The sequence below is a fragment of the Artibeus jamaicensis genome, unplaced genomic scaffold (assembly GCF_021234435.1).
Source record: "Artibeus jamaicensis isolate MK-2021 breed Jamaican fruit bat unplaced genomic scaffold, CSHL_Jam_final contig_685, whole genome shotgun sequence".
Taxonomy (NCBI): Eukaryota; Metazoa; Chordata; class Mammalia; order Chiroptera; family Phyllostomidae; genus Artibeus; species Artibeus jamaicensis.
In genome coordinates this window covers 14,241,284-14,312,331 of record NW_026521924.1, presented here as the reverse complement: position 1 = coordinate 14,312,331, position 71,048 = coordinate 14,241,284, and the positions used below count along the sequence as shown (strand labels likewise).

Here is a 71,048-nt window from a genome sequence, read left to right as displayed (position 1 = left end):
CTTTTAATTCTTACCCGCCTACTTCATCATATTTAAACTGGATTTCCTGCGGACAGCAAACAGTTGGGTTATTTTTAAAAGTCCATTTTGGCTATTTCTGACTTTTGATTGGTATGTTTAGACCATTTACATTTAATGTACACTTTGATATGATTGGATTTAAGTCTACCATTTCAGTCTTTGTTTTCTTTTACCCCTCTATTTTGTTGTTGTTACTTGGGCATGTTTTGGAGTTCCATTTTAATTTACCTATTGTGTTTTTTGCTATATCTCTTGGCATAGTTATGTTTAGAAGCTGTTCTATTGATTACAGTAGACATACTTAACTTGTAGGAATCCATTTAGAATCAATATTTTACCACTTCAAGTGAAATTTAGAAGCCTTACCATCAGACAGGTGTGCTTACCCTCCTCCTTTATGTTACAGTCGTCTTTTATGTTTACATAAATTAAAGTTTTCAACAGATGCTGTCCAAAGTTTCACTTTTAGTTGTCAAAATATTTTAAAGACCCCCCAAAATGATCCTTTATTTTTACTAAGATATTTATCGTTTTATAATCCATTGTTACCACTGATGTTGCTCTTCTTTTATTCCTCATCTTCCAAGTTCCCTACCATTCTCCTAAGTTTGAAGAACTTCCTGTAGCAAGTCTCTTAAAGCAAGTTTACTGGCTATGAATTCTCTTAGTTTCCTTTCACCAAAAAATGTCTTTACTTCACCTTCATTCCCGAACTTTATTTCTGCTAAGCATAGAATTTTGAGTTGACCATTCTTTTTTTCAGCACTTTAAATACATTGTTTTACTTCCTTGTTATCTCCATGGCTTCTGGTGTAAAATCTGCAGCCACAAAGCAGTGGAACTGTATTTTAGGGGATGTCCTACAGTTAATCAAAACAGTATGTTATTTTCCTGATTTTGTATTTTTTATCTTATTTGTTAGTTTTTTAACATTTGTGATTTATTTTCATTTTCTTCCCTCATTCTAAATAAATATTTATATTCACATCTAAATGTATAGTCACGTGTTTTTTTCTTTTGCTTAAAGAGGGTCACCCAAAATGGTGTAAGCTTCAGAGCTCACACAAACCAGATCAAGCCCTGCTTCCACTCTCCAGCTTTGCCCTCATCCTTTCATGGAGATGTCAAGGTGGAAAAAGAAAGGTATTGGCTGAGTCCCAGCCAGATCCCTCCTTCCTGGCACAGTACATAGCTGAAAAATTCTGCAGAAGAGTTGCCTTGGCAGCAGATCGCCTCCCATAGATTCCCACAGGTCAGAGAATCAAGGTGAGCCTGGCACCTGAAGGGGGCCCAGGGGGGGCATCAAAAGCCAACAGTACTAACTGGAAATCGGAATCAGATGGGCACACCAGGAGCTGCCAGCACGGCTGCAGGACTAGATGCATAACATGGAGGACTGGATGCTTCCTTCCATTCTAAGATTACATGAGCCCCTTAGGATTTAGACATAACCCAGCAGGAAAAAAGAATATTAAACTGCCTGAGATGTCAGCCTCGATCTCTACTCCTCCTCCCCTGTCCCACCTCTGCCTAGCCATCCAGGTCCTCCTGCTGTTTCTCCCACAATAGGCAAAGCACACTCCAGCCCGGCCTCAGGGCCTTTGCACTTCCTGTTCCCTCACCCAGATGCACCCTTCTTCCCTGGGTCTTCAAGGGCCTCATTCCCTCACATTTTCCAAGTATCTGCATAAAAGTTGCCTTGTGGGACCCATCCTCAGACCACCCTGGATGAAGTAACACTCCTTCTCCATCATCACTGCGTGTTTTTCCCCACGGCTTGATTTTTCTTCAGATCTTTTATCACCACTTAAGACATTCTATCATATATTTGTTTATGTGTTTTTCATCTCTCTCTTCCACTGGAATGCAAATTACACTCCATATTCACAAAGATTTGCACCTGACATGTCAAGGTTATACTTTTACCACTTAAAAAACAGAAAACACCTAGTACTTAGAGGCCCTTGATATAAACATTTGTTGAATGAATTAACTAATTAATCAAGCCTCAGCTACCTGTATAAATGGAAGCTAATAAATAAGTTTACATTAGGAAAACTAAAATATATTTGCACCTGGCTTATCTATGCTTGGGGCTTAGATTTATTTTCAAGACTCTCGATGAGGGTAAAATTCTATAATCTGCCCTGTATCGGTTTCAAAGTTTCTATTAATACTGGGATTCTCTGTGTCTGTGTCAAGGATCATAGACAACTTGGCCTTCACGGCTCTGTAGAGCTCACCCTGACATAGAAAGCTGGATCTTAATGACTCCAAGATGTACAGGATAAGCCAAGGGCACCCAGCTTCATTTCGCACAGCAGTTCCAGCTTGGAGGGATAATTGGAAAGATTATCACCAGGAAATTGTTTACAGGACGAGCAAGCTCCAGGCACAGCCATCGCCACCCCCAACCTTGCCTGGTTTTAATTTCATGTAAGTGCTTTTCTGAGCAGAGAAAAGGGTAGAACCCTTCATAGTTGGGTGGATTTATGTAGCTCCAGGGACAAAAAAGGGGCACCCACAGAGGTCAGGGATGTCTAGGCCATAGTGAAGCACTGGGTGCCTCTGAGGCTACAGGATGGTTCTAGGTCAGGGCCAGCACGCCCTCATGTCCAAGGGGACCAGACAGATGACTTAAACAAGTGAAGATGGATGGATGGAGGACAAGGCAGACAGGACATTCATGCCCCTTCTCAAGTGGGCAGCGCTGACCAATTTTTGCCAAACAGGGATACCATTGTAGCCAGACTTTCTCATTTCTCATTAAAAGCCAGAAATCCAAATTTGTATGCAAAATTTGCCAATTTTAAATATTGGCAACAGAATCAAAAAATTTTAAAGCACTATTTTCTCATTAATATTTCCATGTAACAAACCACTCCAAATGTAGTGACGTAAAGCAACCATTTATTATGCCCATGGATTCTCTGTGTCAGAAGTCTGGACGGGGCACAGTGGGGACAGCTTGACTGTCCTCCACAGAGTCTGGAACTTCAGCTGGGAGGGCTCAAATGACTGGGGCTAGAATCATCTGCAGGCTTCTCTGCTCACATATCTGGTGCCTGGGCTGGGATGACTCAAAGTCTGGGCTCAGCTGGGACTGTCCACTGGAGCACCTACATGCAGCTTCTCCAAGGGGCCCGGGCTGCTCACACCATGCAGCTGGTTTCTGAGACAGGGTCCCCAGAGACCAACACTGCGTATCCAGAGAGGGAGTACTGAAAATCCAGAGAGGGAACACTCAGGATGGCCTTTCATAGTGTCATTGTCACCATACTCTACTGGTCAAAGCAGACACAGACCCACCGAGATTTAAGGGAAGGGGTACACAGTCCCCGCCTCCTGGTGGGAGGAGCATCAAAGAGTTTACAGCCATTTGTAGAAACACCATCCCCTCTGCGACCAGGCCAGACAGGTCTGCAGGCTGCGTTTGGTCAGAATGTTGCTGGCAGCATCTCCGATGGGCAGAAGTGGATGACGACCCAGCTCACACAGTGAAGTGAGGACGAGCAGTCACATCCCCAGAGCAGAGGTATGTGTGTGCAGCCGAGTGCAGAGGGGCCTGTGCCTGGGAGCACTTCCTCAGAACACATTGCCGAGTAGGGTCGCTGGTCCAGACCTCCATCCATGCACCACCATGGTGGCAGCTCACTGCCATCCTTTCCCCTGTCCACAGACTTAGGTCTGTCCCAAGCCACAGCCTGGCCCCAGAATACATCCTCAGCATGACTGAGGCATCCACTTCCTCATGGACCCAGAGCCCCAACCGCTTTCCCTTCTTCCTCCTCCCTAGGAGGGTCTTTCTTAAGTTCTTGGACATAGAAGTCTGAGCCCACTTGTTTTCTGCAATCTGAGATAAGTGCCTCTGGCGGGCCCAAGCACTCCCAGAGGGAAATGCCTTCCCTACTGATCACCGTCTCAAAGGCAATCCCAAAGGGGTTGTCCCTGCACAGAAAAGGGTGTGCAAGGGACAAGTGAGCCCAGACCATGGGAAGCATTGTACTCTTGGCCTCTTTATATCTGTTCTTTTACGTAACACTCACAATGACCCTGTGAAGCAATATTTTCCATTTAGGAGTTCCATTTAAGAATAAACTGGGTTTCACAGAAAGTACCTAACTTGCCCAGAGTCGCTCAGGCAAGTGGGTGTGTTCAAGTGGGTTTGGACCAGGTGGAACCATAGAATTGGCTCTGGCCAATACATGTGTGTGGGGCAAGAGATCAGCCTGCTTAAAGTGGAGGAGGTGGGTTAGGGAGGAATGAGGTGGACCCTTGGGGCTCAGACTATGAATGGATTTGCAAGGCCCACAAAGAATCCTTAATTTGATGAGTCAGGCAATAGGGAGCCATTCGAGGTTCTTAAGCTGAGGGATGACTACTATTAAGGCCAGTGATGATGCAAGCAATTCCTTACAGGGTGTCTTATTTTGCAGATCTTCTTTCCCATGCATTTCCTCATTTGATTCCCACCCAATATGATTAGGCTTCCTGTTTGCCATCTAAGCAAAGTAAGAGTCCCGGAAGTTACAATACGCCAGAAGTACCACTGGCAAAGCCAAACAGGAATGCATGCCTCCTGTCTCCCCAGCTCGTTCAGCAGTGAGGGGCAGTGGAGACCGCCTGATGCTTGACATCTGGCCACCTAGCATCACTAACCCCCAGCAATCTTTTCCTTTCGGCATCTCTCCCTCCCACCTCTAACTCTGCAATGATTCTAGTGGGGCTGTCAGTCATGTGATCCTATAAGGGGTGGGCACAAGACTAGGCTGACCAATCAGAGTCCTTCTCAGGGATTGACTCAGATGCTAGGGGAGAGATAGTCCCCGTGTTTTCTCTAGGGCTGCCAACTGTGAGAATCACATACACCTGGGGCCTCTGGCAACCATCTTTATTGTCATATGGAGAATGCCTCCTTGAGAATGGAGCCAATAGAGAGAACAGCTGGGCTGAGAGATAGAGGAGACTGCCCCAGTGAGAGCCCCTGTCTTCAGTCATGTCTTGCCTCTCACTTGTGAGAGCGACTCTGACTTTTCTCTCACTTGCACCCGATGCAGTCCTGACACACAGTTAGGAGTTACTGATGCACTTCAAGCTTTAGAACCACAGGGCTAAGCAGACCACATTGGTTCCTTCCCCCAGACCAGCTATTAGCTTAGAAAGACATTGGACAACATTCTAGATAGAGATGTGAAGGGAATCTGTAGGCAGGGGGCTTCTGGGAAATGTCTACATTCTCAATCAGAGATGTAGGGTGAAAGACTGTACCCATGAGGATGCTTTTGGTCGCCAGCAAAAGAAAATCCAGTTAACAGTGTCTTAAATAAATAGCAGTTTTATCCTTCTCACTTTCGAAAATTCTAGAGGCAGGCAGTGGCCAGCATTGCTTTGATGACTCAGCAATGTCCGTGACTCCCTTGGTCCTTCCCTCCAAACACAGGGTGACTGGAACAGATCAGGTGTCCCATCAGATTCCAGACAAAAGGAAGAAATGAGGAAGACAGCTGCAAGCAATCTCTGTCCCTCTTATTGAGGAAAGTGGAGGCTTCCGCGTAGGTCTCCTGGGCCAGAATGTGGCCACATGGGCACCTCTGGCAGCAAGGGAAGCTGGGAAAGTGGGTATTTGGTTTTCCCAAGCTTTGCATTGGAAGGCAGGCAGAGAAGGTTGGGATGGTGCAGGGTGAGCGAATCTAGTGTCTTCTCAGTGAGTTGAGTTCTAGCTTCTCGTGGCTGAAAAGCTTCCTGACAGGAAGTGGTACCCACTTCTTCCTCAGTAGTTGGAGGATTAATAAAATGGTTCAGGAGTCAGACTGAGAGTTGGTATGCAAATTAAATGAAACTCCACCACAGCTGGTATGGATTTTTCCAACATGTCTGGCCATTTCTTTTATCTTACCATTTGCTTTTCACAGAATCGTTCCTCCTGGAATATCAGAAGGATGGGCCCTTAGATGTACCACAAGATGTGAACAGAGTAGAGCAGTTATGGTTCTGAAGTGAGAAAGGCCCAGGGCTCACTGCTGGTCTATCACTTCCATGCTGTGTGACCTTGGGCAAGTGGCTGCACCTCTCTGAGCCTCGGTTTCTTAATTTATGAATGGAGCTAATGAGTGCCTTTATCTCCACCCCCCCAGAGAGGTTATGAGGATGAATGAAGTCAACCATATAAGGCAATGAGCTCAGTGCCTAATATGAAGGTAGGAGCTCAGTGAACTGGTACCTATTAACATCATTATTATCCATTATGTTAGCACAAGCCTGCTGTTGTAGAGTTGAGGAGGTTGCTGTTCAAATGTCATGGCATGAAAAATTAGTGGGCAGGGTTCTTTTTACACCTGCCTTAACAAAATGCAAAACTAAATTCTCATTAGCTGGCACATCAGTCATTTCCAGGTAAGTGAGCCTCATCATAAGCATGAACGTGGCACCCTTGAGTGTCGGGGAAGATGCCTTCCCCCTTAGCTCCTTTATCAGAAGCTCAAGCCTAGTGGAGGAGGGTAGGTCAGTGACCGTTCCCCCTCCCAAGATAAATGGAGGTGGGTGCACTCCGGGCTGCTCTCCACACTTCCTGACATTTGTGGTTTAATCAAGTCCCATTAATCCCTTCCAATTTCAAAGCCTGACACAGGAACCACAGACTCCCACGGCCTCTGACGGGAATCGTGTGGCTAAAGCCAAGGGGAACTCTTTGAAAGGTAATTAGTGTCCTTTGAATCTAGGGCTCTTTGATTTTGCTTCCTGACTTTAAACAGTCACAGGAGATTTTGTGGCAGGGCAAAACATGAAGGCGGCAGCAGAGGCCCTTCCTGGGCTGTCTGCTGCCTCTGCAGCCGCGGCCCGAGAGAGAACACTTCGGGACGTGTTCGAGGGTGGATGAATTGTTGAGTTGTACCGGAGGCCATTCATTCATTCTAGCTGACGTGCTGTACGCCAGGCATCAAGGCTAAGAGCACAGTTTTCATTGACCATTCAATCATTCGCTCATCCTTGTGCCAGACACTGAACTAGCCTCAGGGCTGTCAACTTATTGTTTAGTGGAACAAGTAGACAATAAACAAGTAAATAAATAAAAATAATTGCTGTTGAGAATAAAGCACTAACAACCCATTAAACTGGGTGTTCGTTCAAAGAAGAAGGGAGGGAACATCTTTACAGCCGGTAGTTAGGGAAAGCCACTCTTAGGAAAGAACAGCACCAGTGGACACCATGATATACACAAGCCAGTTATTTAATACTGAGTTTTTCCTGGTTGCCATGTCAACCCACAGATCTTTACCAGCTCTGTTTAAGGAAAGCTTAGGGAAGCTCTGTTAAGGATAGGAGTCAATCAAGGCTATGCAATGCTGTCGCAACAACTCTGACTTAAACCAAAGGTGGATTTCTGCTCAGCACATCTAACTTGGCTTGGCTGCAACTTTGCTCACACCAGGGTTCAGGTCCTGTGGCAGAGGGAAGAGGGAATTCCAGAGAGCCTGACCCTGCCGCCAAATGTCCCAGCCTGAAAGGGACATGTGTTACTTGTACCCCACGAAACACTGACCAGATGTTGTCACATAGCCCCAACCCCACCACAAGGAGACAAAGTAGCATCTCATGTTTTACGCCCAGGAGAACCAGGTGTGTTAGCTGAGTAGTGTTAAGGATGACCTCAATCTAAGCCTTGCAGCAGAGAAGCAGGACATGTGGACTGTAGACAGAAGAAGGTACAAAGGTACAGAGGGTGAAACTAATCTGGAGCGTTCAGGTAGGCAGAATGCCAGCAGGGCTGGAAATAGAGCTGGAAAGGTAGTCACAAAACCCTCAGTGATAGGTACTATTGTTATCTCCATTTTTAAGATGAGAAAACTGGGTTCACAACTGGTGTTTGAACCCACGTAGTCTGATCCCAATGTCTACAGTCTTCATTTCTACGCCATATTGTCTTTAAGGGAAGGGCCAGATTACAAAAGGTCTTCAATGCCAAACTAAGAAGGTTAGTCTCCTCCAGCCAGGTAGCAACATTTACAAACTGTGGTAGTTGTAGTTGTTGAAAATATGAATACTTTATGTGTAAAATAAATATACAGAAATAGTCTTCTCTCCTTGATGCTTCTTAAAATGGGAGGCCCTCTCAGTGTGTCTTTGCTTTGCCCTCTTTTAATAGAGATGAGGTTACAGAGACAGAGTTCTCTCCAGTAAGGGAACAACCCAAGGATAATTATTAATGGTCACTAACATTCAGCTTCCCTATCCGGGATCAGTGACAGATGGTGAGGAGTGTGGTAAACCGGAAAGAATCCTGTCCCATGAAAAGTTGGCGGCTGTTGTTCACCACCATCCTGTTGTAACCTGTGAAGATGTGGGGTCATTTAAGTATTTTAGATATTTTGTGAAATCTTGCAAATTAAAAATATTGATTCAAAGCATGGTGCTAGCCTAAGAAGAGATATCTATAGGCCAAGATACTCATGGGAGCATGAGCTTCTATCCTCCATATGGTAGCCAGCCGCCAAGATGGCCTCAGTGTTCCCACCTCCTGATATTCTCTTGTGTCTTCCTTTCACATATATAACTACGGAATCTTATATTTTATTTATTTATTTTTTTAGAGGTGGGAAAAGGAGGGAAAAAGAGAGGGAGAGAAACATCAATGTGTGGTTGCCTCTCATGCGCCCCCTACTGGGGACCTGGCCCACAACTCAAGCTTGTGCCCTGACTGGGAATCAAGTTTGCAACCGTTTGGTTCACAGGCTGGAGCTCAGTCCACGGAGCCACACCAGCCAGGGCTAAATCTTTTAATTTTCCCTTAATTTGTTAAAGGGACAGATACAATGATTTTGACAAATTTGATTAACAGCACAAAATAATATTATCTAAATTGCACAATTTATTGCTGGTCTGAGGCTTGCCTGGTTTTATGCTTAGTAGAATTTACCTCGTTCTCACAAATAGCAGATATCAACATGTAAAGGAATTAGTAGTGACCTGGTCAATAAGGCAATCATCTTGGTAGCAAAACTTTTATTGAAAACTTATATGACTCAACTTTTATAAAAAGCCAACATAAGGTGCTTTCTGTAAAGTCTTTAAGTATCCAAAGCTTGAAACAGTTCATTAAAAAGTAGACAAATGAAACAACAAAACCTCTGCAGCAGATCTTGCTGAAATACTTTTAAGAATCTAAATGAGCCTAATCCTTACAAAAGTGATTTTAGCTCAGAAGATAAAATCAGTTATCTTAATTCCACAAAGAAGGCAGGTCTCCATGCCACCACCTCTTTAGACCCTCATCTTTTTCACCACATTTGGCCACAAATCAAATTTCTATGTGCCTTCATTTTCAGGAAGTTCCTGTCGCAGAAGAAGCCAAGTACAAATATGGAAAAGTAACTGCCTGAACAAGTGGGAAAGTGTTCTGTAATAGTGTGCAAAGAAAGTAGAGTTCTGGATTGATCTCTGGAACTCTATCTGGACTGTGACCTTGACTGTGAGCAGGATCTAGAATGAGATCTTGAAGTTCTTTTTGGTGGAGGGGATATAGGATGAGCCTTTGAGGGTGGAGCAGGCAGGGGCAAATTGGATAAAGACCGGCTCCTCCATCTAGATGTTGACTTTATAGCACCTTTTGCATTTTCTTCAGGGGAACAGGATGGAGAATGAGACCCACCTTGAGATTTCTCATCCTCATCCTTAGACCTGTTTCCAGAATGTGAATGTGAGCCTCTATCAGACTGGGGCTTCGATTGGCTCTTTCACCTAGATTTCTGGCCTTTCACCAAGAATGTGAACAACCTTGTTCTGAGACCTAGATCAAAAGCAGACCGATTTTTTTTTGGGGGGGGGCTGGGATAGGAGTAAAAGACAGAAAACTGTACTCAAACAATAATTTTTTAAAAAGCAGACCGGACCAGCCTATAGGACCACAAGGGCTGACTTTTAGAGATACCTCATGGTCTACTATGGCTTCTTGACTCTGACCTTGATCTGCTTCTAGAGTAAGACCTCCTGTGGCTAATCTGTGCTTTATCTTCAATGAACCTAGTAGTTCTGCCATTTACTTCTGTGCCACCCAGTTTATCCAAAGCATGCTTCATGTCAGAGTAGGCATGAAATTCAGTCTTACTTCTTTGTTTGTTAGTACTTTGTGAGCATCTGTTTAAGTTATTTCACCTGTTCATCTCATGAAATCCTTTAAATCTTGCCAACTGCAATGACTAGAAAGATTTTATACCATAAGCCTGAATTCTGTATGAATAGGTGGTCCATACTTGTCTCTTCCAGAAGTTCTCGGACTGCTGTATCCACCTCCACCATCAGCGACTTCAGGAGATGATCACATGCTCACCACAGAGCTCCTTGCCATTCAGCTCATACAGGGCATCATCGGTGTCTTGGGAGTCCATGAACTCCAAAAAGCATTTTCGAGGTCTATTTTGAGGAGGCAGCCATAGCCACCAAAAAAGCACTGGATAGCTTTCTCCTGGATGTGGTAGCTAAATTGTCCTATGGAGTCATGGGGCTTGTCCATGGTGGGGGTGGGGGTGGGGGGAGATGGCACCAAGGACTGGCCGTCAAACGGCAGACTGGACAGACCAACAGGACCACAAGAGCCTGAACAAGCACCTCAGTGGGCAGCCGCGGCCAAGCCCAGGCTCCAATGGCTCCTGCCTTTCCTGTATTGAATCAGGGCTGGCGAGAGTGATCAGTTGAATGTGGCAGAAGTGACAGTATATAGCTTCTAGTCTAGTTTATAAAGGCACTAGATTCTCCCTTGTTCTCTTGAATCATTCATCGTGGGGACAGCAGCCACCGTGATATGAGGACACTCAAGCTATCCCGTGTTGAGGCCCATGTAAAGAGGAACTGAAGCCCCAGCAGGCACAATAATGAGCCTTCCTGAATGAGAATCCTTCAACCCCAAGTTAAACCTTTGGATGAGGGCAGCCCCAGCCAGTGCCTAACTGGAACCCCATGAGCCAGAATCACTGGCCAGGCTGCTCTCAAATTCCTGACCCATAGAAACCATGAGAGATAATAGATTATTATTGTGTTAATCCAGGGGTTGGCAAGCATTTTCTATAAAGGGCCAGAAAGTAAAAATATTTTAGTCTTTCTAGAGCACATAGTCTCTGTTGTAACTATTTAACTGCAAAAGTAGCCATGGATCATACATAAATAGGCATGACTGTGTTCCAATAAAACTTTATTTTACAAAAACAAGCAGTGGGTCAGATTTAGCCTGAGGACTATAGTTGACAAACCTCTGAGGACAATAGTTTGCAAAGCCCATTTGGTGTGTGGTTTGCTATGCAGCAGAATAGAACTGACCCACTCCCTGAATTGTGAAGTGACCCGAACAGACACTTCCCATTGCATACAAAGCACACTATTGGTGATTTGGAAGCCAGATTAGAAGCTACCAGCAGGGCAAGCATCAAAAGGCAATGGTCCCAGGAAGAGATGAGGAGCCAGGTTTGGAGGAGGAGCTGTATGGACCCAAGTGATGGCATAGGTGTCTCTGGTTGCTTCCTGCCAATTAACCTTACAAGAATGATATTGAAATCACAGAACAGAAATAGAAACCTCTCCCTTGAGTTCTCCCTACCCCTCTAGTGCTGACTTTAAACTGTCCCAATAATGAGCAGATGGGAGAGATAAAGAGCAAGACTTCCCCCTGTGCTGTGCGAACTGGCGTGGTTGTTCAGCTGTTAACACAGCTGCTAACGCCAACTGGGCCATGAGCCTAGACCAAACAAATGCCCTGAGGAGGCTTCTAGGAACACTGCCTGTCACCCAGTCTCTACCCTTTGTGTGTGCCCTCTGCAGCCTGTTCCTCGCAATGCTTCTGAGGACCCAGCTCCCAGCCCTGCTAGAGGCCAGTGAGGACCTGAGCCTGACACAGCTGCACATGGGGTGGGTAGGGCAGCAGAGGGAGCAGGATGCTGAGGAGCTGGGGGTGTAGGAGAGAGGGACGGAGGACGGAGGAATAAGGGAGAGAAGGAGAAAAACAGAGGTGGGGCGGGGGAGAAAATCAAATAAGCTGGATATGGGGTTTCAGCAACATCATCAGAATCCAGCCCCTCTCTCAGTCTGCCTCTGTGGATCCTGCTCTCCAGCAACCGAGGCAGCTCCAGCCTTTGATTCCAGAGCTACGCAAGGCAGGGACAGTCTTCCAAAGAGCTCCACAGCAGTTTGGGAATTCACTCTAATTGGCTCTCAGTGCCCTCATGCCCAAGCCAATCACTGTGGTGAGGGAATATCTAAGTCCAATGCTCCACCCCCAGCCCTCCTGAACTGAAGGGAGGAGACTGGGGCATTTTCTGGAAGAAAAGAGAACGGACACTGCAAAGATGGAGTCACAAACCGTAACGCCCTCTTTAGAATTTACTGGCTGGCTGAGAATTTCCTTTGCAGTGCCTTGTACAGAACGAGGGATCAGGCTCGGAGAGCGGGAGGGATGCCTCTTGTCACACAGGTTGTCAGTGTCCTATGGGCTGAATGACTATGTCCCTCCAAAACTGCTGTGTTAAAGCTTCTCCCTCTAACATGATGGGATTAGGAGGTGGAGACTTTGGGAGGTAATTAGGTTTAGATGAGGTCATGAGAGCGGGGACCCCATGGTAGAATTAGTGTCCTTGTAGGGGGAGGAAAAAAACAGGGTCCTCTCTTTTTCTGCCATATGAGGACACAGCAAAAAGGCGGCCGTCTGCAAACCAAGAAGAGGGCCCTCACCAGACACTGAATCTGCCAGCTCCTTGATCTTGGACTTCACAGGTTCTAGAACTGTGAGAAATAAGTGTTTGTTGTTGAAGCCCCCCGTCTATGGTATTTTATCATCGCAGCCCAAGGGGATTAAGGCTGTGACAAAGCCCAGGCATGATTCTAGGCCCTGCTCTCTGGCAACTGTCTCCTCAGGAGCAAGGCCAAGTGAGCCAGGTCCTCAGGGGGCCAATGGGTTCTGAGGCCACCAGATAAGATTTCCAGGGTGGGGGCTGTGAGATCTTTGTTCCAGGGCTGGAAGTATGGGCAGAGTTTATATTCGTGGAGAGCAAGAAAGAGGAAAGAGGTTTCTTCAAAGGAAGTTCTTTTCCCCTGGCTCTCTCTCCTTTGAGAACCTGTCAGTCTGGTGGGGGATTCAGACGGGCAGACAGGCAGTTGCCACAGGGTGTGACCAGGGTATTATAGGAAAAGCCTGTAGAGGTGGGGGTGGGGCTTTTGCCCAGAGTGGGGAGATCAAGGAGGCTGCCTGGTGGTGGTGATGTTCAAGCTGCATTTTGAAAGATGAGCAACAGTTAGGAAGAGAGGAAGGGCCTTCCCAGTAATGGGAACATCATGTACAAAGGGCCAGAAGTGCAAAAGCTCATCATGTGACTGGCTGTGCCAGAGAAAGGTAGGTGATGAGACTGGGGGTGTCAGCAGGCCCTGACAGTACAGCCTGTGTCTGAAGCTGACCAGCCCTAACTTTATTCCCCTAGCTCTGGGGAAACAGGGAAGGGCAGATTGCAAGGTGGGCAGTGCCCACTTGTAAATATGCAAGTGGCTCTGACCTTGGGAGGGCTGGAAGTGGCACAGGTGTGTAAATCAGGACTCCTGGTCGTAGGGGGCAGGGGCTGGCCAACCCAAATCACCTTGGCCCAAAGCACAGTTTGGAAAGGATCTTGGAATGACTTGTGTTGTCAACCCAAGTTGTGTGACACACCTGTGGGAAGGTGACTTGATGTTTTCTTTCTGGAAGACAGTCAGGCAATATGAGCTAAAGCTGAAAACACATATTCTTCCACCTGCACATTCTGCTTCTAGGAACTTATCTTAAGAAAATCAGTAAAGACGAGGACAAAGATTCAGCTTCAAGGATGTTCACTGTGATGCTGTATAGGAAGTGGCTGGACACAATCTGAATGCCTAGCAACAGGAGTCTGGTCTATCGAATGACTGGAGGCCTGATGAGGGGCCCTTCTGTGCTCATTCGATCTGCTGCTGCAGTAGAGACTGACAGTTCCCAGGAGTTTGTCCACTGGCCAAGGCTGCTCAGTGAAAAGTTGCTAGTTGATGGCAAAATCAGAAAAGTAAAGACAACAGCAAGATCTTCATAAGACTTCTTTTTTCCTTTAATGTTATCTCTATTTTACTTCTTTGGTTTGATGATAATGGCTAACGTTTTACTTCCTTCCAAGCTGCACCTAACAAAAACTTATTAATAGTGGAATAAGTGAATAGGGGCTTCTTTCTTCACATTGAAAGAGGTCTGAAGATAGTGGCCATTGGGAAAGTTTTAGTGCTCAGTGATGCTAGGCAGGGAGGAGTCTCTGTGATTCTTTTGCCTTTTCCTTCACTGTCCTAAGAAGGTTGTCACTGCTCTTGGCATTATATTCATGTTCAAGGTAGGAAGAGGGGGAATGAGATGGTTCCAATGACATTTTGCCATTTACAGGAAAGAGAAAGCTTTCTCAGAAGTCTTCAGCAGACTTCCTCTGTGACACATTAGCTGAAATTAGGTCACAGGGCCACTCTTAGCTGCAAGGGAGTCTAGGTAAACATCAATCTGGCAAAAGGAAATGAGATTACCATGTTGGGTTTACAAATGACTGTTGGGAAGCACCCCGCCTAATTTTAGGAGCTGCGACCTCCCCCTGGCTAAGGCTGAGTGAGTGACCTTCAGACCATAAGCCTCTAGGAGACAAAGTTTATCTCCCTGGCAAGGATGCTGCCTCTACCCCTTTCACTTTACCTTGCCTGGCCCCCAATGCATGATCGGTTAGAGAATGGTGGGTAAGATTCCTCAAGGAAGGGATGACCTAAGTTAGGCACAATCATGGGGGACCCCAGAAAAAGACTTGGGGGACTGTAGCGAAAGGGGGTGATGGACCCTCACCCCTTAGCTTTGACATTGCCTGAGTCCTCATTCTGTCTGCAAGAAGTCTCCTAATTTCTTGGCTATCTTGCCTCCTCTACCTGACTTAAACCTGAAACAATGACAGAAGGCAGTGCAGCCCTGTGCTGGAAAGGGCAGGCTCCCCAGGTGATCAGGCCTGAGAAAGAATATGTAAAATCCTGTGAAACCTGCTTTGCTAAGAATGCTCTTTATTAAATGATAAAGGTCCTAGCAGGAAATGAATTTGTTTGCCAAAGTTTTGTAGCCTTTTAGCTGATAGACCCTGACTCAGAAGGGTCTAAGATCAAACGATTGTTTGATCCTTACTGCCTGACAATGATTAATGAACTTTACCTGTATTCCTATGCTAATTGTACCCAATAAAAGCCTGTCCGGGCAAGGGACAGGCACTGTCCCCTTGAGAGAGTGGCCATGCCAGTCCCTTTTCCTCCACAGGACTCCGTAGTCTGTGTGAATTTGTCTCTTGTCTCAACCATAACATCACGGGCACTGTGGGCCAGTTCATGTGTTCAGTGATGATTTATTACCTGGGATGGAGTATATGGCCCTCAAATGAAACCAAGAAAGAAAGGGGCAGAGTGGTAGGACATAGGCATTGAGGGGGCAGCTAGCCATGCCTGCCACCTTGACGAAAAGAAAGTTGGCAACCCTAGATCGGTAGCCCCTAATTTTTGGAAGGTAGAATTGACTGGTCCACAAAATGCTAAAGACGAGGGACCAGTGGAATAGATGGCTGGTTTTCAAACCCGATTCCTGTGCTGCCCAGAGTTCTCTGGAGGCTGCTGTTGGGTGAGAAGTTGGCAAGAAGTGGTGGAGGTATTAACCCCCAATCTTCCTTCAACTCAAGCACTTCCACATTTACCTGAATATCATATTGTGTATCCACATCAAATTCCACTTGACGTTATGTGTATATGTATGTGCTTATCTGTATGCATGTACATAGCTGTGTTTGTACCTTTTATACATATACATATTTATACGTGTACATACATGTGTACTTTAGATACACAGATGGGTAGGTACATTCATAGATAGATCTGGAAAGATATACAGCAGGTGTTTCAAACTGGTGGCCATTGGAGCCTAAGTCATTACTTAAAATCTCTTTGACTTTTAAAGGTCTATACTAGCTGACTATTATTCCACAGATTCAAACAGTTCCGATATTCTGTAATGTCACAATTCACATATTTACATTAATTCTCATATAAATTAATTCCCCTGACTCACACATTTATATTGATTTTAATACCATCCAACTCATATTGACAATGACTGCCGGCCCTGTGCAGTTAGTTTATGACACCTGAATATACCAGGCATTAACGGTGGCTCTCTCTGGGTCATGGGTCATTTTAAATTTTTCTTTTTCCTGCTTTGGCCTGTCTAGTTTAGCTAAAATAAACAGACATGGTTTTTGTAATAAGGGGGAAAGATGCCATTTTAATTAAAAAGTAATAACAGTGTGGCCTGTGCTCCCGTGGGCTGTTTGGGACCCGCCCCACCAGCCCCTACTGAGCCTGGCTCTTCTGGCTGCGGCCTCCCCATCCTGCCTCAAATTGTCGCCAAGAGAGTGGCTGGGCCCCGGTCTCGCCCTGTGAGTGAGCTCCTCCCCAGAGGTGTGAGTGGGAGATGGGGCTGGGCAACGTCTGAAGAATAGGCCTGTCCTGGAAGAATCTGTAAACCCAGTTGGAATCGGAGGCCCGTTCAAACACCGAACTCAAGCGTGGGGCCATAGTTCTGCAAATGCCAACTGCTTTCCTGCGTTGACTGGGGCAGTTGACAGACACATCGCTAATGTCATGTTATCACACCACAGTTCCACTCTCAGCTACTGCAGGTCGCCAGGATGACATCTGGTTTGAATCCTTTTTCATTATGATCTTGGAAAAACAACACTGAAATCTAAGCCACCCCTTTAACATTCTGTCTCTGCCGCCTTTCCATTTCTTCCTTCGGCTCTCAGTCTCTCTCTGTCTCTCTCCAGAAAATTCATACCAGGCCCAGGCAGGAGTAGTGACACTGTCACAAATCTTCTGACTGATGTACTAAGTTACCTGTGGCAAGCAGCTTGAGTCCCTCAGTTTCCTTGCCTACAAGGAGAGATGGTGCTGATGATCCTCCCACCTCATCTCTTCTGAGGACCCCCTGCAAGTACCAGATACAACAGTGGGTTGGAAGAGCCTGGGGAACAGCAAGGTTATTGTCATTGTCACTGGGCTTCTAGTTCACTGATGGCAGGTTAAGCCTCTCTAGAATTCAGAAATCCCCTGATTTCTGATTGTAGCATCCTCTCCAATTCATTTGGGAGGAAGGACTGAGAAGACAATAATAATAATAATAATAATAATAATAATAATAATAATATCTTCTAACCTACAAGGTGCTACATTCAGTGCTTTGCAAAAAGGGCAGCTTCACAGATGAGAGCTGCATTTTATAGCCAAGCTATGACCTTGAGCAGGCACATCATTGTAGCTCAGTCTCCACAGGTGAAAAATGAGGGTGATAATAGTGCCTATGTACAGTATTTTTAGAACTATAAATGCACCAGACCATAAGACACACCTAGGTTTTAGAGGAGGAAATAGAAAAAAATTTTTTTGAAGCAAAAAATGTGGTAAAATATTTAATAACCTGTGACCCCACTCCACCTCCCCCCCCACAGCGAGCCAGGCAAGCTACATTTGGATTATAAGACGTACCCCCATTCCTCCGAAAATACAGTAGTAAGCTGGTTACCAGGATGGAATGAGAGGGTGTGTGCATGAGTTTACAATGTATCCTGATGCACAGACAAGGCAGAGTCTTTGCTCTCTCCAACTGCTCTCTTTGCCTCTCTGGATATTTCACAGGGGACGTCCTTATAGTACAATGTGAGGTGTGTGTGTGTGTGTGTGTGTGTGTGTGTGTGTGTGTGTGTAAGATGCTCCTGGGGATCTTGCTTCCTCTCTCCACCTCTTTCCCCCTGACTTAGCTCTCTTCCCTGACCTTCCTGTGTAGGTAGATGGGGAAAAAAAGGAAAAAGAAAGGAACCCCATGTCCATCAGCAGTCACTCTGCATTCCCCGCTTCCCAGCCTCTGGCAACCACTTATCTACTTTCTGTTTCTAAAGATTCAACTATTCTGGGCGTTTCATATGAATAGAATAATATAATAAACGACCTTTTCAGTATGGCTTCTTTTACATGGCATCCTACTTTCAAGGTTCATCCATGTTGTAGCCTCCATCAGTGTGTCATTCCTTTTGACATCTGAATCACATTCTGTTGTCCAGGTATAACATGTTTTCTTATCCATTTATCAGTTCATGGACATTGGGCTTGTTCCCACTTTTGTTTATTATGAATCACACTGCTACAGACATTCATGTGTGCATTTTTGTGTGACTATGTTTGCAGCTTTTTTAGTATTCACCAAGGATGGGACTTTATGAGTTATATGATAATTCTACATTTAACTTTTTGAAGAATTGCCAAATCATGTTCCCATGGGGCTGTATCATTCTGCATTTCAACCAGCGTCACATGAGAGGTCCAGTTTCTCCCCATTCTTGCCAACGATTGTTATTATCCACCTTTTTAAAAAAATTTTATCCATCCTAGCGCATGTGAGGCACCATCTCACTGGTTTTGACTTGCATTATTCTAATGACTGATGATGTTCAGCATATTTTCATATATGTTTTGGGAACGTGTATATTTTCTTTGGAAAAAATACTTTGTGTATTTTTCAATTCGGATATTTGTTTTATTGTTATTATTATTTAGTTGTAAAAGTCCTGTGTATGTCCTGGATACTGTGATTTGGAAATATTTTCTCCCATTTTGGGAGTCGTCTTTTCACTTTGTTGATAGTGTTCTTTCAATTACAAAGGGGTTTTTTTTGCTTGCTTGTGCTTTGGGTGTTATTATCTATGAAACTTTTGCATAATTAAACTTATTCCTAAGTTTCATTGTGAGAGTTTTAGAGTGCTATGCAAGCTCTTAGATCTAAGTCTTTGATCCACCTTTAGTGGTTTATGAAGACGGAGTGAGAGAGAAGTCCACTTTCATTCTTTTGCATATGCATATTCAACTGTCCCGACACCATTTGCTGAAAAGACAAAGAGTTATCTTCCCCCATTGAGTTATCTTGGCACCTCTGTCAAAAACCAATTGTCCATAAATATATGGAATTCTGGGCTCTCAATTCTATTCCAGTGATTCTCTCCAGTGAAATCTCTCCTCTGTTACCTTAATTGTCAGCTAGTTATTGGAAAGATATTCCCTTAAATGCTTGAAACTTGTAAGTTCCCCAGTCTTTGCTGAGGGGCTCTCTCTGTAGCCTGGGGCACCCTCTCAACATTCAGTTAGGCAGCTGATAACTCTGCCTTAGCCTTCACTTCCTCCTTGTGCAGAGCCTTAAGGTTCATCAGAGGTGAGAACTTAGGACCTTCGCAGATCTTTCCTGTGCATTGGCACGGCCTTAGCCATGTACACAGCCATACACAGGCACATGGCCTTCTAGATTCCCAGAGCTATTGAAAACCCCTGTGGACATCTCATTGTCCAGCTTTTCCTTTTAAGATTTCTGATTAGTCTATTGTTTTCCACAAATGTTGTCCACCACCTCAGGGAACCCCAGAGTTAAACAATCACCTCTAAATTTTTTTAACAAATACTCCCAGGAATAAGGATTTTTTTGCACTGGGTGAGCTCCTAGCTGGGTCGAATTAAGACAGCCTTGCAAGTGTGGTCTTTTAGGAAACCAGCAGACAGGCGAAATGGCCATTCTCTGGGAACGAGACTTTGAAGGAGATTTAAATCTGTTCTGTCTTCTCTGGTGGCTGCTGGGCTGCTGGAAGTCAAGTCTACAGTAGAGTTGGGGGGGGCACCAATCGGAACAGGGCAAGTTAAAATGCCACAAGGTTACTATTCTTACCAAGATTAGCCCTTCTCCTTAAATAAATTCTCCCTTGATTGCTGCAAACTTTTAATTTCAAGGATTCTGAAAAGCTTATCTTCTGACAGTTTTTGCTCATTTTGTCATAGTTTTTATGAAAGAAAGAATTTTTGGAGGTTCTACATCACTGCTTTTACTTTTCTAAACCTTTAGCAGATATTGCCTTCTTTAATTTTCTTCACAACCTTATAAGACAGATATTGTTATTATCATTCCCTCCATTTTATTGATGAGGAATCTGAGGTATAGAGAGGTGAAGTGACTTACCCAGATCACACAGCCGTCAGCTGGTAGAGAGTTTAACTCTAGGTCTCGTGTGTTCCCTGGGCTCTTTTGCACCCCCAGGACTGAGAAAGGAGAACAGGCTTTGGCATTGGGAAGTGCAATTCAAGTCCTAGCTTTGCTGCTGTCTATGTCCACTGCATAACCCTAGCTGCTCCAGTTCTTCTGCCTCAGTTCTCCCATTGGTAAAAGGAAGCAGTTGCTATCTCCTATTTTCTCCCAAGACGTTTAGTCTTCCTGGAGTCTAGAGTACACCTGACACTCTTCCTTGAAGTTGTGCCCCCTGAATGGGGGCCAGGCTGAGCGCTCCTGCTGCAGAGAGCTCCCTTTGCACCCAGAGCTCATCCTTGGTGGGCAGAAGCTGTCACAGACTTCTCTGTCCCAGCCCAGCTGCTGAGGGGCCTTAGGTGACTGCAGAGGAAGCTTTTGGCTTCTGGGAATCCCACTGATGACAGAGTTTCTTATCGGCTGCACCATGGAGCCCAGGCCATTCATTCCCCTTCTAGCTCCCAGTTTGGGCTTTCTAAGCCAAAGGAGGCCACGCTTGGAAGGGGTGGGCCCGGCTTCATTCTCTTCTCTCAGCACTCCTTCTCCCCACCTCGGTCCCCTTCCCACCAAAGCCGGCAGGAACCTGACTCTTCTGTTAGGTCATGAGGTAAAGGGTTTTCCTTTAAAACTCTTTTTCCAGTTCTTTTCTCAATATTTGGCTTTAGGTGAACCCTCTGACCGCCTGTGCCACCTCCCTCCTCCCTCCTGAGCTCCAGACACACGTCGGGCACACACCTCCCTCAGGGCATTTGCACTTGCTGTTCTAACTGTCTGGTCATCCACCTGGATCACTTTCTCATTTCCTTCAGGTCTTTGCTCAAATGCCCTTTGCCAGCGAGACCTTCCCTGGCCTCCCTAGTTAGCAGATGCCTGCCTCACTTCTACTCCCTTCCCCGCTCCCCATTTCACTTCTTTTTGTAGGACAGACCAAGCCAATAAATTGCTTCTTATGCCCAAATCAATTTGGGTTGAGTGTTCCTTCCTTTGCAAACCAAGAATTCCTAAACATTACAGCCCTTGATGAAGACTCGAAGCTGAACCTTTTGAAGACAAGAGCTCCTCCGTTGTCCCCACCAAAGTACCTGGCATAGGGCTGGGTGCATCGGAAGACCTGACTCCAAGCAGGACACACTGCCTTCCTGTGGCAATGGGCACAGGGGTGCTCTACAATGACGGCTGTGTTTGGGGTGACAGCTGGGCCTGAGATAAGACACAGAGAAAAGCCTGATTCAGATGCAGTGGCCTCTGCCCCGCCCTTCCCATCCTCACCAGCCTGGGGGTTGGGAAATGTCTCTCCTTTTTCCTTGTTAAAGTCCAACCAGGGCTGGCCCTTTCTGCCAGCTACGTGAACAAGATGGGCAGCTATGAGGTTTGTGTGCCAGACGCTGGACCTCATCCCTGCCACAGCCCTGGCAGCTGGTCACCCTGACCTGCCACGCCCACGCCACCTGCCCACCAGGCCATTCCCAGAGTCGCTCTGGCTTGGCCGGCTTGGCAGCCATGGAGTGCCCCGCCGAGTGGAAGAAATGGGGTACATCATTGAGAGGTCAGCTGATCTAGCCTTCCTGGAGAGATAGGCAGACCAAGGCCATCGAGGGAAGATCTGCCCAAGGTCACACAGGCATTCAACAAAATCACATGGCTTGTAAGACCAGACTGACCCGGGTCTTGACCCAGTTTGCACTTACTTTCCGAGCAGCTTTGGGCAAGTGCCAGCCCCTGTGTGAGCCTCAGTTTCCTAATCAGAGTTTCTAACCATCTCTGCTGTATCATGTTGTGAGGAGCATGAGATGAGGCAACACACGCTAAAACACAGTCCCTCCGCATGTGGTGGCTCCTCCCTCTAAGGGCAGTCTGAACCCCAAAAAGAGAACTGCTTGCTATGTGCAAGGCCCCCTCCCAGACACTCTGCTAGCTCATTTCTCCCCCACAGCAACCACGAGAGGCGGTACAACCAGTGACCCCCTTTCACAGATGAGGAAACAAACCCAGAAAGGTAGAGAAGTACCGCACTTCCCCAGGATGAGAAGTCTGGAAGCATCAGGCCACCATGGGCTACGGAGAAAATTATAGCGCGTCCTTCTGCTGCTTCTCGTCCCGCTCCTCGTCTTTGAGCTGCATGTCCCTTCGGAGACTGCAGGTAACTGATACAGATAGGCGAACTCTGTCTTGTCTGAGATGATTGACTCCCCTTCCCTGTGGAAAAACTGTCTCCTTTTATATTCAATTCCCTTATTCTGTATACATTTACACTTTTTCAACTTTTCCTTTGAACCAGCTATCAGGTTCTCTCACTGTTTGACAGCTAAAATAAAATCCTTTACACACGGTTGGTTTTAGATTGGTAAGGGAGTCAAGATTTTACCTTTTAATGCAAGTTATCTTTTAACAGAGCCTTAGAAGTCAATGCCTGATTCTAATGCCAATAGTCCTGGAAATCGACCCTTGCCCCTTGCTGACCTCTAGGGCTCAGGACTCAGACTTTCTATGTGTGTTTTCTATATAATCTGTATACAGGTGGGAAATCAGGGCCCAGCGAGGCAAAGCCATTTAGCCAAGGTTATACAGCTAAAGCCAACACGTTCTCTTTCTGGAGGTGTGTGCGTGTGTGTTTGTGTTCCACCTCCTTGACTAGGTCGTGAATCCAGCTGCAGGTGGAGTCCAAAGAGTACATTTGGAAATGTCTGGTGTGTGATGGAGAAGCCAGGTGATGCTGTGGTTGAAGAGCTGGTTCCAGAGGCCTTGGCAGGGCGTTCGATCTCAAGGGAACGGGGCTGTGGTATTACAGTTGGTGGTGTCCTTAATTCCTCCAAATCCTGAGGAACAGCCCAGACCAATGTGGTGGCTCACTTTTTTACCTCCCTAGATATCTCCAGTGAGAAACTTGTCCATGGTCATACCATTTGTAAGTGATGGAGTTAGAACTTGAATCCAGAAAGCCTGACCTTGCATGCTCAGTCTCCAAGACCTGGACTTAAACGCAAGTTTGTTCTTCTTCTTCACTGTGTGACCCTGGCCAAGTTACTTAACCTCTCTGTGCTACTTAATCTCTCATGAAGTAGTGAAGAAAATTGAACTATGTAATCAAAGCCAAGTACCAAACACGTGGTAAATCCTTAATAAATAGCAGCTTTCTAACGTCTCATTATCTCAACTAATGAACCACCACTTAGCAGCCCCTGGCATGTGTCAGGCACTATGGGAGACACTGTGGTGGCATCAGCTCCAGGAATCCTCCCAGCAGCCCCTGGGGAAATACCGTTATAATCCCTATTTGACAACTGAAGTGACTTGCCCAAAGTTGCACAGAGGGTAAGCAATGAGGCCGAGATGTAAACCCAGGTTGCTTGACTCCAAGACCTAGACCTCTTTCCACTCTGTACATTTGCTAATTTATTCATTAACTCAACAACTATTTTTTTGGCACCTACTGTGTATGCCAGGCTCTGCTCTAGGAGCTAGAGGCACAGCAGTGGGTCAGACAGACGAGGATCTCTGTGCTCATGAAGCTCACATCCCGGTTAGGGAAGCATCAGGCAAAGTATCTGGCCTCTCAGGTAAGACCGGTTGCACTTCCCACCTGCCTGATGAAGGCAGGGCAAGTGCCCGATGGGGCTTTGGGCTTGCCCTGTACACGGCTGGTGTTGGTGTCAGGGGAGGATCGGAACAAAGTCTCTGAAAGGATGGATGTAAGATGTCCGGTGAGGGACGTCCGGGATGAGGGAAGGAGAATCCAGCAGAGCTGACCATCTGCGCGCCCTACGACCTGGGTTCCCTGCGGACTCTCTCTCCTTGGGGTCAACAATGCCCAGAGCTAAAAGCAGGTATTTCCATGCATGAAGACTGTGACTGCACTGAAGACAGAGCCTGCTGCGGGGCCCCCAGTCCAGGGCTCCCCAAACCTCCTGGTAGTCTGGAAAAAGGGATAGTGCACCTTACCCAGCGCAGCTGCCCTTGGTGGGCATTTGGGTGGGCCCGAGCGCCCTCTTGTGGCTCCCCTTGTCTGCATGGACCCTCCATATGTCCCTGTAGTTGGAGGGGCTTCCCTCGCTTGGATCGTTTCTCTCTCCCCAGCCTGGGCCCCTTCCCCGATTCCCAGCCTTTCCTGCCTCCAGCCCAGGCCCGAAAAGCTCATTCACAGCTCCCTCGCCTTTCTCTGTGTAGACCACGGGACACAAATCCCGGGCGCCTACAAGCCCTTGAGATGCCCCCACAGGCACGGCTATGTGGCGCTGTAGCGTGTAGGCACCCGGTCTGGGTCGGCGCTGACTGCGTCACTTCGGAGCAATTGCGCGGCCTCGCTGAGCCTTTTTTTTTTTTAATTTTAAAAATGGGGCTCTTAATTTATTTTTTATTTCAAATCTTTAGTGAAACTTACCGCCAAGGTGAAGGAGCAGGGCTTTGTGCCAGCTGGTTGCACATCCATTTCCTAAATTATTTGCTGACGGACTATTATTCGCACTTTCTGTCCTACCTTAATCCCTGATCATGGTGCACGTTTCAAGTCTATTTTAAACGTGGAATCTAACGTAGAGAGTAAATATTTTTAACTTTGAAGAAACCTGGTGAAAGAGGTACACAAAATGGGTTTTTTTAAATTCATTTTTATGTTATGTGTTATACCAGTACCTGCTTTAAAGAGCAAAATGTTTCCATGAAACTTTATAGTAGTTTCTGCCTTGAAGAATTGTGGGAATTAAATGAGATAATATCACTGGCCAGTATGTCTGTTGAAACCTCAAAACAGCCCATCCCCCACTGTTCATCAATAGATGAGTAGATGAGCACCATGTGATATGTATATGACATATGTGATATTTACCTTCCATTGTGTATATGATGATGTGAGTAGCTATAGATACAGGCAACGAAATATGACTAAGGCTTATTCTGACACATGCGGCAACACAGACAAACCTTGAAGACATTATTGCAAATGAAATGAGCCAGTCACAAAGACACATCCAGTGGGATTCTGCTTACATAAGGTACCTAGAGTAGTCAACTCCTTAGAGACAGAAAGTAGAAGGATGGCTGCCAGGGCCTGGGAGGAGGGAGGCGGGGGAGTTACTGTTTAATGGGCACGAGATGCGGTTTTGCAAGACTCGGAGAGTCCTGAGTTGGATGGCGGCGGTGGCTGCCACCACAACAATGGGGATGTGCTTCCTGCTACTGAAGTGCACAGTTAAATGGTTAAGACAGTTACATTGGAAATTATTTGTATTTTATACCAATAAAAAAATCTTTTGACAAACCTAATAAAGTGATATTAAAGTTATAATATATATATTTTTGTGTGTGTGACCCACCCCCACCCATTATAATATATTTTAAAATAATAGAGCTCTCTTCTCCAGGTGACAAATATAGTGGGCACCCCACTGAGAAGGGGAATGAGGAGTCTCGGGTTCCAGTTAGTACTGAACAGTATTAGTCATGGAGAGCTTCCTGGAGGAGGTGAGGTAGTGGACTGATGCTAGGCAAAAGGAACAGAGGGATTCCACTGGTGAATGATTCTATCTCAGTGCCCATCTGGGCCCTGCCCTGTAGCTCACCTCTATATGGTTTCCACAGAGACAGTTTCCAGGGAGCTCGGAATGTTCACATGGCTCTCACTTGACAACCAGAAACTGTGGCTAACCATCTGCCATGTTCTTTTCATCATCCTGGGCCCATGGGCTCTGCACTGCCCAGGCAGCAGGTGCCTAGCCAGGCAGGCACTTCCTGTTTCCCTCCTCCACCACACACAGGCCTCACAGGGACAACAGAGACTCTCATTGAGAGAGGTAAGTCCATAGAAGGTGCTGGATGGATTGAAGGCAGACACAGACAGTCTCCGGCCCTACAGGAGCTTCCCATTTGTTCGCATCCAAGGCGAACCCTGCAGACCCTGGGGTCCAGGGTAGACAGAACATAGTCCTGGCCCTCAGGGGACTCACAGCCCAGTGCAGTACATAGAGCAACCTCATCCTTTCACTAGACACATGCTAGTGCCCACTTCATGATGGCTGCTGGGCCAGGGGCTTTCAAAGACAGGGCTCACCCTCAGTGGGGTGAGTGGAGGGCAGAAGAGATGTCACAGTGCCCCACTCACTCCTCAGCACTCACTGCTAAGCACCATGGGCTGCTTTCTCTACACTCTGCAATTCTCTGCCTGAGGGCTTTCGCGCCCCCAGAAGTAGCTCTCAGCATGTGGCAGACAGGGAGTGAGTGAACAAACATCCCAGTTCCTTTGCTCTCAACTGGGACAACTCATGTCCCACAGTGAGCTCCATAGTGGCAGGAACTATAGCTTGTTCATCTGGGCCGGGATCACAGTGTAGGCACTTAGGGATGGGGCTGCCACTGCGTGCGCACCTTTGTGCAGGGCACAGCCTGCATCACCATCTATGGCAACCCAGCTTACGGAGGCTTAGTGAGTGCTTCAATGAATGAATCAGTGGAATTTTACATAACTGGCGAAGGACATTGCAAGCAGAAGAGACGGAGAGAGCAAAATCAGGGTTGCCTGAAAGTGCAGAGCTTCTTGGTGGAATGAGCTTTATGCCACAGGCAGTATATCTCAGAAGTTCCACAGCCTCAGCTGTAGCATCCCCCACAGTGTGGGTGACATACCCGCATTCCATCTCAGACCTGCTCATCTAGAATCTTTGCAGAGAGGGCATCCCAAGGGAACCTCAGGAACACAAAATTTGGAGAGATACAGGTCTAGCTAACAAAGTGAATGGTACACTGCAAAGGGGTGAGTGGGACTAGCTGGACTGGGTTGAGTCCAGGCCAATAATTCATTCATTTATGCATGCGTGCGTTCATTCAATATTGAGCTGGGAAGGTACTCAGGCATACCTGTACACAAAGACAAACATGATCCCTGCTCGATTTCAGTCTAGTGGGAAGAGAGCCACTAAATAAATAAGCAAACAAATACCTAATGCAGCATCACGTTATGATTGGTGCTTTGCAGGAAAGAAAGGAGGGTCAAGGGTTAAAGAGTGAAGGAGGTTGTTTCAGATGGGTGCCAGGGAAGCCCTCTGCTGAGGCTAGTAGAAAATGAGGGAAGGAGCCACTTAAAGGAAGGAATGAATCATACAGATATTTGGGGAAAGACTACTCCAGGCAGCAACAGCAGTACCTGCAAAGGCCTGGAGAACAGAACACGTGAAGGGAAGAGACTAGATAGGAAGCTACTGCAATAGTCCAAGTATGAGATGCTAGAGGATCAGACCTGGGTGGACGCAGTCAGATTCAGAATATATTTTGAGGGCACGGGTGACTAGCTTTGCTGTTAGATCAAATGTGGGTGTGAGAGAAGATGGGGGTCAAGGTTACTGCAGGCAAGAATGCAGATGATGAAGGAAGAGTTAGAGGAGATGATGTCAGAGGGAGGTAAGGGTCGGGGCTTGCAGACCACATGCAGGTTCCTGCAGACCACGGGAAGGACTTTACTTTCCTTCGAAAGGGATGGGAGCCCTGGAAGGGTTGGCACAAAGGAGGGATGTGATCAGGTGTGTGCTCTAAAACAATCTATAGTTGCAGAATGTAAAACGAACATTAGGGAGGCAGAGATGGAGAACAGCAGTTCAGAGGCTGGTGCAGGCATTTAAATGAGAGATGGTGATGGATTGCAGCAGAGTGCTGACTGGGATGGGGAACTGGATTTCAAGAAACCTGTTGAAGAAATAACAGGTAGTAAAAATCATGAAGGAGACAGGCAAGAAAAGGAGACTATCGAAATTTGGTAGTGGATAAGGAACTTGAGCTTAGCAGCAGGCAGCCGTGTTTTCTTGGGAGAAGTGGCCTCCATTCTCTGAGCTGGTTTTGTCATCTGTAAAATGAAGGTGACAATGAAACGTATCTCATAGCGTTGTTGTTAGGGTGACATCAAGATTTTGGCACAGGATCTAGCACACAATAAATATTTAATAAATGCTATCCTAGGAGCCAGACAGATGACACTGTCATCAGATTTAACACTCTGTGCCTCTATTTACCCACAGAGGTAAAATGGGGCTATCATTAAGGTTGGTGTCATGAGGATTAAATAAATGAATACAAGTAGAAAAGCATTTCGAATAATGTGTACGCAGCAAGAACTGAATAAGAACCAATTATTATAAATATATTTAGCCATATTTCATTACATCCTCCCCCACTAGCATACGCCCACCCCATTCTGGGGCTGGGAAGTCTATGGTTTAGAACAAGGTGGCCTCTCCTCGAGGACGCAACACCCTCCCTGCTTGTAGCGCTCCTGCGAGCCTCCGTGGAAGATCCGACCCCAGCTTCGAAGGGCTGGGCCCCCCTGAGCCCCGCCCTTCCCTCCGGCCTCGGCCCCGCTCCGCCGCGCCCCTCCCTGACCACGCTCTGCCTGCAGGAACCTTGAAGTGCGCGCTCTGGTTTCCAGCCGGGCGCGTTCGCGCAGCTGCGCCGCTCTTCAGAGCTACTTCCGGTAGCATTACCCCCTTAACCCCGGGCGTCTCCATTTTGGCGGTGGGTGGAGAGGCGGCTAGGACGGCCGCATTATCGGTGCGGGGTCTTCAGTACTCCAAGGGCCTAGTCGGTTCAACGCACTTTCTCCTTTCCTTCCTCTGCCCGCAGAAGCCGGAGGCGCGCATGGCGGGCTTGGAGGTACTGTTCGCGTCGGTGGCGCCCGCGATCACCTGTGCGCAGGACGCGCTCATCTGCTTCCTGCACTGGGAGGTGGTGACGCACGGCTACTACGGCTTGGGGGTCGGCGATCAGGTACGCCTCGGAGTCAACTCGGAGCTAGGGTGAAGGGGCGAAGGTGTCTTTTGCCCAAACCCATAGGACCGCAGCCCTGGTCAAGAGTACCTAACCTTCCCTTCTCCCAACTCTAGGACCTGGGTTTCATGACACCATAGTCTGCGAGTTGGGGAGATAACTCTGCAGTCTCAGCTGAGCCCAAAGTTCCTCACAACACAGCTGGCACATACTTGAAAACCCACGGTCAGAAACTTGCTTTCAGCACAACCTGGCAGTCTCCGAGGTCAGGGTTGTGTGGACCTGGCACTGAGGCGAGTGTAGCTCGCCGTGCGCACTCCTCATCTATCTGAAGTGCCCAGCAAGCTCCTTCCCACCCAGTACTGCCCGCACACTGTCCTGGAGCCTCCACCAGATAACTGGACCCAAGCACGAGTATATAGGGGTGAGCTTTGACCTGCTCAGCCCCAGTCAGGGGCCCTTTCTTCACTCCCCAGCATGGCCGAGGGAATTCAGACACCCCTCATCCTCTGCAGCCTCTCTCCGCTGTCATCCCCAACTCGGGCTCTGGAAAGCAAGCACCTCCCACACATGCACACATACATCCTGGGTGTAAGGGCCAGGTAAGCTTTCCTCCCCACAGCTGCCCCTACAGAAGCAGCCCTCCTGCTCTCCCGTCCTCAGGCTCTGCCTCTGGGGGCTTTGTTGTCCTCCCCGCAGAGTCACAAAACTTATGGACCTGGCCTGCCTCACTGATTCTTTGCAGTAGCATTGCCCTGTCTTCCTGGCTGCTCCCCTGTGACTCATCCTACACATCCTCCTCCTGTGAGAACTGGGCCCGGGACCTTACTGCCCTTTTCCTTGCCTTCTACTCTGCCAGAAATAGCTTCCCTGCCACGCTTCCCACAGACACACACTCAGAACTCCAAGCCTGCCCTCCCTGTACTCTCCCTCTCAGAACCTAGACTGGCTCTGGGGAACAGGGCACCTTGCCCCTTGACACTAGTACTGAGATTTTCAGCCTTACTCTCATTTCTAACTGCTTCAGTTCTCCAGTTTCAGTTTCTCAGATGTACATCCAGAGTCTTAAACGTTTTCTCTTCTGCACAGAGCTTTAGGGGTCCTTCCTCAAAGATGGTTTATGCATCCTGAGCACTTAGAGGCAGGTCCTTCCCACATTCCTGGCCATCCCATTCCTCTGTCTCTTAGAACTAGGGACCCAGACCACCACACCCCTCTCACATTTTACCCCCACCAGCAGGAATCAGAAGCACAAGAACTGTCATGGGCGTCTGAGTCTTTTCCCCTCCAGACCTCAAGTTTCTCCCTGGGACCCCCGATACACACTGAGCATCCTCTGTTGCCACCTCTAGGCTCACACATACTTTGTGTGGACTCTAGGACTCTTGGAGAGAGGCTGGAAAAGCAGGGCCAGTCTGACACACACACACACACACACACACACACACACACACACACGAAGCAGGAACTGTTTCTCCCTCCCAAATGCATCTTTCTGGCCTGTCTGTTCACTATGCACTTCATCCCACTTACTTTGCCTTTCATCATTTCAGACCTTGGGACAAGGTACAGACAGAGTCCCCACTCTCAAGTGTCAGGCTCCCCTTTCCGTGGCTGGTCTCCCCAACAGAACCCGACGTCTCCTCGCCTGCCCCACTCCTGCATCTAATCTGTAACAGCTCGTTCAGTTGCCCCAATCATTTTATTTCAGTCTTGCCTGGGACGTTCTCTCAGGAATCCGACACGTATAGGTTGGTGCAGGATAACAGTGGGATGGGGGAGGGGAGTTAAGACTTGGTCCAAAACCTGGAGTTCCCCCATCAGCCTTCGCTCCCCTGACCCCTTGCCCTGTCTTTCAGATCTAACATGATTGCCGTTCTCTCGCCCTCCTCGTGTACGTTGCTCTCCTTATTGACTTCCAGCAGCTACTTCTTCTCAGACACAGTGTCAGAGCCTCCCTCCCCACAGCAGGTTTCTGTTCTCTTCTCCCCATTCCAAAGATACACATCACCTCTGCAGATCTGCCTCCACCACGCCTCCTCTCTCACGTCCTGTCAGCACTCCGAGTCGCTGACAGCTGAGGGACATTAGTTCATATAGGTCACTGCCTCGTGCCAGCCAGCATCATCCCCCTGCCATACACTCTAGACCCAAAAATGGCCAGGTGAAATGTGCAGAAAGAATATGACCTCACTTTGATACTGATTTTAAAAGTAAATAAAAGGTCCTTAATTCCCAAAGGTCCATCTAATTCCACTCTGTTCCTGGTGCCGTGTGCTGAGTTCATGCAGAGAACGGTGCTGTCTCCACTCATGACAGGGGAGACAGGGAATGAGGGTTTTGAAAGGCTTTGCCCACTGTTTGGATGGCTGCCCCCCGGGCTGGATCACGCATGCCCTTTGAGGGGATGGGTGTTTGTATTGCATGCTAGAGAGTATTTTTGTTGCTCTTCTCCCTTTTATTTTAAGTGTCATTGGAACTCAGGTTGCAGTTGTCCTCCTCTCACTTCTGCTGAGTCTGCTTTCATTCAAAGTGGAAGCCCTTTGGAGAAGCATCTTTCCTGTTAATTTATTCAGGAGAGGGTTTAATTTTCTGGCCTGGGACCAGAAGACTCAGCAAGACCAGTGGGATCTGCCAGACTCAGAGGGTGTGTATATTGCCTCTCCAGCCACCTCCTGCTCCCCACCCTTCTGGGGCGATAACAGGCAGAGGAACCCCCCCCAGAAGTGTGCGTGTACTTGATTATATATTGGCAGTTAAGTAAAAAGCTACACCGCCTCCTTTTCTCTGTGGTTTTGTCTCCTTTGGTACTGGGGAACTGTGTGCGTAGTACTTGGTTAGGAAAGCAGCACGTTCATGGCTTCAATAAAAAACCAACGTTTGAGTTTGGATTTCTTTTCTTAAAGTCCACACCTCGCCTCATAAGAGCTTTAGGGCTGTGTCAAGTGGTTTACGTGGCAGGGGGCTAGCGATGACCAGAGACTTAAGTTAGAGAATTTTGTTTTCTGTTGTGGGAAACTTAGGATTAGTAGGAAAGAGAGATAATGTCCTGAATGGTGTGCTCGAGTTTTTTTGGGTGCATTTGAGCCCAGAGGCACTGGGATGAACTCGAGTGCTTCCAGCCCCAGGAGTTTGCCCAAGGGGACAGCCGTAGCTACTTTCTTGGAGCCAGTCTGGAGGACCTGGCTGAGGAAAAGTCTTCTCTGTAGGGGGGCAGCCAGGAGTTCTGAGTGCCAATCCAGCTCTGCACCTGCCTTATGGTGACTTTGGGCAATTCTCAGTCCCTCCCAGCCTCCTCCTTTACAGTTTTCACCCGAGGGAGTTACACGCCACTGCTGCACTTTGGCCCCCTTCCAATCGCAGCTTCCTGGGAGGCCTGATACTCGATGTCAGGGCCTAGAGGACAGTTTAGTGCCACGTTTGGCCTGATATCACCAGGCCCAGTCATCTCTGTCCCCCCACCCACATTTCCCCCACATCAGGCCAGCCCTTGGGCTGGGGAACATCGGGTCCGCTCCTGGGAGAGGCATTGTCCTCACCTGGCCCCACAATTTTGCTTTGTTCCAGAAGCCAGGGGTTGTGGGATAATGAGCAGACCAAATTCTGTGTATGCTGATGGGAAGCTGAAGATGGAGAATATAAATGCAAAGGCCCTTAACAGAACAAAGACAGGCATATTATCAGATTCTTGGCTTCCATAATTTAGATCCACGACACTAAATCCACAACACGAATGTTTAAATCCATGACACTAAATGTGTTAACAGGAGATTTACCCACCTGGGGTGAAAGGCGTTTCCCCTTCTCAGGTAGCTAGTGGTTTGATCAGTTTCACTTTTTGTCGTTGTCACTCTGATTTTCCTGCTCAGGCCTGTGAGCTTCCTTGTCACCCAGCCAGGTTTCAGACCGTGCCCATTGCAACATCTTGGATTTTATTCCCCTTTCCCCATTGGATGCCTGAGTACCAGGGCTGACCAAAAAGGACAGCCCCTCGATTCTCCACTCTTGGTCTCCAGCTGTCCGTGGGGCGTTGAAGGCCTGCACTGCTGGACCTTTGTCTTTTGTCCTTGTTCTTCGTCTTTGGTCCCACTCTCTCCCACTGTATTCTCATGAACGCAGATCTTCGCAGTCCACCTTCTCCATGTTTAGCTGTATAAATATGCATCCATGAAAAAAATAAGTTTTTGTGCGTTTTTAAAAAGTTTTACATGTCACCCGGCTATAAATTTTATTTTTTAACTTTTGTCATATATATTTTTAAGCTTTTTATCTTAATGCCACAATTACATCTAGTTTGTTCCTTCTCACTGCTATATCATGTTCTTTGTGAACGTATTTTTCATTTCACCTCCACCTTGGTGATGAAGATTCTTGGTCTTGTCCCCTGTGCCTCTGTGCACAGGGTTTCTTCCAGGAGGGGAGGTTCGGGCTCGTGGCATGTCTGCTCCCCTCATGGCACTAAGTACTGCCAGACTGCCCTCCACCGTCGCTGGGAGAGTTTAAGCGGCCACCAGCAAGCAGTGTCTGGAGGTTCTCATTCTTCCCACACCTCCGCAAAAAGCCGGCAGAACAGGAGTCTGACCTGAGATCTTGTTATTTCAGCCTGTGCTTCTCTGCATGCTGGTCAAGTTGACAGTCCTTTGTACACTATTAGCGGTTCTTTTGCTTGTTCGTATCTTTTGCCGGTTTTTCAAGTAGGTTCACAACTACTTTCCAAGCATCCTGTTTATGTGCTAATTATTAATTCTCTTCACTTGTAGCCATGGCGATCTTTCATCCCAGTATTAACTGTGTGTGTCTAATGCTGAAGAGAATCCGTAAATCATGAACCATCTCAAGACAGCACCGTTTTTCTTTGTCAGTCATCTTTAAGAAATCTTTCTCCACCTGGAAGTCACTGTTAGCTCTTTCTGTAAGAATAGTCTGAGGACTGTGTTTCAAACTTCAGTGTATAAAAGGAAAGTCATAGCATTACTAAACAAAGAAAAGGAAGGAAGCCATCACAACTCAGCAATGCATTTTTATGCCCAGCAGGTGGGCAGAAATGGATAAAGGGTGCAACAGCAGTGTTGCCACCTCTGTGGAACAACACGAACTCTTACACATTGCCTGTGGGAGTGTAATTCAGTGCCTCTCTGGAAAACAGTTTCGCTTTACCTTATAAATGACAAGTTCTTCCCCCAGACACACTGTATAGGAATGTATCCACATGCGTACTAGGAGACGTGCACAAGTGCACAAGAATGCCCACAGCGGCCTTTATAATGGCTAAGCAGATAGACTGTGCACACTCCAAACATCTACCAGCAAGTGGAGGGAGAACGGCAGCCTCTCCGTCTCCATACGGTGGGATCCATGCGGCTCAGTGGGATCCATGCGGCTGTGAGCCGTACGCCAGGGGGAGGCTGTTGAGTGGATCCACTGTAGTTAAATGCAGTGACGGGGATGAATCTCAAAACACTTTCAAATGTGGCAAGTGGTAAGAGTAATGCAATTTACATAAAATTCAAAACATTTGAAACAATTTCTTTTTAGAAAAGGAAAGAAACTTTTAGAAATACAGTATTAATTACCCAGGGGCGAGCTTCTTTGGGGCTGTGATCAAGGAGGCAGCAGTGTTGATACTCTGTTTCTTTAGCTGGCAGTGGGGCTCTGATCAAGGAGGCAGCAGTGTTGATACTCTGTTTCTTTAGCTGGCGGTGGGTACATAGGTGTCCATTCCATAATTCTCTTTATGTTGTACACATGCTACATCTCGTGTGTGTGAAACTGTTCGTAGTTTTTGTTAAACCACCACAATAGTGTGGACGGGGTGGGGCATCAGAATCCGTATTTTTAGTGAGCACTTTGGTGATCCTGTTGTAGCCCCAAGTTCCAAACTTTGAAAAACACTACCTTAGAAGTTCGAAGTAACCCTGGAGATGACCTGCCTTATTCTTGGTGGGGGTGGTGAGGAGATTAATATCGAAGCAAGGCCACCGATTCTTGACAGGTCCCGGGGCTGTGTGATGTAGGCGGTCAGAGATGAGAGGGGAGCAGGAGCGGGAGTCCAGAGCCCCGGGTCCCAGACCTCTAACTTTCTGTAGGGCCTCGGACATTTTATTTCTCCTGACCCCTATGACCTCATCTGTGAAGCGGGTGGTGGCCTTAGATTGTCTGTAAGGTCCTTTATAGCTGTGATCTGAAGTCATGACCTTCTTCTCAACCCTGGTGTCTTCTCAGCCGGGTCCCAGTGACAAGAAATCAGAACTGCTCCCCGCCGAGTGGAACAGCAACAAAGACCTGTACACCCTCCGGTACGAGTCCAAGGACGGGGCCCGGAGGCTCCTCGTGAAGGCCATCACCGTGGAGAGCAGCATGATCGTCAACGTGCTGGTGAGTCCCCGAGGCCTGGAGGGGCTGCCCGTGGGCGTGGATGTTGGGGTCGTGTGTTTGAAACCCGTTTACTGTGCGGGCGCAGAGCCCTAAGTGTTTGTGGGGCCTTTACCCAGCGATCCTACTTCTGGAACTTTCCCTAAATATAGAAAGGCTTGTGCTCACCTGGTCTTGTGAGGGGGGAACTTTCCGTCACAGGGGGATGGTTAAGTAAATGAAGATAAATCCATTTGGTGAGGACGCGGGAGGAAGAAACTCACTGTAGCCACAGGGGGCTGCTTTTAGTTCTTTTTTTTTTTTCTCTCACCCAAGGACATGCTTAATGATTTTATAGAGGGGAAGGGAGGGGGAGAGAGAGAGAAAGAGAAACATCAATCCTGTTGCCTCTCACATGTTGCCTCCAGTACATACCCCGACCAGGGACCGAACCTGCAACCTTCAGGTTTATCAGATGACGTTCCAACCGAGTGAGCCACATCAGCCCCGGCTACTTTTAGTTCTTTAGTTCTTTAGCTCTCTGCTGCCTTAGCTTGGAGCCTTCACACTTCTTGTTTCCTGTGCTGGAAAGGAGGGTGCCACACACACGCATACCCTTCGTCCTTTCTTTAGCCAGGACTGCTCCCTCATTTGTCACTTCCTCAAAAGGCTCAGTCCTGACTACCTCCTCTCACTTATCAGAAAAGTCTGAATTGTCCCTCTCTCCTTCATCACTTCATTTTCCTGCCTGGTGCCACAGTGTATAATTATGTACTCGTTTACGCTTTGGGTTGATGTCTGTGCTCTGTCACTGGACGGTTAGTGCCACGAGGGCAGTGGTGTTCTTTTCGTTGGTCTGTGATCTGGTTGCCCATGTGTGTTCGTACAAAAGCGTTAATACGGCCTGTGTCGTACTATGCCCGGCTCCTCTCCCTCAGTACGTTTTGGGAGTCTTTGCACGGGAATGCACACAGGTGCACCTCATTGGCTTACCGCGCCGTGTTCCACAGCACCGTGACTTGTTTATTCCTCTCCCTTCGGATGCACCCTTAGATCTCGTATCAGACAAGGACTTAGTTACAGACAACAGACTCCTGTCAGGTTGGTTTAAACATATCAGCTTTACTAAAGAATTGTGGTAGCTCGTTGAATTGTTGGAAGGGCTGGAAAATGGGTTCACATCTGGGCTCCAGGATGGCGCCCCAAACCATGCCAAGGAAACTGGTGCTGGTGCCACCACACTGGGTACCAGGAGCAGCGCCTTCTTCCCTGTGTCACCCACCTCTGAGTTGAACTTGTGCATCCATGCCTGTAACTGAGCCCAGGAAGCAGGTTTTCCGGGCTCTGTCTCAGAAGAACAACGATATTCCTGAGTCAGAGAAGGCCCCAGGCGTGGGAAGGGTATTTCCTGTATCACACACAGGCCTTGTATTTGTTTCCTGGTGCACATGTGTGTTTCTTTGGCCCAGAGGTATTCCCAGTCTCTCACTTTTTATTTTTATTTTTCTAGGAATACGGCTCAGAGCAAGTGTCAGACTTGACGCTCAACTTGGATGATTATATCGATTCAGAACACCTGACCGACTTCCACAGGTACTTCTAAATGACAGTTTTCCTGGGGGGGCACAAGGAGACCCAGCAGCCAGATGTAAGGAACAGGATGGAGGTAGCTAGAGAATTAAGGAAGGTCGGCAGAGGGGTCTGTCACTCCTGGGCAGTCACTTCTCAGTTCTCTTCCTGGTTTCAGTTTACTTGGAGAGGGGACTCACAGGGGCAGTGCCAGGTGGGATCAAATCATGCAGTACGGGGTCCGCATGTGCCGTCCTGGCTGTGGAGCAGGGACAGGGCTGGGTCAGTGGAGCCCATCAAGGTAGGCGCCTGGAAGAGCAGTGTCCCTAATCAGGTCTCCCCTTCACCCCCAGCTTTTTTTGGATAGATTGCTTTTTAGAGCAGTTTTAGGTTCACGGCAAAATTGAGCGGCAAGTGCAGAATTCCCGTGGACCTCCTGCCCTCCTCCCCGAAAACGCACACACAGAGCCCCCTTCCCTGGCCGCACCCCTCACCAGAGCGGTGCACTTCTGGAGGTGGATGGACCTGCACTGACGACATTATCTCTCCAGGGGCCACTCTCGGTGGTGGCAGAGTGTGTTCAGGTTTGTCAGAAACTGCCAGACAAACCGCCTTCCTGAGCGGCCGCTCCGCTGTACACTCCCGCTGGCGTGAGTGCGGGTCTCTGTTGCTCCGCGTCCCTGTTGGCGTTTGTCGGGACCGGCATCTCAGGTTCTAATGGGCGTGCGGTGACTGTGTTGTCACTCGCAGTTCCCCGACGACAGGCGGTGTCGAGCCTCGTGCTTGTTTGCCCTCTGTGTCTGAGGCAGTTGTTCTGGTCTTCGGCCCATTTCTTGTTTTTGTATTGTTGGGTTTTAGGAATTTTTTTGTATATTTTTGATAACTGTCCTTTTTCAAGGATGTGTCTTATAAATATTTTTTCCTAGTCTTGCTTGTGTTCCCATCCTCTTGAATTTTTATTTTGAACTTTGCAACTCCACAGGAAACAATGGTTTGCAAAAATACTACAGTGAATGCCCCTATACCCATTGCCTAGAGTTACCAGTTTTTTAAACATTTTGCCATATTTGCTTAATTTTTATATGCTGTTTTGTTCAACCATTTGAGATTTCCAGACTTTATGAGGCTTAGCCCCTAAATATTTTAACATTTATCTCCTGCATTACAAGGGTATTCTCCTGCATAATCTTAATGCAGGTATCACAGAGAAATGTACCGTTGACACAGTAGCAGCATTTGATGAGCGGCTCACGGTCAGACCGCTGCAGCCATCACAGCGGTGCCCTTTTTAGCGAGCTAGTCTTTTGGTTTTGGGTTTGAGGGTTTTTTCCTTACCCAGCCAAGATCACACATGTATTGTTTGTCTCTTTAATTACCTTTAACCTAGAACTGTTTCATAGACTTTTTTTCTAGTGGCATTGGTATTTTTGAAGGCTTGAGATCAGTTGTTGGGTGGGGTGTTCAGATTTTTTCCTCAAGGTCGGGTCTGTCGGGTGGTTTCCTCATTTTTTGACGTAGGTTGAACATTTCTGACGAGAACACTGTGCAGTCGAGGCCATGTTCTCAGTGTCTCCCAGCAGGCGTGTGATGCCCGTCTCACAGTGGGTCTGCCTCAGTCTGACCCCTTGGCCGTGACCGTGTCTGCCAGCCTTCTCCGTAGTAAACACGTTTGTTTGCCCGTGTGTTTAGTAAGTGAGGTGTGGGACTCTGCAGGCAGACTGAGTAATGACTTCCTGGTGGTCTTCCGCCCAGTGCTTTTAACAGCTACCGATGATTCTCGCCTGAATCAATTATTATTGGGATGATGATAAAACTGTAATATGCTCTGTTTATTTATTTTTCTTTCTGTATTTATTAGCATTTCTAAGAAAGATGTTCTGTTCTTCATTTATTTTTAATTTTTAAAATATCAGTAAGACTCACGGACTCCTTTTTCATTTGGCGTTATAATCCATCTCTGCCACTCTTTGAATGCTCGTTGTTCCAGAGTTGACCGGTGGGAACCCTTCAAGCTGCCACTTTGTCCTTTTGGCAAGTCCTTGTCCTCAGAGCGTTTTCACACTTTCTGGCACGAAAAGATATTCTAGCCTCGCCTTGCACTTTCCTCGGCCCTACTTTGAAACCAGCCATTTTTCTAAGGAACCTCATGGTTCGTAGGGAATATTACTCCAGAATCAAAGTCTGCCCCTGGATGTGTTCATTAAGACCAAGGACATCACTGCTTCCAGGCCTTGTCAGGGATAGAGCTAGGAGACTCTTTCCTTAGAGTTTGTTTTTTAAAAATTTCAAACTGATACTTGTATTTATTATGTAATCCCACAGGATTCTTAATCTTAGTCCATCCTTGTATCTCCCTTCCTCCGTGAGAATTCTGATGTCCAGTGGCATCAATATATTTACTTATTTGCTTGATCCTAAAATACACAGAAGTAGATTCTGAACTGCTTCATCAGTACTTACCAAGAACAGATCTACTAAGTAAAGTTTCAAATATTGTTCTTTCCAGGTCTTTTTGCCCTTTGACTGTGGCCTGCTGAGGATGTATGTAGTCAATAGTGTTGCATTCAAAAGGTACTTAGGTTAATGCTTGTTTTTCCAGTGTAATAAAACTTCCTGTTTGATACATAGTTTGTCCCTGTTATTTCCCCTTTATTCCGTTTTAGGGACTTTTTCCCCATCCCTGTGACCTCCTCCAGGTTTTGGAGGAAGCCCGGCCTTACTCTAAGTTCGCAGTCATCAGAACTGCCTGGAAACCCCGTTAGGTTCAGTTGTCTGTAATCAGCAGTGACCGTTTTGCACCTACTCCCCCCTTCTCAGACTCCCAAAGCACCTACCTCCACATTCCGCCCCCCCATGCCCCTCCCCTCTTCGGGGCAAGCACATGCGAGGCGATCCCAGCTGCACTCCTGGCTTGCCGCCCTCCTGTCGGTCTCCCACACGGTGGTGGTCCAGCGTGTTTAAAACATAGATCTGATCGTGGGTAAAACCCCTCGCTTGAAATCCTTTGGTGAAATCCTCCACACGTTAGGATGGCTACTATTAGAAAAAAGGTGGGTTTTTTTAAGAAAATAAGTGTTAGTGAGAATGTGGAGAATTTGGAACCCTTGTTCGCTGTTGGTGGGAATGTAAAGTGACGCAGCCACTACAGAAAGTGGTTCCTCAGAAAATGACCATGTGACCTAGCAGTCCCACTCCGGAGCGTGCACCTGGAATTGACAGCGGGGTGTTGAAGAGGTGCTTGCACATCCACGTTCATTATTATTAATGAAGCATTATTCATACCAGCCAAGAGGTGGGAGCAGCGCAGGTACCATGCACAGCAAGGACGGATGAGTGGGGGGAGCAAATGTGTGTGTGTTCAGTGGAGCCCTGCTCAGCGTTTAGAAAGGAAGGAAGGTTTCAGCGAGAATCTGGAACTCATGATTCAACATGAGTCACTGAGGGTGTGCTCAGTGAAGTGAGCCCGTCACAGGCAGACAGATGCTGCACGACGCCACTCACACAATTGACCTAGAGAAGTCAAAGTCGTGCAGACAGAAAATAGAGGAACCAGTCGTTGCCAGGGGCTGGGAGAGGGGAGAAGGAGTTGGTGGTTCACAGGCACCGAGTTAGGTCAGTTTTGCAGGACGAGGAGACGCTGAAGACGGAAGGTGCTGGTGATCGCACCGTCCTGTGAGTGTGCTTAATGCTGCTGATTTATACACTCAGAATCCCACACTGAGACTGTTTTAAACATTTCTAGTTAGAAACAAAAACAGAACCCTTCAGTGAATTTTCTTTTTTCTTCTCTGAAGATAAAGAACGAAATCTTTGATGAGGCCTAAAGCTTGGCTCCCGGCCGTTCAGCCTCATCCTGTGCTCCTTTCCCGTGTCTCAGCCGTGGTGCCCGCCTCTCTTCAGGGGCGCTGCCCCTGAATAATTATAAATGATTAATTTATAGTTAGATGCTTGTGTTTTTCTGCATTATAAAGGAATTTTAGCATGTATTTTTAAACATATTCTGTCATAAGAAGTTTTATGTGACAAATAATTACAAAAATACAACAACAGGTACTACCCATGTATAATATATATCCTTATTTTTCCCCAAAAAATTTGGGCAAAAATACGTGTTATACTATGGTAATAAGTGAGTATTTTATGATTAACTTCTTTGAGTTGGTCTCCCCTACTAGTGTATGATCTCCTTGGAGGCAGGCCCCGGGTCTGTTTTGCATGTAGTAGACAAAGTGAGGTGAGGCCAGACTGGTCCTGGCAGAGCTGCTGTGCTGGGTGCTGCCCACACTGTGACCCCATCGCACCCCTTAAGATAAGGGAAGGGCATGATGAGTGTGCACTCTCTCTTGACTTCTCTGTTCTGGAATTCCACTGAGAGAGAAATGGACAGAACTTGCGGAAGAACCTGGGCCTGTGTTATGCTGTTAATGCACATTAGAGCATTTAGTTGCCTCAGCAATACTGAGAAGCGGTGTTAATGTTGCCATCTATTTATTTTTAAACCCATTTGTTGCTGGGGTTTGTGTGTAGGTGGTGTATTGTTGACCACTGTGACATGAGGCACACGGTGGTACTATTTCGGTAGGAGTATTTCAGGGTGTTGTTCTGGGAGCGAAATGAGCTGTCTGCACAGAGTACTTAGCGCTGGGCCCAAGCTCTCAGTAAACACACAGGGAAAAAATTCTAATCACTAGGAATCATCTCCATGGCAACCGAGGCTGTGAGAGCTGGGGTAGGACCTGCTTCCTGATCACACCTCCCTCTTCTGCCTCAGCAGTGCCGAGCTGCCTGCCCCCAGTCACCTTCCCTCGGGTGGCCCTCCCTGTTATGTCGTCATGGCCGTCATGGCACGTCTGGTCTGTTTCGGGTAGTTATTTGTGTCCCTTGGTGAGCAAGCTGCAATTTGCCAAGGAGTGTGAACCGTTTCTTTCTGCCGTGCCCTTTCTGTATTAGGCAGGATGACAAGCTGTCTTCTGCTACCACCAAAATTGCAGTTCTGCTGAGACGCAGAAATTGTGTGAGAACGCCTCTCGGTCGTTTTTGAATCAGACTTGAGTTCTACAGGTGAATGACTTACATAGGGAGACCAGAGGTCTTCCAAGTGCATCACACAGCGGTTTGTCTGATTGGAAAGGAAACAGGAGTGGATTTATTTATCCCCTCCAACCCCTGTGGTTGGGAGAGCAGCAGAGTCCCTAAGTTCTGCATTCTAAGTAGAAATCTGTTCTTTGTAGGAATGAATGGACCACAGGCCCCTAGCACCTTCAGGCCACCACAGGTATTACCATTTTCTAACCCTGGGGCTCCTCCTTCAAGCACAGTGCTCTCAGGATTGATACTAAGCCGGTTGGAGTAGAATTGCTCTGGTGGAAAAGTTGGGAGCAGGAATTGGAGGTCCCAGTGCCCCATCCACTTGGCTTTCTCTCTTGCCCTCCTGGGCCCCCTTCCGAGCTAAAGAAGATCTAAAACCACTGATCCAGTCTCACCTCGGATTATGTTATGGTTACGTAATGTATTTTTAATTAAACTTCTGATTTCAATTGTAGACTCATATTCAACTGTAAGAAGTAATACAGAGAGACTCTTTGTATCCTTTATGTATTTTACCTCAATGATAACATTGTGTGAAATACACTAACGCATACAATCAGGATTTGACATTGGTACAATGACACAAACCATTCCATCACCACCAGGAGCCACACTCTCTCTCCTTCCCCATCCCTAACTTCCTGGCAACCATTATTCATTCTTCATTTCTAAAATTCTGTCATTTCAAAAATGTATAAATGGAATTACACAGGATGTAAGTTTTGGGGATTGGCCTTTCTCACTCAGCATAGTACGGTTGTGATCCATCTCAGTTGCTGCCTGCACCTGTTCCTTTGGGTTGCTGAGTGGTAGTATTTCATGGGATGTTTATCCATTCATTAGTTAGACAGTATCCGAGTTATTTCCAGTTTTTTGCTATTGTGAATAAAGGTGCTATGAACATCTCTGTACAGGCTTTTGTGTGGTCATAATTTTCACTTCTCAATAAATGCCCAAGAGCACAATGGTCATTGCGTATTTAGTTTTAAAGTAGTTGCTGAGCGCTTTTCCAGGGAGCCCATGCCAGTTTGCATGTCCACGCCCGTGTCCGAGTGGTGCGGTGTCTGCACCGCCACCGACATTGGTGTTGTTGCCGTTCTTCATTTGAGTTATTCTGATTGGTGGTAGTGGCAGTTCCTTGTGGTTTTAGTTTGCGTTTCCCTAGTGGCTGACGACGTTGAGAATCTTGTCATGTGTACATGTACCATCTGCGTATCTTCTTCGCCAAAATGTCTTTTTGTGTCTTTTGTTCATTTTTTAATTGGATTTTTTTTTTTTACTGTTGTAATTTTGAGAGTTCCTTACACATAAATTTCAGCTACAAGGCCTTTGATGGATGGTGGTTTAGAAATACTTTCTTTTGGACTGTGATTTTTTTCTTTCTCTTTCCATCATCTTTTGCAAAACAAAAGTTTTGAATTTTGGTATCTATTTAACCAGTTTTTGCTTTTAGTCTCAAGTGTAAGAACTCTTTGCGTTAGCCCTAGATTCCCAAATAGTTTCTCCTATGTTTTTTCTAAACATTTTATAGTTTTGTTTTGCATTGCAGTGATTTGCCCTGGCAGATGTGGCTCGGCTGGAACATTGTCTCATGAACCAAAAGGTCTCGGGTTCGATTCCTGGTCTGGGCAGGTTCAGTCCCCAGTTGGGGCACAATAGGAGGGAGGTAACCTATCGATGTTTCTCTCTCACATCAGTGTTTCGCTCCCTGTCTCCTTCCCTCTCTTCCCATTTCTGTAAGAGCTATGAAAAAGGGTCCTAGGGTGAGGCTAAAAAAAGAAAAATTTAAGTAAAGTCTCAGATTTATTTTAAATTAATTTTTGTATAAGATGTGAGGTTTAGGTAGAGATTCATTTTCTTGCCTGTGGATATCTAGTTGCTTCAACAGACATCCTGTCTAGTTGCTTTTGTTCTTTTATTGAATTGCTTTTGCAGCTTTGTCAGAAATCAGTTACTTGTACTTGTGTGGGGCTAGTTCTATGTTCTCTGTTTTCCAGTGAGCTTTGTGCGTGTCCCTCTGCCGCTCCCACACAGTACGGGTTATTGTAGATACTGATTGTAGAAATTGTAGATAATGATATCTGTAGATACTGATTGTAGATATTATTTGTAGATACTGACTGTAGATATTGTAGATACTGATTACTTGTAGATACAAAATTAAGTAGTCCTTAATTTTGAGTAGAATGATTCCTCCCATTCACTTCCTGTCAAGATAGTTTCAGTTACCCTAGGGACTGTGTCTTTCTGTATAAACTTTAGAATAGGTCTGTGTCTATTTAAAAAAGCTGCTGGGATTTTGGTAGGACTTGCATTAAACCTGTAGTGGGGAAACTTGACACTTTTACTGTGAATATGGTATGTCTCCATTTATTTAGGTCTTAATTTGGTTTCTTTCATCATGGCTTTGTAATTTTTCTGTAATTTTTCATCATTGCTTCTGTAATTTTCAACACAGAATCTGAACATGTTTCAGTTGTTTCTTTTGGGTGATTATACACGGTGTTCTGCTGTTAGATTGGATTTTCAGGTGTTCACTGTTGGTGTGTAGAGAAGCTGTTTTTGCTGTGTGCTGATCGTGTGCCCTGCCTTGCATATCGGACACTCAGTGAACGCAGTATTGGCGTCTTTTGTAGATTCCTTGAGAATTTTGAAGTAGACTGTCGTGTCATCTGCAAATGGGGCAGTTTTGTTCCTTGTTTGCTAACCTGTGTGCTCTTTCTTTCCTCACTGAAGTGGCCAGAACTTCCAGCATCAAGCCGAATAGGAGAGGCAGGAGAGAAGGTTCTCACCTTGTTCTCCGTCAGCGTATTCAGCCTGTCCTGGTCAAGTATATTGTTTGCCGTGGGCTTTTTCATGGGTGCTCTATCAAATTGAGGAAGTCCTCTTTTCCTAGTTTATTGAGAGGTTTGCTTTTTTTTTAAATCATGAATTATGGTAGATTTTATCAAATTCTTTTTTTGCATCAATTGATATAATTATTTGAGTTTTCTTAGCTTATTGATGGTAAACATTTATGGATATTGAACTAGCCTTGCATACTTACAGTAAATCCTGTGGTGCATGATTCTTTTTATATTTTTTAAATTCAATTTGTTGGTATTTTGTCGAGCGTTTTTGCACCCAAATTCATAGGTAATACTGGTCAGTACTTTTCTTTTTTTGTATTCATTATCTTATTTTGATACCAGGGTAATAGTGGCCTCAGAAAATGAGTTGGAAAATGATTCCTCCTTGTGTATTTTCTGGAAGTGACTATAAATTGATGTTATTTTTTATGTTAATTTTTAAAAAATGTTTGGTAGAATTCTCCTTGGAAAATAATCTGGAGATTCCTTTTTTGGAGTGCATACTATGAGTTTAGTTACTGTAATAGAACCAGGCTGCACGGTCGCAGTGTGTGGTTGCTGAGGACCCGGCCGCTGACCTCGGCGCTGTTGTGCCGCCCCCTTTCGTTCTGGGTGTAGGTGGTTCGTATCCTCTCTCTTTTTTTTTTGACAGTCTTGCTACGAGTTTATCAATTTTACTCACTTTTTGGAAGAACCAGCTTTTCAATTAATTTTTTCTATTATTTTCCTGTTTTATTGATTTCTGTTCTTTATAATTTCTTTATTTCTGCCTGCTTTGCGTTTAATTTGCTCTTCTTTTTCTAGGCTCTTCGGTCAGAATTTTTATTATTATTTTTTCCTCTTTTCCAATGTAAGCATTTGATGCTGTGAAGTTTCCTCTCAACACTGCTTTGCTATATATCCCACATTTTCTTTTGTTGTATCTTTATTTTTGTTCAGTGTTTTCTATTTTTTTCAAGACTTCCTCTTTGAGTCATGGATTATCCAGACTTACGCTGCTTACTTTCCACATGTTTAGAGATTTCCCTTCTGTGTTCATGGAACCATACGTCTGGTCAGAGAACGTATATGATTTCAGTTTTTACGTTGCTTTTTCTGTGAGGTTTGCTTTTTGACTCAGGATATGGCTCATTTTAAAACACCCGATTTTTAGCACTCTGTAGAGGGCTTCCCACTCCCCCTTACCTCAGTCGGCCTCCGAACCTCATCTGCAGCTCACACTGTCGTCTCTTGCAGGCAGAGAACAGAGGCCCAGAGCAGCCTTCCGAGGGCCCCCGAGTTGGTGGCAGAGCCACCCCTTGAGCCCCCAGAGCTCTGCTCACCTGGACCAGGAACCTAGTTCATTCTCCCCACCGAGGCTTTGCCTTTTCATGACCCTTCCCATGACACATGGTGAACACACAGTTGAGGGTGGGGCGGGGTAGGGCGGGTCCAGAGGAGTAGCCGTTCCAGGCCCTGTGCCCCTACACTCTCACCTCTTTCTAATGGGGTGGCGAATGAGGAGGGGCGACTCAGATGCCTAGGAAGCTCAGGCTCAAATCTCGGAGACAACGCCGGGCTGTTCCCCCCCTCACGCAGGCCCGCTGGACGGCCCATTCCCACCCTTGCAAACGGTCTAAGCGTAACACCAAGAGCTGTCGAGGCCACCGCAGCCACCAAAACACTGCATGCAGGGTTGCCATCCAGCGGCAAGCAGTTGACACCTCGTCTACTTCCTGTAGGACCTACAAGAACAGTGAGGAGCTTCGGTCTCGTATTGTGTCTGGAATCATCACCCCTATCCATGAGCGCTGGAACAAGGCTAGTGCAAACAGTCTCCACCGAGAGCTTCCCCCGGCTACTCCCGAAGAGGTGGACCCACTACGGATTTACCCACAGCGCCCGCAGCACCCACAAACTAGCCGGCAGCCTTCCTGGTGAGTACAGAGCCCCGAGTGGGCAGCCCGTGCTCCTGCCGAAGGACTCCAGCCATGTCCCTCCTGCTACTTGACCCCCTCACTGCCTGCTACGTGTCTTCAACAGAATCGTCAGTCTTAGTGTGTGGAGATAGGAAATGGAGACATCAGTAGAGCAGTGAATTCTGCTGCTGCTACTAGTCACCCTAACTACCTAGCATCTTAAGGCCACCTATCCCCTTTCTGGAGTTCACGAGAAGCCTCTGAGTCAGCCCAAACATCAGTGCCCATGGGGATTGTGTACAATACTTATAGGTGGCTGCCCGGGTGATTCACTTATTTATTCTAGAGCTTGGTGTATGCAGGGCCCTGGACAGGCCCAAAGAGGAAAGTGAAGAGATGCAGAGAAGATGTTGTCCTGGTGTCTTGCCCTTTTCATTCTATTGTAGTCCCCTGACCTCTTTTGACAACTTCACAACTTTCCCAAAACAGCGTTGGGTATGACCAAATCATGTCCAAGATCTTTGTGGGTGAGGATAGTAGCGTTTGGGGCTGGAGACTCCTGTCCCAAGGGAGGAGAAGGACCAGCAGACCTCAGTCTCTGCTGAGGCGGCGCTTCCCGACTTGGACCCCACGGTGTGGTGGTGATGCTGGGGCTGCGGGGAGGGCCGCTTGGGCCATAGTAAGCACTCTGTACGTGTTACCTGCCATTATTATTTCATTCTGACTGGTAATTATATACCTTTGGTTAGCTTTTAAGAGGAAATTGATTTAATATTACAATAAGTAATAATTGGCAATCTCTTTGGCAGTCTTCAGAAATATGGGTCCAGTGGCAGAGTAGAGAATAATAAAAAGTGGTTGAAAGGTTGGAACTACTTGTTTGGTCTAACATTCTGATTTTACAGACAGTCTGACCTTCCTTAAGCCATGAGCCCAATAAAGAGACTGAGCCAAGGCTGGGGTCCAGGTGTCCTCACACCCAGGACAGTGCTCTGTCTGTGATGTAACCAGAACACGGGGGGCAAGATTTAAGAATAAACAGTCAAATTGGAGGAGGTTTTTAAATATATTTTATTGATTATGCCATTACAGTTGTCCCATCTCCCCCTTCATTCCCCTCCACCCTGCACACCCCCTGACCCCCATTCCCCCCCTTTCGTTCATGTCCATGTGTCACAAGTTCTTTAGCTTCTACATTTCCTACACTACTCTTGCCCTCCCCCATCTATTTTCTACCTACTGTCTGTGCTACTTATTCTCTGTATCTTCTCTCCCTCTCTCCTTGTCCCCTGTTACTAACCCTCCATGTGATCTCTATTTCTGTGGCTCCGCTCCTGATCTAGCTGTCCTCTTAGTTTGCTTTTGTTTTAGGTGTGGTTGTTAATAATTGTGAGTTTGCTCTCTTTGTGCTATACATGTCTATTATCCTCTTTTTCTTAGATAAGTCCCTTTAATATTTCATATAATAAGGGCTTGGTGGTGATGAACTCCTTGAACTTGACCTTATCCGAGAAGCACTTTATCTGTCCTTCCATTCTAAATGAAAGCTTTGCTGGATAGAGCAATCTTGGATCTAAGTCCTTGCTTTTCATGAGTCGGAATACTTCTTTCCATCCCCTTCTTGCCTGAAAGGTCTCTTTTGAGAAATCAGCTGACAGTCTGATGGGAACTCCTTTGTAGGTGACTGTCCCCTTATCTCTTGCTGCTTCTAGAATTCTCTCTTTCATTTTAATCTTGGGTAATGTAATAATGGTGTGCCTTGGTGTGTTCCTCCTTGGGTCTCTCTGAGCTTCTTGTACTTCCTGGAAGTCTTATTTCCTTTGCCAGATTGGGGCAGTTCTCCTTTATTTGTTAAAATAAGTTTTCTACTTGTTGCTGTTCCTTTTCCCCTTCTGGTACCCCTATAATTTGGATGTTGGAACGTTTAAAGATGTCCTGGAGGTTCCTAAGCCTCCCCCTATTTTTTTGTTGTTTTTTTGTTTTTTTTCTAGAAAGAGAGGGAGAGAAACAGCAATGTGTGGTTGCCTCTCATGCGCCCCGCTATTGGGGACCTGGCCCGCAACCCAGGCATGTGCCCTGACTGGGGATTGAACCACAACCCCTTGGTTTGCAAGCCCATGTTCAATCCACTGAGCTATACCAGCCAGGGCCCTTTTTTTTTTTCAATTCTTGTTTCTTCCATCTTTTCTGTTTGGTTGTTTCTTTCTTCCTCTGGTCCACTCCTTTGATTTGAGTCCCAGTTTTCTTTCCATTACTGTTGGTTCCCTGTGCATTTTCCTTCATTTCACTTAGTGTATCCTTCATTTTTCATCTAATCTGCAACCAAAATCATCCAGTTCTGTGAGCATCCTGATCACCAGTGTTTTGAACTGTGAATCTGAAAGTTTGGCTATTTCTTCATCGCTTAGGGTTATTGGCTCTGGGGCTTTGAGCTGTTCTTCTTGAGCCATAATGTTTTGCTCTGTTCATGCCTGTTATGTATGAGGTTCAGAGCCTTAGGTGTTCACCAGGGCGGGGCAACCCACGTTGCTGCATTGTGACAGTGTGTGTGGGGGAGGGGTCAGAGGGAATAATGGCGCTTGTTCCGCTCTCTCTCGAAGTTCTGTACCCTCTGCTGCTTCCCATAAGTAAATTGGGCCCTTCTGGTGCTGGTTCCTGGGTGGGTGGGCTTGTGTACATTCTAGGACCCTGTGGGTCCCTCCAACGAACTCTCCTGTGAGCCTGGGATCCTCTCCCGGCACCTCAACCCCCGCAAGTTTTTTCAATCTGTGCTTTTAGGCTTTATTTCCCGTTGCTGGGGCCCTGGGTTACGTGGTCTTTCTAGCTCCCCATTTTCGCCTGGTTTATCTGCACGCGAATGTATGACTGTGGTCAGCCAACCACCTTGTACGCTTTATTGAGTTTGCTGGTTTCCTCTCTGTGCCTGGATCGCCATCTACCACCTTTACTTGCCAGGACCCCTCTCCTCAGGCCGCCAACCCCACCCCTCTTACCGGTCTGGGTGAATGGTTTGTTGTTGTTGGACTTTGGTACACTTCAGTTTTCTGTCTGTTCTGGTTGTGCTTTTGTTTCTAAATCTGCATTTTCCTTAAATTTGGTTGTGCAAGGAGATACAGTATTTCCACCTTCACCTCCATCTTGGCCAAAAGTCTTGGAGGAGATTTTTAGACCTTGAGTAGATAAGGATTCTCAGCTTTCTCAGACTCACTGCCCAGTTTAAAATAAATATTCTGTGAAATCTCCTTTACTCTCTCAAAATGGAATTCACAGATACACTAACTTACTGAATATACAGTTTCAAGAGGAATTGGTATAAAGTTCTAACTATAATACAAATGAGAAATTAAAAGGGTTAATAAGATAATGTGTATCTCATGTAGTTTCTGAGTCAGATTTCAGTGGGAAATGTAATCATACATTTGCGGTTGCGTGTGGAATGATCTCGAGTTTGACAGCAACAGACGCGGCCACGTGCAGATGTGTCGTATCTGCAGCTCGAGTATACAGCCCGTGTTACTGACTCGACTTTTCTGAAATAGTGGACGACCCTATGAGAATGGCAAAGGAAATAGTGGATCGACAGTGTTTCTTAGTTACATCAGCTATGTTCCTGGAAACATTTCTGTCAGGGCCGTATAAAAATACTGTGTTCACATACAAAGTAGGTGTGGACTTAAATAATTTGTGTAGGCTTTGTATCTCCATTACTGTCTAACAAGACTTCTGGAAGTTGTGGGGTGCAGGGAGTTCTTTGTTACGTGGAATTCTGCTGGGAGTTGCAGAGCAGGCAGCGTCTGCCTGTTAATGCCAAGAAGACTCTCCAGAAACTGACAAGCAAAAACACCCCCAGAGCTTCCACAGTGGCACCTGGAGGCTGTGCCATCCTAATTTTGGAATCATAGCCCTGGAGTCTGGAACTGTGAAGATAAAAACAAAAACAAAAACAAAAACCCCAGCCTTAGAGGAAGTGACAGAATTGGAAAATTACCATGTTGCAGACTTCTCCTGAAATCACATACCCAGGCACAAATTGTCAGTGGTTGCTAAACTCTTGGGTAAAAGGTCAATGGGGGACTTTATAACAGGTGTGTGAGTCTTCACACTGAAAGTGGGACAGCCACACGTTAAGCGTGCTCTGTGGATAAGTTCACAGCTGCCTGGAACTAGAGTGAGCTCCCAGCTTAAAAGAAGTATGAGGGATGTGTTACCAGACACATGAGGTTGCATGTGCTCCATCCAATGCTCCGTCCAAAAACTGAATGGGAAACATTTTTACACACTTAATTGACCTTGTTTTTTCCATCAAATAAATGAATGGCATAGGGAGAGAGAGGCCTGTTAATAAAAGTCCTGTCATCTGGATACAGTGTTGGGCTCTGTTTGGATTTTGACTAGTACTGATTCTAACATTCATTTTTAAAACATCTGGAGTAATTTGAACATGGACCAGGTATTAGATAACATTAGGAATTACTGCTAATTTTAAATGAAGCAATTAACTTGGTTATGCAGGGAAAAAAGAAGTCTTTATCTGTTAGAGATATATATTTACATATATATAATGAAGTCTTTAAGGACTTCATTAAGACATGTCTGGGATGTGCTTTAGAGTAATTTAACCCAAAAGAATCACATTGGGAAGCAAATATAGGTAAAATAAGAATGGTAGAATATTGATAATTTTTGAAACTGAGTTGAAAATGCAAGGGTTTCACAAATTACACTATGTGTACTATTTTGGTCCATCTGAAAATTTATTTAACACCAATTTTTAAAATTAATACCAGTCCTTCACAAAGTCCTTTGAAAAAGCGGAAGAGGAAGGGATACTTCCCAATTCATTCTGTGAGGCTGGTATGACCCTAACACAGAGCCGGAGACAGCACACAAAAACTATAAACCAATGTCCCTTATAAATGTAGATGCAAAAGTCCTCAGCAAAGTACTAGGAAACAAACCTGGCAACATATGAAATACATACATCATGACCAAGTAAAGTTTATTCCAGAATTGGTTAGCTTAACATCTAAAAATAAATCAGTGTATGCAACATGTTAATAGAACAAAGGACAAAACCACTTCATCTCAATTAGAGAAAAAGCATTTGCAGAATTCAGCACCCGTTCATGGTAAAAAGCATTCAGCAATAGAAGGAACTTTCTCAACCCAATAGAGTACATCTGCAAAAAGCCCACAGCTATCACCCAAATTGATGGGGAAAGATGGAATGCTGTCCCCTAAGATCGGGAACGAGCACGGGCACCTGCTCTTGCTGCTTTCCTACGATGTCGTACTCACTGCACAGCAGGGCAGCGCTCCAGAAACACCAGGTGTCCAGATTAGACAGTGGGAAGTAGTCTCTGCCAGTGACCTGGGATCTTGTACGGAGAATGTCCTAAGGACATTTTTTAAAATAACTTTTTAAAACTAACATGCATTGAGTGGCATGAATACAGGACAGAATACAGACCAATAAACAAAAATCACTTGTATTTCTGTGCATCAGCAGTGAACAATCTGGAAGTGAAATTTAAAATGATCACATTTGCAGTAACCCCTAAAAGAATAAAGTATTTTAAAAAAAAAGTGTAACAAAAGAAGTGTAGGGTTTGTGTACTGAGAACCACAGAAGATTATAGAAAGAAATTACAGAAGATCTAAATAATGGAAAGGTGTACTGTGTGCGTGGATCGTGGGTAAGAGACGCAGGTGGTCAGTAGCCCCCTGGTTGATCTGCATATTCAGTGAAATGCCAGTCAGAATTGTAGATGTTTTTTTGTTGGTTGGTAGGGTTTTGATTTGTTTTAAAAATTGGCAAGCTAATCCTAAAATTTATATGGAAATGCAAGGGAACCAGAGTAGCTAAAACAATTTTGAAGAAGAAAAAAATTGGAGGACTCATACCTCTCAAGTTTCAAAACTTACTACAGAGCTTACAATAATGAAGACTGTGCAACTGGCATTAGGACAGACATACAAAGCAAGGGAATAGACTTGAGAGTCCAGAAATAACCCATACATTGATGGGTAATTGTTTTAAAATGAGAAGTATTTAAAAATTCAGATGCTGAGTTGCCACTTAGGTTCTTAAGTCTATGGTATTTCCTGAGCTCACTGTGCGTGGGACACTGATCTACCCTGAGGTGCTTCGCCAAGGCCGGTGACAGACAGCACCTGGCTTCTGCTCTCATCTCATGGGGGATGAGCAGCAAGCAGGGCGCTTGTAGCATGCAACAGGAACCTGAACCACATTCAGTGTTCAGGGAAGGCATCCTAGGAAGGAACCGGCCTCTAGACCGGAGATGTTAGCCAGGCAAAGAGGGGTGGAGAGGGTGCTCCACCCCTAAGACCTGTTCTCTGCATTGCCCTGGAGGGACAGCCTCTCGGTGAGAGCCTGGCACAGGTGGAGTCAGGTGTGGTGGTGAGTGGGTTGCAAAGCCCAGGGCAGGCTTCCCCATTCAGGGAAGGGGCAGGGCGCAATACTGCCTGTGAGGGTGGAGAATTACTAAGTGAGCAGTGTGGGCCTCCGTTTAGGAAACTTTACTAGGTGAAGTCTCTAGGTCTTTGGGCTAAGAAAGGCTTTCAGGGAAAATGTGACCCTGTTCTAGGCCCAGAAGATGGGAGCGAGGCTGGGAATGGTGTCAGTCATCGGCCTGCTGCAGGCCTAGCCAGCTCTCTGCCCTTCTGCCCTTCTGCCCTTTGTGTTCATTTCATTAGCCGACCCCCAGCCTGCTTGCCCTGGGGTTCACCCTGTCCATGACAACACCACCACTTGGTTATTTTTGTCTGATCCCACGATTGTTGGCTTTTTTCAAGTGCGTACTTCCTTTGTTCCGCTTTTCCACACTTTGTATCTCCATTGCCTGGACTTGTCCCTTGCACATTTTGATGAGTCCCCCATTTCACAGATGTTTTCCTGTGGGTTGGGGATCCCTAGGGCTGGATCTCTACTCTTGAGGCACATGCTCTCCCTCTGGCTTGGGAAACAGCCGAGTAAATTAAAGGGACAGCTGCCAGTAACAGAGGTCGGCACAGAGACCCTTCCTGGGTCCCTGGGAAAGGCTTCTTGGGGGAGGTGCTGCCAGAGCTGGGTCTTCATGGGGAAGAAAAGTATTTTAATCCTCTTTTGTTTTTTTCCTTTTAACGTGTCTGAGTTATTTTATAACATTCTTTCAGGGGGTAGGTTTTCCAGGTTGAGGCATAATAGGCTAGATGCATGGGACTGTCCCCGAAGTTCAGCTGTAGAAAAGGAATTTGTGTTGGAGCTCTAGGGTGTAATGACTGCAGAGGACAGGGCTAGATTTTAAAAGACCCCTGATGCGAACTCGAGTCTTCCCAGGGGCGGCTGGACTCCACCCGAGGGTGCTGATGACGGCGGTGGTGCCTTTGGCTGCAGAGCCTGGTGGGTCGGAGAGGAAGGCAGAAGCCGTGCCTCGTCACTCCTGCATGTCCCTCTTAGCAGGCGGGACTTGTCCTCCTTCTTTCTGCCACCCACCCAACCCCCATGTCAAGGAGGCAGTATTACATGGCAGTTAGGAACACGGCTTTGGAGGCCGATCGACTGGGTTCAAGCCCTGACCTTGTAGCTTTTCCTATCAGCACATTCAGCCTCTTGGAGCCTTGGTTTTCTCATCTGCGCTTTGGGGTCACTAGTCCTGTCTTAGGATTGAGTTTGATGATAGATATCACACGTGGAGCTCATTGCTCAGAATATAGTGAATGTTCAGTAAATACTCTGTGGGTCCCATCCTGGTAGCAGCAGAGATGAGAACAAGACTGAAGGCATAATGAGTAGAGGGTCTCCCCAGGGACAGCCTGGTTTTCTGTTTTTAAATACATAGTGTCCTCCCCCCAGCAAAGGATTCGATGCAGTGGAGCCACAGAGGCATGAGAGTATTGACCCGGAGGGTGTGGTGGGTGACTGCCTTCCCACCCAGTCCCTTTATGGACGTTGCTTTGTTATCGACGTTGGCGGTCATTTATCAGGAGTAGGAGTTACTGCCATCTCCAGGCTCTCCAGTGTCCACCACGGAACCAAGTGCCCTCGTTTAAGCTGTTCATCTCCCAGACAGCCCTACAAGAAGGTCGGTGGCAACCCACTTAATGAGGGGAGGAGACAGTGGATGGGGAGGTAGCATAACTTCCCAGAATTATCTGAGTGGGAGAGTGAAGACAGGTTTGCCCCTGAGTGGGTCCGACTCAGAGGCTCTTGCGTTCCCCACTACACTCTTTAGTTTTAGCTCCTGTAATCAATTTGTGCACAAGGTTGGTAGGTGAGCATACACGGATTATGGAGAAAAATCTGGCTTCTTCCTCCCCCTCCCCCACTGGGTTTTCTCAAGCAAGCCCCTCTCCCAGGACTAAGACACAGAACTGGATGGGATGGTTGGAAGAGGAGGCTGGGTGCTTAGGAGGCTTTTGTCAGCAGCTAGAGCCTGTCAGGTCTCCCCTCTCTCTGTAGCCCCTTCTCCCTCCATCCCTCTCTTTGCCAGCCCCCCTTCTCTGAGGCGCAGATGCCTGTAATGACATTGATTCCTTTATTATAGCCCCTCACCAGTACCACTACCACTGTGTTGCTGGGCAACCAGGCACTCGCACTTTTACCTTTTTGTTTTTCCCTCAAACGCCTGGTTTGGGGGTGGGGGCCTTAGGAGGAGGGAAGAGAAAGAGCAGCACAGCCGAAGGCCCATCTGGTACCACAGGGTGTTAATTACCCTGTCCCCGAACAGCTTGGCATGTGCTCCGAGTAGGAGGCAGCAGCCTCTGCCCCTTGGCGCAGGACACGGTCCTGTGTCTCACCCCACATCTCTCACACCCTCGTCTTGTCTGTCCCACACCAGAAACCTCCAAACGCAAACCAGGGTTGGGATGTCTGCCCTAGTGCACAAAGAGGATTGCTTCTCTCGGTGTGTGGTGAGGTGCGTCCAGAGCTTGTCTAGAGGTGCTGGCTCTGCTGGTTTGACGCTGGCGTAGGTGGAGAGGACATCCCACTGTGATGGAGCGCTGAGGTGGGGGACCCCGTGGGTGCATCCTGGTCCCTGCAGTTCGACCCATTTCCCTTTGCTCCACCTGTCCTCAGTCGGGAGACCGTCCCAAATCCTGTTCCCCATTTTGAAACAACCATTTTTCCTGTGCTTAACCAGCTTTGCTAAAAATAAATCCTTAGATATAGAGCTCTTATGTCATTCAAAATTCATTTTTAATCCCAGTCTGCATCTTTACATGTTTTTTGAATGTTCCCAGTATTATGTATAATTCACTTTCTTTTTAAAATTTCATAATTCATTGATTAAATTGTTAAATATGTGTTTTTTAGTATCTGATATTTTATTATACAATATGGTTATTTCAAGCCTGTTCAATTTTTCATTTTAAGTTGTATACTATGAACAATCTGTGTATAAATATATATATCCACATATGTACATACATACATATGTACCCATGTATATGTGTGTGTGTGTATATATATATATATATATACACACACACACACACACACACACACACACATATCTACTTCTTTGAGTTGTAGTTTTTTCCTATGCTGACAGATCTCAAACTTTTTGGTCCTAGGAATCCTCTTCCACTCTCAAAAATTATTGAGGACCCCAAGGAGCTCTTGTTTGAGATATATCTGTCGGTGTTTACCATATTAGAAATTAGAGCCAAAATTTTTTAAATACACATTTATTCATTAACTTAAAAATAATAAATCCATTGTATGTTAACATAAATAAGAAATTTTATGAAAATAACTATACTTTACGAAACAAAAAATAGAAGAGTAACATTGTTTTACATATTGCAAATTGCCTTAATATTAGTCATAGAAGACAACTAGATTCTCATTTCCGCTTCTGCATTTAGTCTTAAGTGGTAACGTTATTTTTGTTAGAGCTTTTAACTTATATAGGTTGTTGGAAAAGAGGGGAAGAGTTTAATAACTTTTTCAAATAATTGTGGATATTCTTTGCATTACTACAAAACTCGACATGTGACGGTTTCTTTAAACATCAGATGCAATTCAGAATCTGAATCCCTGTCAGTGAATTCTTCATACTTTATTACATTAAGATCATGTATCAGTTGCTTGGAAAATACTGGCTCACTGAGATGTGCAGATCTGCTAAAAATCAATACATTTTATTACACAGTATCAAAAAATCACATTCATTAATGTTACTGATCCTCATCAGTGTCACTATTGGGAAGCCATCAAGCTAGATTGTTTGTTTTGTTTGTTGCTAATTTTCACTTGAAAGCTTGAGTTTTATTATTGGCAACATACACTGTCAGCTGTTTCTCCCTAATTAACAAGTATTAACATACTCGGAGGGCTGCTGCAAATGTGAAAGAACACACGTAAGGAGCTAGGCACGTTTGGGTCTGAAAGGTGGGGAGGTGTGTATTTGCTCACGTAGGCAGAGCATCTTTGAAAGGACATACACGACACCTAAGACCTGGTAGGCTGGTGGCGGAAAGGGTGGGAAGGAGGTTTTTTAATTTTATGAGTCCATAGTCTTTTAACTGTAATTCTGAAATCAAAAGAGATCTGAAAACCAAGGTGTTTCTTTTTTCCCCAGAAAAATAAGGTTGGTCCCACACCTTGTTTGGTAGCAAAACCTGACCTGAAGTGGCATGAAGCTCCTTATATTTTCATTTGTCCCACCGTGACTGCTCACTCATTCTGTAGAAATACCAGGGTATTGGGTATAGTATGCTGCTCCGGAGTGTTACACAACACATATTAGATGCATTCATCTGACCTTGCTAAAATATGAGCAATTCTGAATTCCAAAACACAGCTAGCCTAAGATTATGGATCTTCGTATCCTGTTTTATTCTTAAATTTTGAAACTGGTGAATGCATTACCTATTCAGAAAATTAAATTAAAAAATCTATTAAAAACTTAAATTTAGCCCAGTGCCTGACACAATGCAAGCTCACAGTAAATAGTGGTGGCTTCTGTTGGCCTGTTCTTCCAGGCCTTTCTGAACTGTCAGCAGGTCCGGTTACGGCCAGCACTGCATTTCACCATGACAGCAGCCCCTGTGGGTGCTACCACTTCGATTTACATCTGCGAAGCCTGAGATGCAGAGATTTTGTGGCAGACCCCTGCCAACCAGCCGGACAGTTCCCCTCCCAGGGTCTAGAGCCTCTCTCTCAGTCCCAGTCCTGAGGTCTTTCCAGTTCACAGAGCACCTCTTCCATTAGAGTGGCATCAGCCGGAGTTGTGTGTCCGAGAGAGGAGTATTATTTTCTTCAGGGCAGGGGGCAGCGTATCGGAAGGAAACTGTGTGGTCAGGCTCGTTTCAAATCCCCTAGAGGGGCCCCTTTTAGAGCTGGGACGTGCTGTTCAGTGGGCCCGCCAAGAGGTCATGCCTATGGGTTAATATACAACACTCCATCCTTTGGCTGGTTACCAGATGAAGTAACAGGAGCTCAATTTTAGAAGTGCAAAAATTACCTTCTTTTTTTAAACCCTAGTCTCAGTCGGCACATCCAGGACAGACTATTTTAAAATGGGGTCTGCGCATGTTCACAGCGAGCTCACTAAAGTGTGCATGTGTTACAGGGAGAATGTGTTGAGTTAGCTGAAGGGTCTGTTGCAGTAGTTTCAAGTGTTGGGTCTGTTGCAGTAGTTTCAAGTGTTGGGTTTGGCCTTGTAGCTGCCTTTCTAGCCCCGGTTGTTCTCCATGTCTTCTCCCCTCCCCACGCTGGGGTCCAGGAGAGAAGAATAGAGATGGCTGCCTATTTCAGCGGCCATCAAGGCTCTGCTCTCCCGGGCGTTCTTATAGCCGCTCTGGCAGTAGTTTGTGGGGACAGGTAAAATGCTTGCTGCCCTTTGCACCTCTGGGTCGGTCCACTGAGGCAGGATGTTAGGAGGCCACTGGAAACTGGGGCTGCCTGCCCCATTATCCATCCAATAATCTTCCCTTGGAAACCTCGCCCGCCTAAATCACCATGATCTTGTCCAGCCCCAGTTCGGCAGAACGGACTGGAAAAGGCCCTGCTTGTGGATTCTTTCCCCCATTCTTTAATTAATGGCTTCTTCCATGTAAGCTTAGACTAAGGGCTGTTCACAGGGCTCTCCTGAGGCCTGTCAAGAGCCTGCCACACCCCAGAACTGGCACGCTTGGGTTGCTCACAAGGTCTGCCAGTTCCAGAGACCACTTTTTCAAATCCTGAACCTTTTTTGTTTTGTTATATCCAGATCCTTTATAGAAAAAAAAACAAAACAGGAAATTGGTGAAACTCCCCACTGTTTATATTTTCAGTGTGCTTCTTTCTAGTTTTATTTATGCACACACACCCACACTTTCACAGTTGATTTCCTAGGCTATTGATAATCCCCCTTTCCCCCACAGTTAACACTGAACATAAACGTTTCCCACACCTTTTTAAGACAGTCCAAGAACACTGTTTCCTTGGTTGCATCTAGGGATGTGCCGTAACATACCTAACTGGTCCCTGTTTAGGCCAACCCAGTGCCCTTGATTCATGGTAATATTTTAATTTGAATCATGTGTTCTTTAAGATTGGTACCTAAACATAAAACTCTTGGATCAAAGAATATGAAGGATGCATAAGGCTTTTGAAAGGTAGATCTATTTTGTGGGCGTGTGTTATGTAACATAAACTCCATTCATGTGTCTCGCTCATGCATTGTCAGTGGGGGCAAGTAGGAGGTCGCCATGGTCTCAGCCCTCCGCTGGGCTGCCGTGCGTACACAGAGATGCACTCCTGGTGGTGTGAAAATTTCATGCATGGACCATAATGGAAAAAAGGGTGAGAAGCACCATGCTAGCTGCATGAGAGCACCCCTCTCACTCTAGCCTTGGAAGCTTTTGAATCTGAACTTTTAGTTTTGGCTTTAGAATAATTTTCTGATCTAAAAGATCTTGGTTCATTAGGAGTTTGGGAAAGATGTGAATAAAATGAAAGTTACCAGGAAGTTACCACTGTTAATATTCTTTCTTTCTTATAGACTTGGGCTCCTCCATAGTTTGTAGCTTTGTGTTCATCCATTGTTGGTCTGTGCTGAGGACCACTTTGCAGCCCCCCTTGTGTTATGGTCTCATGCAGGGGCTTGCCCTGTCCCCAAGCCTGGGAGTATATTTGTGACCCCTCTGGCATCAGGTCAGGCCCCTGAGGGCCCAGGCACCCTGCTGCTATGGGACTTACAGTAATTGTCCCTTGTTTGTTTCAGGCGGGATCCCCTGGGCCCATTTGCTGTCGGGGGAGAGGACTTAGACCCCTTCGGGTGAGTACTGCTGGGGAGGTGGCAGCAACACAACTTGCTCTCGAGGCTTTGCAGCCCCAGCTCATCTTCTAATTTTAGAGCTTTTCATCAGTCTTCCTTCGGGGGGAAGGAGACAGGTTGTTGCTGAGCAGCTAAGGAATCGTTCCACTTGCTCTGCTCTGCCAGGCCTGGAGCAGTGCAGGTGAGCTCCGCACGTGGGGGAGGGGCACAGCCAGCCCAGCAGCAGCTCCTCTGCTGGTCCGAGCCCTGTCGAGAGCAGCGACCCTCCCTTGGGCGGCAGGATGCCACTTGGGGTTATCAGGACTGAAGAGCACATGGTGGGCTCCAGACCTTCGGGCAGCTCAGGGCTATTCAGAGGTCACCTCGCTCGATAGGGGGTAGTCTCGAATCCCCATCAAGCTCTGGTTGGGCCATAAAGTCATTGCAGCCTCGGCTAAGCACTGTCTTCTCTAAATGATTCAAATTAGATCTTAACCTCTGCTGCAGAGGGACCCAACTTGAGCATCTAGTTTGTAGGTGGTAAAGTCACATAAGTATGCAGTTAAACTTGAATGTGACCCCAAAGTTTAGTGGAACAGCCGCTCGTGTGTCCTAGTTTGAGCACATGAGGTCAGGTCCATGGAACTTGGTGAGAGACAGGTGCCGTCAGGAGCCAGATGGGAGACCTGCAAGCAGTGCACAGAGAGCCCTGAGGTTCTTTAAGGAAACAGCAAAAAAGCCAGCAGCATGAATTTCCTCAGTGCTGTTATTAGGCCTTAGACTTCAAGTAGTGCCCTGCAGAGCCTTGTGGTGGTTCTGCATTGACCTTGGCAAGTTTTGGCAATTGTTCTTGATCAAATTGTCCTTTTTGGGTGTAGGACATGGCGGGAATCTCAATTTTGTGGGCTCATGGAGCCTGGGAAGCCGGAAGTCCTGACCGTGCTTTCCAGGGAGGTGTGCTCTTTGCGGTCTGGCCCACTTCCTGCTGCTGCTCAGGCTGTCCTCCCCGAGTGCCTGCCTGAACCCGCGGAAGGAACGCCCCAGGCACTTAGTCTGTCCCCACCTCCTTCGTCTCTTCTGTAACAGCTCCCTGCCACCCCCGCAGACGCATTTTTCCTTCTTGCCCCAGGTATCGGAGCGGGGGTATGATCGTGGACCCCCTGAGATCTGGCTTTCCGAGAGTACCTATTGACCCATCCTCGGGCCTCCCAAACCGGCTTCCTCCAGGCGCTGTGCCCCCAGGAGCGCGCTTTGACCCCTTCGGACCCATCGGGACCAGCCCACCCGGGTAGGTATTCCCTCAGGTATGCTGAGAAGTAGGACCTAACGTCAGCCAGCTCGGTGCTGCAGGGGCGAAGGTGTCTGACGCCAGGTGCAGAGCTGCCGGGAGCTCCAGCCCCACTGCCAAGAGTGGAGCTTTCTCTGGGCCTTGCCTGAGGCCCCCCTGGAGCTTCCAGGAGCTCCCCACTCTGCAGAGCCCCTTCCCCCAGCTCTCCTCAGGGAGGACTCAGAGGAAGAGGAGCTCCTCACTTCCTGGAGGTTAGCATGTGTCAGGAACCCACTGGATGCTTACATCAACTTCACGGGCAGATATTACTGTCCACCTTTTGTAGATACAGAAATCAAGTTCCTGGAAGACGAAGAAACTCACCCAAGGTAGAAAAATAAGGACTCAGTCTAGAGCTCTGTCTGGCTGTAGAGCTCACGCTCCTAAACTCCATGAACCACCACGCTGTTCTGCAGGGCAGGCTCCCTCAGTTCAGGGCCCTGTCTGCCCCTGGACCTCCGTCACTGCAATTCACCAGCCCCTCTTTCCATTCCAGACCCAACCCAGACCATCTCCCCCCGCCGGGCTTCGATGACATGTACCTGTGAAGGCCTCGAGAATGTAACACCCCAGCCTTCCCTCCGCTCCCCTGGAGCTGCCATCTCTGGCCCATCAGCAGCCGTGTTCTTGCAGGCTGGGGGCAAGGGATTCTGCCCATGTGGTTGCAGGCTGGCCGGGATCGCCTCGCTCTCCCCGTCAGAGCCAGGGCGCCTGTTGCAGCTCTCCGCCTGGCTGCACGAAGGTCCCAAAGAGACGTCGGTTTGTTTCCCACCACCAGCTCCTCCCCGCTTTCCCTGGGAGACTCCAGCAACATATATCCTCCACCTGATGCAGTGCTATAAGAACAGAACGCATTTTGGATGTTATTATTAAGAGCCAAATGTCAATACAGAAGTCCCGTTGCCGTCTCTCACTTTTTTACTGCACAGACCCTTTCAGTTATGAGACTTTGAGGTTTGACTCCTGTGGGGCCCCATGACTCTCTTCCTACCCATGGTCCACCCTTACTTCAACGCCGCCTTCCTTTCCTAAATTGCTGTTTGCTCCTGACATCACTAAGATGGGTCCCAGTATGGCTGCATGTTGAAAAGGAGTGACCGGAAACCCCACAGGCCGCAAGGACAGCTTTCACATGGGCAGAGATAGTGCAGAAGGACTGCACCCTTCCGGGAAGGGCAGAATCCTTCAGTTCTGTCCGTCTGGCCCTCTGTACAGCTGTGCTGGGGCAATGGCAGCCTATAAAACAGGAATAAGTAGGACACAGCTGGGGGCCAGTCTCATTTTTACCACTAACTTACTAAGTAACCCTAAGTCCTTTCCCCTCCCACAGCCTTTGTGCCCCACCTATGAAATCTGAGGTGCCCTTCCTATTCTAAAGCAATCTGATGTCTGCTTCTGTGTATGGCCAGCCCTGGGAACTGGGGCAAAAGGAAAAGGAGGAAAGTTCAAGGCTTTGTGTGTTACTCACCTACAGAGGCTGTGCTTCTGCCTCTCATCCCTGGTGGGGCCCAGAAGCCCAGGAGCGTGGGCTGTATCAGAGAGCATGGTCCTGAACTTCAAGAGGAGCAGGAGGCCAGCCTCAAAGCCAGTGACTGGGGTAGATGGAAGAATTAGTCAAGCACAGAACAACCCAGGAGGGCATTTGAGCCCCAGGGAGCCCCACTTTGGAAGCCTGTGCCCTCTGCCCCGGACCGCCTGACCTTTGGTGTTCTCCGGATCCTTTTCAGCCCGAGGCCTGACAGACGCGGTCAGTGATGAACCTTGTGCTGGAGTGGAAAGAGCACCATAGAACATCAGGCTCAGAGGCAAGAGATCAAAGCAATGGTCCCTCTGGCTTCACGACTAGCATTTCAACCATGTTTGGGTCCTTCCACTTCTCAGCTCCTTGGGGCTTCTTTGCCCAAATTAGGACATACCATTTATTTGTGGATGGGGAGCTACCAGAGCCTTCCTGAGGCATCTGCTACTGTGCTGTGTCCTGTCTGCCTTGCCTGAGAGTAGGTTAGGGGTAAAATAAACTGGCGCGTGGCCCAGGAGGAGCCCGAGCTGGAGGCCAGGCCTGGGTGGGGAGGCTAGCCTGAGTGGGCTCGCTGGGCATTTCCGGCAGACCCCATCTCAAGCACCGATCTAGCCGAAGACCACTTCAAATCTTTTAGAACATGTCTGCTCTGGAGAAAGACGCAGAGGTTGGACAGTTACAAATGCAATCATCTATCATAGTTTTCTTCCTCAAGGGCCAGCAAATGGGTGGGATGTTTTTGTTTTGAAATTGGATCATATCTGCTACCAAAATTCTTGGGGGCAGTATGCTCATAAAAGCATCCTTTACTACAAAAGGAAACATTTAAAGGAACATCAGACCAGAGACCATCAGACAAGCAGGGTAGATAACTTTTAGGACCCTTAGTCAAAGAAAAGCTTGAAACAATAAATTTGCCACTTAGATTTTCTAGTGGCAAAGGTCAAAAGACTAGTCCTATACATAATTCTGTTTTCTGAAAACAGAAACTTTAGTGATTCATCTGCAGAATCAGCCATTCTGTGTGTGGGGTCTCCTTGCATCAAGGACACTGAGGGACAGAGGTGATGTCTTAGCTGCTACTCGGGGCTCTTAAGAACTTTCAGGTCAAGCTGTCTGTGCTTGTATCAGGCCGTGTCCGTCCCTTCAGCCATGGGCAATCATCAGGCAGCAAATGGGAATGGTTCAGGGGTGTGTGCTTTGGAACCTGAAAGGTTGGAGCCTTAATAAATATCAGCACTTAATAACCTTGTCCTCATTTTTAAATAACTTTATTGAGATATAATTCAGATACCCATAAAGTTCACCCTTTTAAAAAGTGTGCGTTTAAGCGGTTTTTAGTGTATACGCAGCGTTGTGCATCTGTCACTCTATCCAATTTCTGAACGTCTTCCCCAGCTCAGGCAACCTCTAGTCTCTTTTCTGTCTCTGAAGATTGGCCTGTTCCAGGCAGTTCTTGTAAGTGGAATCACATAATATGTGGCCTTTTGCATCTGGCTTATTTCACTTAAAGTTTTTAGGGTTCATCCATGTTGTGTGTATCAGTGCATTGTTCCTTTTTCTGGCCAAATAATACTCCACTGTATAAATATACCACATTTTCTTTATCCATTTATCAGTTGAGAGACCGCTGGGTTGTTTTCACTTTTTAGCTCCTGTGAATACTGTTGCTATGAACATTTGTGTACAAATTTTTGTGTGGACATGAGTTTGTAATTCTTTTGGGTACATACCTAGGAGTGGAATTGCTGGGTCATATGGTAACTAACTCGATATCTAACTTTCTGAGGAACTGCTCGACCAATTTCCAAAGTAGCTGTGCCATTTTACATTCCCAGCAGCAGGGTATGAGGGTTCCAGTTTCTGCACATCTTTGCCGATACTTGTTAGTCTTCTTGCGTATTGCCCTCCTAGTTGGTGTGAAGTGGTATCTCACTGTGGTTTTGCCCTGTGTTTTTTGTTTTGTTGTTTTTTGTTGTTTTTTTTTTTTTTAAAGAACTCTGACCTGGGCCAAACGAGGCAGAGACCAGAGGCAGTCACCCCTGGGAGCAAACCATGGCTTTGGGAGTTGCCATTTGGGGTGCGCATAGCTGGTGTGCCACAGAGGAGTTGGTTTGAACTTTGGGGGAAGGTCTGGGTTAGATGTGATATCAGATAGGTCCTGTCTGCAGGGAAGTTCACGTGACCTTTCCAGGGCTAGTGACATTCATGGCATCACTTTCACTTGGTTTGAAATTTCTTTGTTTATCCGGTGGCTTACAAGTCAAGGTCTGGTTCCAAACTCTGCCTTTTGGTTAAGTGCCGTAGACACTCACACTACCGTCTCCGGCAGCCCCACAGCCCCACCTTCTCTTCCTTGCCTCCCACCCCGTTTTTGAGCTGGCTGTGTTTCTCATAACTTCCATCTACTCAGTCACGAGCTTCTCCGTCAACCTCCATTATGAAGTCATGAGTTTCTTGAGACCCCGACTCCAAGAATTTATCGTGCTCAGGAGGGAGATTGTGTGTTGCTCTTGTTCTGGATGCTCGGTGCCTGTTGCTGCACAGTTAGAAAATGGGAAGCCAGCGCCACACAGCCTCACTCTTTGGAGCTCAGCTTCCCCGAGGGCCTCCCTTTCTACTGTCATGATGACGTTCTCCTACTGACCCGTGCCTCTTCACAGAAGGAAAAGGGGCATCTGTGGGACCATTAATAGCTTGTCGCCTTTATAATCTTGTCTGATTTGGTGCAGTTCCAATAAGACAGGTCCCACCACCGAAGAGAATAAAGATTCCCCACGTGCATATCCTCAGCTTTGCAGTAAAATGCACACGCTTGTGGGCCGTGCCTGACTTTCTGCACCTTAGGAGAGATTCAAGGACAGGCAGCTAAGTCCCCAGCCCTCGTGTGTTCTTGAAAGTACCACAGGGCACACCTCAGTGACTCCAGCTGTGCTTGTCCCTGAATCTGACCTGGAGGGTGGGTCAAAAGGCAGGAGTGGCAGGCAGTGAGGATGGGTGGGGCAGTGATGGATGACAAGACCCAGCTGACAAAGGACAGACCCTAGAATGCACAGAGCAGCCGTGATAATGAGGTTTGAATATCCCACTACTGGTAGGGCTGGGTAGGAGGTACCAAGCAGAAGGCACAGTCTCTGCTGAGGCTAACGATGCAGTCTAATAAAGGAGATTGGATGACCACATGAAAGGCCATGTGCCGTATGAGCTGCGTAAAGTAAAAGGTAAGTGTTATGAGACAGTGTGATGGGGGTTCAGAAGGAAGAGAGAGCAGGGGGAGGGTCCTGCTGAAGTGTTAGTTCTGGGGTTTGGTTAGTCCTGGGGTAAGTGGAAATGGCTTTAGCTTTTTTAAAAAAAAGTTTTGGGTAGAAAGATCAGCAAGATTACATCATCACTGTCAGGATCTATGGATCAGGGAACTCTAGAGCCACATAGCAGTTGCTCAGATCTGCAGCAGAAAGCGAACACCCTCTGTACTGCCACCTTGACTTCAACTCAGTTCAAGTTCAAGGCTCAGCCCTGACCAGTGTGGCTCTGTTGGGCATCACTTCACAAAACAAAGGGTTGTCAGTTTAATTCCCAGTCAGGACACGTGGCGGGTTGCAAATTCTGTCCCCTGCTGGGCATGTGCAAGAGGCAACCTACCAATATTTCTTTTCCCTGCTTTCCCCTCTCTCTAAAAATAAGTAAAATTTTTTTTAAAAATCAAGGCTCAATTGAATGCCTCTGATACAACCTACATCACCTCTAACCACAGCTACAGGAGAGCCTGGGAAAATGTCTTTGTTCACTTTTCCCGCCTCTGCATTCAGGAAGGCACATTGAGACGGCGGTCTGGTGAGCTGGCCGCCTGTGTCTGCCTGCACCACCAGCCGTGGAGCAAATGAGCACCGTGTTCATGCTTCCCCAGCTCAGCTGAGCCAGTCTCCATGATAGTTCAGCAAAGTGCACTGAGTGTTCTGGGCAAAACCCAGACCAGCATCCAGATCTCAGGAAAGGGCCTTTAAATCTATTTTTTATGAGTTCCTCGGGCTGTTCATTTTACCAGGCAAGTTCGAGAACTCCTGAGGAGGGAAGGGAAGACTTTCTGCATTCTCGCTACTTAAACCGTCAGCAACAGCTGGGAACTTGTTAGAAATGTGGGATATGAGGCCACACCCAAGGCTTATTAAATGAGACTGCATTTTAACAATTTCCTCAGGTGGCTTGTGTGCATTTTAGAGTTTAAGACACTTCAGTGTATGAACTGTTGATACATCTTTTTTCTTCACCTGGATGTCAGGTGCAGAGAATTGAGTCAGTCTAACTGACTCATGGCGCACTATGACTAGTGCATGCAAGAACCCCCACATTTTAAGTGTTTCTACTTTTATCCCTTGTATCCACTCCATTCCCTTGCCCCTATGAATCATTCAAATGTACTTCATATGTTTTAAAATATGCATATATCCTTGTAAAGTAGCATATATTATATCTTCATTATATAAATAATAACCATAATAAGATAACTATCCTCATTTTCTAGACCAGCAAAAGACTTTGGAAAAGGTCAAAGCCAAGCAGGAGTCTCAGAATCAGGCAGGCATGGCTGTGACTCCCAGCCCTGCCTTTGGTCATGTGGCTTTATCTGCAAAATGACCATCACCTCTACCTTCAGGGTGGTTGCCAGGTTCAGCCAAGTAATGTGCCTTAACAGTTGGAGCTTAGTGGCTACCAGCTACTATTATTACTGAGGACACATGAGTAGATAAGCCTGGGGACTTGTGGATAAGAGGAAGGGAACCTTAGGCTGCCTTCAAATGGTGGAAACAAGCATTTATTTGGTACTCAGTGTGCTAGGCTTTTCCTAGTCTTAGTATCATAATCATCCCTGACATAACACTGTTAGCAGCATTGGTTGAGGGGCTGGACTTGCCCCCTAGGGGCAGTAGAACTGTGATGGGAACCTGGATCAGCCTGTCTAAAGCCAGTGCTCCTTTTATGGAACTGTTGTACCCTGTGCAGGTGAGGATCATGGATCCCTGGGCAAAATCCATTCCTGAAGCTGGAGAACGAAGTCAGGTCTTGGATGAGACAGGAACATAAACCCGAGATGGTCTCAGACTCCTGTGACTCAGTCCCGTTTGTGAAGTGTGTGTCGTGTATCAGGGCACTTTCACACACCTACGCCCAGGGCACCCAGGTTAGGGGCATCTGAAACCACCTAGCACAGGACCCGTTACGCAGAGGAAGAAACAAGCCTGTGAAGGTCCCTCTGTGAGGGTGAGCCCCTGCACAGATTCACTCGCTCCAGAAATGGGCTTGCGCTCCCTGCAGGGCTTTGTCACCTGATGTTGCTCAACTCTAGTAGGACAGGAGCTACTCTCCATATTGAACAGATGAAAAAGCAGGCCCAGAGCCAGTGACCTTCCGAAGGCCATGCAGACCTCAGAATTCCTAGTTCGGAGGCTCTCCTCCTATAAACTGCCTAAAACAGTTTGATCCCCATTATGAATCTCCCACCTCTCCCCTTAGCTAGTCGGAGCATTAAGAGGAAGGCACTATATAGGTTCAGCACCCTGGTCAGCGCCCACCTGCGCCCTGGTGCAGCTGCCACAGGCAGCCCTTAGGCCAGGTTAGGTCGGAGTTTATTGCTTCCTAACCCAGGATATCCCACTCCTGGGACAGACGGGCATCTCTACGAGAAGGGGACCTGTGCCTAGGTGTCCTCCCCACTCCTTCAGATTAGAACCTCAGGAGCAGTTTCAGCCTGTGGGTCTCTTGGTTCCTGGGACATAAGTGAGAAGCCTGTGAAGAAGACAGGGATGTGCAGGGGCCCTGAGCCTGGAGACCTTGGGCAAGTCCTGTCCCCCCTTTGGCTCTCCCCATCCATAAAATGGGGATAAAGATGGGCCTGACTCACCAAGATCCTGCCCATCTGTGAGATTCCGTGATTCTAAGGAGGCCATGGACCCGACCAAGTTTGGTGCTCCCCACTGCCCTCCTCTTCTCCACAGAGCTTTCCAACTCATATTTAAATCACGGGCCTTCAAGGGGCAGCCCACAGCCCTGATCTGTCCATAGACATGCTCTGACTGTCCTGCATATTATTAAATTTGGTAAGATGCATGATGGCATATTGTTGGGTTTGAGCTTTGACTCCTCTATTTACCAGCTCTCACCTGTGACCTTGGGCAAGTCACTTAAGCTGCCTGTTCCTCGGTTTCCTCATCTGTGAAATGGAAGTCATGATAGCATCCACTCTGCAAGGTGGCTCTGAAGTTTAAATAAGCTAGTGGATGTAAAGAAAAGGGTGCCTGGTTCAGAGAGGACACTACTCCATTTAAAAGTGTGATGACCTAATGTGTGACGCATGCCCGGTTCATTGGAATGTAGGAACATGAAGCCTTTTTATCCAACTGACCTCTCTCCAATCCGCCTTTCTCAACTCAGCAGCCCAACATAACTGGTCACTCTGGCTTTTAAACTCAGTCCAATTTAAAACTTTTCTGCTCACATCCAGTTCTAAGATGTCTCCTCTGAGCTCCCTTGCCCCACTGCGGTGGGTTGGGGTGGAGGGAGGAAGATAAACTGTCTTTTCATGGGCCATGGTGATGGGGATGGTGGGGGCAGGTGCTCTTACTCTAATTCATACCAGGGTGTTTGTGTTTGGGGTCTTTTTGTTTATTTAGTTGGTGGGTTGGTGGGTTTTTTCTCTCTCTTTTCCTCCCCTCCCCTCCCCTCCCCACCCCTTCCTCTTATTTGATGATGGGGTCTCCAGTAGACGACACCCATGATTTGGGGAATGGTGAGAGCTTTGTCCTACACTCTTCAGACAGGAGTCTGGGTAGTCAGGGACTCTGTCCAGTCCACCAGAGGCCCACAGTCCATCTGCTTCTTGAGGTAACATGGGGGGCTGCATAGCCACCCCACAGCCCCAGCTCCTCTCCCCTCCCCACACCAACACGTGGGGCCCCAGAACTTCCCTCTGTGAGCCTCGGACACTGGGAGGGGATGCAGGGCTGCCCTCCTCCTCCCTGATCGTTAACACCACCATCCCTTCAAGCTAACACCAGCTGTTCCCACGCACCTCCCACATCAGAAATACTCCAGGTCAGAAACGGACCTCATCTCCACCTTTCACCATTGCCCCCAAGCTCCAGAGGACACCCCTGGGCAATACCTTATGTTTTTCATCTCTTCAGGGCTCTCTCTCCAAAACTGGCACTCAAATCTTTGTTGAAAGAATGAAGGGTCTCAGATGAACAGTGCACAAGCCTCCAGCTGGGAGGCAGAGGCTAGCCCACTTCTTGAGGGCACCCCCTTCTCGCTGCATGATTTTGTAAGCCCTCGGCAGGGGGAGGAGAGTGGATGTCGGGGCCCAGCAGGTACCATCTCACTGGATGTTTCTTTGTCCTCAGTGTTTGGCCTGTTACAATTCTCATGCAGTGGGATGATACCTTTCTCCAGCCTTTTACCCACACAAAGGTCCAGACATCCAGCTGCTTTTAAAAAAAGTCAGGATCTCTGGCAACCCTGAGCCCATCCATCACAGGGCAGCAGCCAGCCGGAGATGAAGCCAGCGCCCCTTAATCCTGCCCCTGCTGTCCACAGCCACCTGCTTCATTCCTGAATGTCACCTACAGGAGTTTGTGCTTGGGCCCCTGCTTTCATTTTTTATGGGGGAGGGTGGAGACTCAGGGTGAGAAGACAGATGGCTACTGGTGAGTCAGCAATAGCAACTCATCTGTGGGTACCTAACCCCTAGGAGTGGCTTCAGTAAAAGGAGATATGAACACACAGAGAGGACCAAAGAGAAAGATAGGGAGAGATTGGAGGAAGAAAAGAACTGAAAGAAGGAGAGGGATGGCCTTTTCTGGATGCCCTTGACCCTACATCAGTATTGCCCCAGATGCCCCACCACCTGGAAAGAGGTTGGCATGGCAGCTGCCTTCCCCTGCCATCCCTGCTGCCCTGGGGCCAGCTTTCCCGCCTGAAGATCCTTCCACTCCCTGATCTCCCCCCCGGCCCAGGAGAGCAGCCGCTGCCACCTCAACCTTGGCAGCTCGGAGGCTGAGAAGGGACTGGCGGCCAAGATGGAGTCCTGGAAGTTGGGGGTCAGTTCTCTGGCTGCAGCTGATGACCACAGTCCCATGGACTGGCCTCCCCAGTACCAGGGTCACCCCTACAATGTGTTTGGCATCAGAAGATTCTTCCTGCCACACATTTGCAAGCAATCATAATGACCAACAGTGAACCTTGGCACGTACCAGGCCCTGCGCTGCGTGCTGTACTGGCGTGAACTCGAGTCC

The 71,048-nt window shown here is 47.0% G+C and overlaps 1 protein-coding gene and 1 pseudogene across 2 annotated transcripts; one reads left to right on the top strand and one right to left on the bottom strand.

Moving 5' to 3' along the window:
* Positions 1–9,296: 9,296 nt before the first annotated feature.
* Positions 9,297–10,528, bottom strand: LOC119047777 (serine/arginine-rich splicing factor 6-like; annotated as a pseudogene).
* Positions 10,529–28,618: 18,090 nt separating this feature from the next.
* PSMF1 (proteasome inhibitor subunit 1) lies at positions 28,619–64,635 on the top strand. 2 transcript variants are annotated; one of them, XM_037143153.2, is made up of 8 exons: positions 28,619–28,660; positions 28,769–28,912; positions 35,135–35,287; positions 36,774–36,856; positions 46,491–46,685; positions 59,882–59,935; positions 61,044–61,202; positions 61,738–62,146. In XM_037143153.2, the coding sequence occupies exons 2-8, from the start codon at positions 28,784–28,786 to the stop codon at positions 61,787–61,789; spliced, it is 825 nt and encodes a 274-aa protein (XP_036999048.2). In that variant the 5' UTR covers positions 28,619–28,660; positions 28,769–28,783; the 3' UTR covers positions 61,790–62,146. The 2 variants fall into 2 exon arrangements, with proteins under 2 accessions (XP_036999048.2, XP_036999049.2); XM_037143154.2 differs by lacking the exon at positions 61,738–62,146 and adding an exon at positions 62,969–64,635 and having other exon boundaries at positions 28,630–28,912.
* The last annotated feature ends 6,413 nt before the right edge of the window (positions 64,636–71,048 follow it).

Bases quoted from the DNA above. Each gene is read 5' to 3' on its own strand.
- PSMF1 (XM_037143153.2), top strand. From the start codon at position 28,784: ATGGCGGGCTTGGAGGTACTGTTCGCGTCGGTGGCGCCCGCGATCACC. The intron at 28,913-35,134 runs GTACGCCTCGGA...GTGTCTTCTCAG, and splicing joins GCTTGGGGGTCGGCGATCAG to CCGGGTCCCAGTGACAAGAA. The intron at 46,686-59,881 runs GTGAGTACAGAG...TGTTTGTTTCAG, and splicing joins ACTAGCCGGCAGCCTTCCTG to GCGGGATCCCCTGGGCCCAT.